Below are 72,089 nucleotides of genomic sequence, written 5' to 3' on the forward strand. Positions count from 1 at the left end.
GCAACAGAAGAGTTTTTGTTTCTGCTACTCTGCACTGCTCAGCTGAGCTGAAAAAATTTGGTTTCTGTTGCTTTTAGATGACACATTTAGATTTCTACTTCTTCTCTAAGACCCTTTTTTTATATCTTTGACAGATGAGTTTCTATTATGCATGAATTCTGCTTTGCTGACTGTCTTCAAGAGCTGTATTCTCTGAAGTGAGATTTTTAGCCCTGGATGGGCACAGACATTGTCTCTACTGTTCTGGCAAAAAGCACAAGCACAAGCAGGTGCTCCATTTGTTTGGCCTTTAAAACAAGAGCCAAAAGGGATCAGTGTCTCTAGGATTTTAAAATTCCCAGATCTTCTAGCTCTTTGGTAATCTGCAGCTCTAGTATACCCAAAGTTTCAATCCAGCTACCTTTCTGAAAAAGGAAAGAGACTGGACAAAGAATTCACGTGCTTCCAAGGCTGTTCTCTGCTTTGCAAACCTATCCTTATTACTACATTTATATAAAAGACTGAGCATTCGGGAGCCGTCTGTTCTTCAGTCTGCTCCCTGCATTTTGGTGCCACGGACCGACCAGAGCAGCCATCACCCAACTCCCTAATGAATTACTTGTACTTGTACTTACTGCTCAGATCCCTGCAATCAGTTACCACCTCACCTGAACTGCTCTGGCAGTTTGAAATGCAACTAGCTTCTAGGAGTGGAAACCAACACAGTTTCAGAATTCCTTCTCCAGGGAAGTGAAAAAAATAGCCTGACATTAGAGATTTTCTATACTTCAAGTTTTGATTACATATTGCCATGCATCTGTGTCTGAGTGACCTGGATACCACTGTGAGCAAATTCTCATGAGGAAGCTAAAGCAAGCTTTGGAAGTTTCTTTGTTTATATTACCAAAGTACTAGGAGTAAAAGTAAAATTAGATCTACTTATTCATTGATGCAGTTTCCAATTTCTGTAAACCCACAGAAGGTGTTGTAGGTTAATATTGCTCTCATGAAAGTCCATTCCTCCTGCTAGTTTTTATTTTTCTGACTCACAGAATGTACATTTATGTCCACCCAAATTAAATATCATAGCAAATCCTCCCTAGTATTGCCATCATTTTCTGATATTTTGGAACAATTTTTCAGGATAGTTTAGACTCTCCCAGCCACCACTATTCTTGGATATGTTCAGTTAGAGAATGAATACAGACAACTCTTAAAAAATTTAGAACTATTTTCTTCTCAGAACCCCCCTCTATCTTTGTTGGGATTTTTTTAATACCACTCATTAGTCCCCTAGCATTCTACTGCTTATTAATCCAGTGCTTTTAAACATGGAATGGATATTTTAGCAAAAACATTTTGTCATGATGCAAAACAAGATCTTGGGAAACAGAGAGAAAATACTTTATTTCAGTGACTATTTTTGTTGTTGTTGCTTATGCACCCTAATCCTTCTTTCCTAAAAGCTATGGCAGCCATGGAACAGACAAACTGACTCTCTCATGGTAAGTAAATATAAACATATTAAATCCTTTCATAAAAGATTTATTTTTCAATTGGGAATTTCTAGCATCCCTTGATGCGTCTGACAGAGTGGCTTGTTCACTCACAGTAGGATCTCTGGGCGTTTTACATGCTAGCCAACAAGAGAAGGTCATCTGACCTTCTGTACTTTTGTCCATGTTAGATCTCATTAGTCAGACAAAAAAATCTGACGTTAGAAGCCTAGAAACTGTGAGACCACTCGAGCTTTCAGTGCGCCTTTGGGTCCTGTGCTTTAGCACTGCAGCTCTCAGCACCAAGCCAGCTTTCTAATATGCCGGAGAGCATCAAGAGGATCCTTCTTTCCCACTGAAGTCACTAACTACTGCTGTTCAACAGTATTCTTGGGACAGAAACTGTGAAACTCTTTACCAGGCTTTGCAATTTACAATGTCTGATACATGGACTTCAGCTGTTGTTTCATGATGCTACCACCTCCCATCCCTCTCTGCCTTATCAGGAACTTCAATTTGCTTTACTAGGAGGGAAAAATTGTATTGCAGAGACAAAAAAATATTATTATGCCGCCATATAAATATGTGATGAGCCTGCACCTTGAACACTGCGTGCAGCTCTGGTCCCCCCAGCTCAGCAAAATTATAAAAAATTTAAAAAAAAAGAAATAGTAAGTAATACTGATGAACAGCACAGAACTGCTTCCAAGCAAGAAACCAATTAAACAGACTAGAATTCCTCAGCTTAGACAACAGATGCACAAGATGTGTTTGCTGTATGTGCACTCACAATACTGTATTCCCTTTCTAAACCAGGTTTTATAGTATAGCACAGTATATCTTTTAAAAATTGTATCTAACAAATTCTACAAGATATTTCCTTGAGGGACTTGAGTGCCATACAAAGTTCTGAAAACATTTCTAATTAAAAGTAAAAACTTGGCGCTTTGTATTTAAAATTTGCACAGTAATAAGAACATAGTGTTTAATGGGTGCTTATTCACATAAACTACTATTTTGTCATAGAATCAAGTCATTTAATTTATATTAATTTCAGGTTACTACAGGTGTTATAGAATCTCTTAGTTTTCTGACATCTTTCTATTCTCATCAGTTCATCTTTCTAATGAAGTCACTTAGGATTTCTTGCTATGAGGTTTAAATTAAGAAAATAAACTTTTGGCTCAGTATAAAAACAGTGTTATAGTGAGAGCTAAGAACTCACTGAGTATTACTGAAAATTTTAATTATCTACTGCGTTGTCTTTTAACTAGAAAAAATATGACCTTTAGATGAATACAATCCTTAGATTGTTTTATTTTAAATTTCCATGAATGTATATTCCTTTGCACACAAAGTAGTTCTGAAAATTAAAAGGTATTTACTGAGAAAGATATGAGTAGCCTGAAGGTAAAAACATACAATGAATTACTACGAGTAGTATGTGAACAGATCTAATTTAATGGATTTATCATCTCCTAACTTACCATTTTTTCCTAGCTTACTAATTAAGAAATTCCAGCAAAGTTCAAATGTCTGAAATAATTTTCATGGGCATCGACTAAGCTTAAGTGAGATTGTTTTAATTGCTTTGAGATAGGGCTAAGTTATAACATTACATGCCTCCCTATTTTGGACGAATAAAGTGGTAGCTTCCTACAATAACTAAATAAAGCAATCTACATAAATCATTACTATTTTCAGAAGGAAGGGATTTTCAGCCCAAATACCTTGAAATCAGTGCAGAAAGCTGGCCGTTTACTAAATACTGTATTACCTGTTTACAAATACAGCTGCTGGCTCTGATAGAACAGGTGGTAATAAACAAACTCATCTGCCATCATACGCTGCAGGTAAAATTCACTTATTTTTGAGTCTGGGAGTAATTACAATCAATAGAAATACTTTTAAAGATTTTTTTCCCCCTTAACACAATATTTAATTTATAAAATGTAACCTTTCATAAGGCCAAAAGAGAGGTCAGGTGAACAAGAAGACTATTTGATGCTGGAAGATCCTGAGTGGACCCCATAAATTATCTAACCACAATCTTTCTAGTGCCTCGCTAAGCAGACCAGGGCCTGGCAGGAGCAGCTTGGTAGCAGCTTCATTTCATTCTTGAAGATTTCATTCTTGTCATAGACACCTGAAATAAGATTAATCCTTTCTGACTCAGAATCATCACAAGTTGTCTGTCCTTTATGCCTACGAACTCGCTACTATGATCCTGCTTTTTTTTTTTTTCTTCCCCTAAAAAAGAGGTAGCAATGTATAACAGAAGACAATTGTTAATACTCTTTTTATTCACTGTTTGCTATTTGAACTATACGGGCACTTGCAGTTTTAACAATGAATTAATGTATTTGACATTATAAGCACAAAATAAAGATTTTACTATTAAGAGATACTTCTTCACCTTCACAGTTACATACAGACACATGCATGGGCATTTTTTCAAACAAAAGTATATATTCCTTTTTTCTGCCTCAGTACCTTTGAGCTATGCAGTGTCTGAAGACTTACTGCAGCAAGCTGCTAATGTTGTATGAAGCTAAAAATTCCTATTCAGTGTATAGAGTCACTATTCTGTGCATTCACTGTGACAATATTTGTTCTAAAATATTAGTAAAAAATGTGTCAGAAGTTTCTCTGTGCCACTGTTAAAGGAATCAGAAACAGTAGGGGAAGAGGTCATAAAATCAAGGAAAGCACACTGACAACCCGACTACCATCTATTTCCTGTATTCCTTATTTTCACTGACCAGGCAACGCAAGTGCCTCAAAACAACATCATGATGTGGAAATGTAGCAACATTCAGAAATATTTGAAAAATCGTATTTTACTGTTGCCCCATTGGCTGCTGCAGATATCTATTAAATAAGGTCCTATAGAAGAGAAGATCTGATTTTGTAACATGACGCAGACAGGCACTCCTGCACCCACTTCAGTAGCCTTCTGTGTCTGGCTGTGAAAGTTACAATACTAAAAATCAAAGAATTTTAAGATATCTTATGCCTTGGTTATGTGTTGATATAAAACCAAACCAAAACAAAACCAAACCCCCAAAACAACAAAAATCCCAAAACACATAGAGCTCAACTTGATGAAAAGCATTATTCCTTACTGCTGGAAGCATCATTAGCATACCTGAATGATATTTATTCGAGCCCACAGGTTTCATCCACTTGAACATGAGTTTAGTGCGATCAGACGTATTTACAGTGAACAAGCTTACACTGGCACCGATTCTTAAATAACTTGAAATTTCTTCAGTAACTAATGACCTCAATCATACCAAATGTTTTTGTTATGCTACACAAGTCCTTCACATAATTATCGTAAAAATGTAGTTAGGAAAATGCATTCAGCTACTTCAGAAAAATTCCTTGGTGTTCCAGTGCCTCTCTGACATATAAGTAACTTTATGTGAAAAATTTACAAACTTAAATATTTAATTTAACCCTATTAAACATTTTCCAGCATCCTAGCTATTTTTTTCTTCATCTCACAAGTGCTTTTTTTCTTGAAATCTGACTCTGGACACTAATCAATTGTACATACAGAGCTGACTTGCACAGAATTCCTTACTCTCCTGTTTCTTTTATCATCTATCAGATTCAACCTTTCTATCCAATCCTTCAGACATGGCTGAGAACGTCCCACATGAATATTAAAGAAACCGCAAAATCTGACTGCAGTAGCTCAACAAGTACTATTATGCCAGATTATTAGTAAAGGAACTGCATGTGGCACAGCATATAGAACTTCAGCCACACTACAGAACAGACCCGGCATGTTAATGATGTCACCTAGACACCAATTTTATGAAAAATTGATAGTTTGAGAATCCAAAGAACAGTATGTTATTTATCCTGTCCCCTAATTTAAGAAAATACCGTAATTCAATTCTAGGCAAATTTAGGCTCTTCCAAAATAATTTATGCTACTAGCAAATAGTTATCAATCAACACTAAGAGCCCTACGGGCTTGCTCGGTATTATTATGCCATGTTCCTTTTTGTCACTCGCAAGCCAGAACTCAGAAGCCAGGGCTTTCCAAGTGATACTTAGAGGGTCTGTCATCTCTCATCCTAGCTACATGTCCCACTCTTGGACAATGATAGAATTTCATTGCAGTTAGCACATTTACATCTTTGCACAATCGTCTATCAGATATTCCTTTCTCATATCATGCTGTCCCACCACCTTTCCATCACCCCAGTACTTTATTTTCAAAAGTATTTTTCAAAATTTCTTCCTTCTTAGCAACAGTCCATAACTAAAAAATATAATGTTTTTAGATATCTAGAAAATAGACGTCATCTTTAACTGTTCAAATCTAGTATCACCTGTGGAAGTCAAGTATCTTTTTAATTTCCTCCTAGTAATTCTGAGAGAAATATTTTACTTATTGAGACTCAATAAGCTGCTGACTGTTAGACAGACTTAGTCAAGATCTTCCCATTGTTTTAGCATCTGTTTTGTCTCAGCTGATATCAAGACCCATTTTTCTTCTGTTTTCCTCTCCAATAATCCTTTGTACAATATCTCAGTCTCTTCCATGAAAGCCAGTTCACCAAAGCTTGCTGAAAAAAATGCTGATATCAACCAAAGAAAGACAACATAAAAATGTAAAATCTTTCTGTATGATCTCTGGGGTTTTAGGGAAATTTCCACTTAGCTGAAATTCAATTGATACAAAAAGCAAGCTGAATGAATCTCTAAATATGTGAAGACAAGAAAATAACATACAAATAGAAGGTAAGAAATTATTACTGTGTTCTCAAAAAAGTAACAGCATTCATCAGACTCATTTCAGTCCTCTGCAGAAGCATTGGTATGGATAGTAGGTAAAAATGAAGTTGATAAAAAAAATGAATAGAATCTGTAGGAAATAACCACAGCCTTTCAGAGCTATGCATTTTGAACACAGGTAAATGAAAATGACATGCCTGACCTTAAATGTAACACTTTTCTTTATAGATTGGGTTATTTGTGTTAGACTTGTCAATCAAATATGGCATGAATATATTTCAGCAGCTGTGAAATTTGATTAAAACTTAATGCAGTCTTTCTTTTTCTTACAGTCTGAATACATTTAGATGGTCCACTACCTGTGAAATTGTGATTTTGCTTGTTAATTGTTCATTATTTTTATTGTTAGGGAAACCTATTCTTGCTTTGCTTTTAACTGAAGGGCAGTTAAAATCAGCCCTTCGATAGGAAAACTTTCATATCATGAGGCAATTTTTAAGGTTCCTTTTACAGTAAGGATGCTGACTGCATGCACTGATAAAACTTTATGCTTAATATTCTGAAAAAAAAACCCTAAACTACTTGCATTATACGTTAAGGGAAACTAACGCTTTGGAACTTTAAAAATTCAATTTTGCTTAATCATGCAGCTTAAAAACCTAGATGTCTATCAAAAAATGGGAGATAGACTGAATTATTTTGTCAATACGAATGATAAAGGTCTACTAAACACAGTCATCTATCAGGACAGTTACTAATTATTGCTTTTATGTAGAAAATGATGCACCACTCTGAAAATACTTACTTAGTAACCAGTCTTTAAATATTAGGCAAATTGTCTACGTATCAGAAAGACATGATTTTTATTCATTTGCCATAGCTTAGAAAAATTAAGTTATAACTTAGGTAATTCTATCTCTGCAGCAGTAAGAAAGCTCTAGGGTTTTGAGCCCTGCTTTTCAGCTTTCCTCCAAACCCTAAAAGGAGCGGTTTCAAAGGTGCAAATAGAAGTGAAGGCATTTCATGATTCTGATCTCAGCTAGATAGGTCTATCTAATTGTGTCCCTATTTCAGAGGCCATATTCTTATGATTAAATGACATAAATTGCTATCATATTATCTGCAATTCCAAACTAGGAAGACTGGATTTACAATTCTTCTGCTACTTATATCTCTTTAAGGTAATTCTAATAATTATGATATTGTTTTTATCAGAGCCTTCAGGGTATAAAGATATCCAGGCCTTCTTTCATGGGAGATTTTGAATAGCAGCATGTCATTATTTTACTGTATTTATAGAGGGAAATGTTACGGTTGGCTGAAAAAAATACAATATATGGTGTGCATATTAGGTCGTATGTGTGCATCACTTCCACATGCGCAACCAAATTTGTTTGAAGCTGCCTTCCCTCTTTCTCTTGCTTTTCTCTCCCTCCTGAAGTCAGCAGTCTGAAAGGCTGCATTTTTTCATTCCTCACAATTAAACAAAATTGTTGAAATCTTAATTTTAATTCAATATTCTCACCTAAATTAGAGATAACTTAGTACTTTTGTCAGTACAACATACAGCCTACCTCTCAAATTACAGATACATTTTGTGTCTGCAATGCTCCACCATTTCAGCAGCACAGATGCGGGCTGACTTAAAGATTCCTACCACAACCCCGGGGAAAGCGGGATTGAGGAAGGGCAAAACGCCGCCGGGCCGTGAGGGGAAGAGTGTGAGGGACAGCCCGGGACACGGAGGGCCGGGCAGGGGCAGGGAGGAGCCGCTCCAGAGAGGGCAGAGGAGTTTGGAATGGGGGGGTAATGGTGTTTTAGTTTTTGTCTTTGTTTCTAACCTGCTAAATCTATTTTATTTAGCAATAAATTACATTAATTTTCCTCAAGTCAAAACTGTTTTGCCCATGACGGTAACTGGTAAGCAATCTCCCTGTCTTTATCGCACCCCATGAGCCGCTTCATCTTATTTCCCCCCCAGTCCTGCGGGGAGAGCGAGGAGAAGGAGCGAGCGGCTGGGTGGGCGGCTGGCAGCCGGACACGGTCAAACCACCACGCACACTCACAACTGATTCCTGGTTTCACAGCTGTTTTCTTAAATTCTAGGAAATGACTAAAGGTTGCGCTAGAGAAATAATGTGGTCGTAAACTGCAGCTGAACCGGGAACCCTTAAATCTAAAATAACTTGAACCAACCACTGGTTAAGGTAGAGGATCGCTGTAACTGCTTGAAGACAGTGACGCAGTAAAGGTGTTATGTATGGCCTGTTCACTAGCAAAAAATATCAACTCATATTACCTTAGACTGGGTAATACCCAGAAAAAAATTAAGACAAATGAAAAAACAAAACATCAGTACCTTAAAACTGTAACAAAGAACAACAGACCCCAAATCTTTCAGGCATGCTGACCAAATTATGGTAAGCCAGGTTGGCAAAAAGCCTGGAAATATGTTAATTCTCTCAACCCACTAACATGTACTTCATCCAGTAACCCATGTTGAAGTCATTCCTTTAGTAAAAATGAAAGAGCTATATATAGTTTGAAAAGTCCAAGTGTTATTTTGATAAGAAGTCAAATATGCAGAATACATTTTCAGTTTACCTTCAGCATTAGGAACAGACACACTGGTTTAATATCAGTTGGTTTCGCACGTGGCACTCAGCTCTCTTAACTCCCTTACTAATGCCCAGCAATAACAGCAACTGTTGCCTGTCCCCAGCCTATTCCCCCTGAATTATCTCCCCATCAGTGGTCACTGAAGATTTTCTTTTTGATTGTCTGCCTTGAGTTTCATCCACCTTAGGTGCAGTAGAGAAATTAAGCTAAATCACGAGGCACGTTATTTTTTTTAAACCGCAGACACTCAAAAAGCTTCCACGTTCTCGAATGTTAAATGACCTTACGCAGAACTCCACGGCACTGCACCTGTGTCAAGGCCCGCTCAGATGTCACTTGTACGACACTGGATTGTGCCATGCAAACATAGCCTTAAGTTAAGAGGATGATATGAGTCTCAAAGCCTGAGCCCAAGGTGCCTGATTGTTCACAGTTCCCACTGAAGTAATAAATGCAGTCACTCACTTAAGCTCTGAAGCTTAAACTGAAAAAACAGGAACCTTAGAACAAACGAACAAACAAACCTCCACCTTTACAACCTCTAAAGTCAGGGATTTATGCACTAATATACAGGTATGCCCACTGGCAGATAACTGCAGTTTCAAGGCCGTAGGGAAATCACAAGCATAAGGAATAATGAATAGGTGAAAATGGAGAACTTTAATAGGCTTACTCTTCACACACACGCCTGTGGTATTTGTTAGCCATGGATCGGGTAGAGTTCTCTAAACGTTCACTGCTCTCATGTTCCAAGTTCCTTTTGTAAATCGGAGTCAGACATGCCTTTTATGAACACAGCAGTGTTACAAGGATAAAACCACCAAACATTAGTACCACTTCTAATAGAAATATCATCCATTCAGTCAACAATTTAGAAGAATAATAGTTAGGCTATTATACAGATCACAAACATCTTATTAGTTTAGCAGCTGATAGCACATTTTAGTGCATTCCGTGTGCTCTCCGCTTCCTTTTAATTGTTTAATGAAGGAACATCACAGATTCCCCTACTAAAGACTATATTTTCTATTTCCCTTAAATTATCAGAGACCAGATAATAACATAAAAGATGTTAATATTCCTATCCATTAGTCATGACTTGATAGAGGAGGATGAATATGTTATCACACTTAAAATAGAAAGATGGCTCAGGTTGTCAGTAGGAACTTGATTAGTTTGCAAAAGAAACTTGCTCAATTTGTATGCTTATGAGACACACTGTCAAAGTTCTGTAAGATTAAAGACAGATGCCCCATCGGAGTACACTGGCGAAGATAATGTACACATAAATGTACCATCAATTCAGATAGATTCACATTTTTCAAAGAGCGCAATCTAATTCAGAAAGGTCTGAATGCTTTTCAGCGAAGTGTAGTAACAGTTTGAGTGCTGAGCATTACCACCAGAGAGATTTCTCATGTGAGTTTTAGATTGACTGACATCCTGAACTGAAATATTCTTTTTACTCTTTGAGCTGAAGCAAGGTAAACTTTTCTTATTCTGAATGTGATAAAAGGTACACAAAAGTTATTTTGGATGAAGAAATCTTTGTTCCAAAGGGTGGGAAACAAATAAAACTGCAATGAAGTACACTATTTCACATCCACATGCTCACTCTCATTTATTACAGCACTCTAAGATAGCTATAATAATAACTCAAGCAAGGTTTATTACGGACTAACCTCCACTCTTCACTGTGACCTCTACAGAACCTGCTAAAGTCATGTTATGCATCAGAAAAAATACTTCCAATTGATTCATTCTGATTAAACACAGGGACAAATGCAGAGGTAATGTGTATGGTGGTGGAAAGTTACACATCAGTGAATGTAATGTCAGATGTCAGGCAGACTTAATCTAAGGCAATAGTGTAGTATAATTTATGTGCCAAGATGCTGGAAGAAAGTACTTTATTTGAAGTAGAAATATGCAATATTTATATACACTTTAAGTTGTTCTTCTTCCTAAACCAGGATGCCCTGGCATGTAAATAAACACCAGCCCAGGCTTCTTATGTTTCGGTTAATTCAGAAGTGATCTGTAGAAATCAATAAGCCCTGCATCAGCAAGTGAGAATAAGTCTAAGCAAGTCTAAGCTTGTCACATAGAAAGTGTTGAAGGAAAAGTGCAAGTTACAAACAATTTTTCTTGAATCACCTTTGAAACTCATCTTCAATATCCTGAACTGAATAAAGGCAGACAAGGTTCATAAAACCTTGTATTAAGTACTCAACAGGGAAAGTAAACACCTAGAAATTTCTTTGCATATCTTAGTGAAACTTCTTTTACTCTCATCAACTAGTTGGACTGCATGTACTTGCAGCCAATTTGTACACGTTCCCAATTTAGTGAAACCTTTGTAAAATACACTAGCAACACAAATAATATACAGTAGAGGATCAAGAACAAAATAAATAAATCACTCAATTACCGTCTTACTCCTGGAATGCATGTCCATTTCTAGAAACAATTGCTCTGGGTTAATTACTAATAGTTTAAGTTTTGTGAATTCTCAATAGTCTGCTTACCACAAACTCTTCCAATGTTTTACGGTAATAAAACCCAACTACTTTAAACAATTTTGGGGAAGTGTCGAACTATTCAAGACTGGAACAACTGTTTTGGCTGGTTTTATATGAATGAGGACAGAGATATTGGGTGGACTACTTATGATTGCCCATAAAAAGATAATTCCTCCATTAATTTCTCTTAGTTGTACATAGAAAAGGAATCATCTCATTATGTGTGAGATATGTTAATCCTGCACAGCAATACAATAGATTTTGCGTTGCTGTGCATGTGAAACACAAGCTGTGATCACACAAAAATTGCTCTGCCACCATAGTTCGGAAGTTACACATTATACTGCTTAGGTGTTGCTCATTAATAAAACTACCACTAACATTCAGACAACACTAGGATAGTCAAGAATTTCTATCATGGAGGATAATGAGCTTAAAAGTAAGCATTGCTACTCATTTTGGCACCCAGAAGCAGATGGAACTGTCTTGCCATCTCATGAGATATTAGAATATCCACACCCCCAAGCCTGTTAATAACATCTGTTAATCTAATTACAAAGAACGTGCATTTGTAATAAATGAATTTCTAAGTCAACTGGCTTCCAGCACATCTCTTACGACTATTGATTTGAAAAGCTGACGATTTTTTTTTTTCAGATACAAAAAAAAACCCAAACAACACCCCCACCTGTCAGACATTTATAAGTCTTAATGAATCAAACGGCTATCCTTTTGTTAGGATAAATATTTTCAGCTTGTGTATATATGACACCAAATATAAGGATATCTACAAAAGTCTTCTTAAAACTAGTATTCAGACTTAAAGGTATTTGGACTCAGTTTATGAGCTTCCTTAGTGATTTCTCTATTTTCTAAAGTGGCTCTCAGCTAAGTTTTGCGGTTGTTGCTAATGATTTGCATGTGTGTGAGAAGATAAATGGGTATGGTTAATTATGCAGTATCTGGTGAGAATAATGTTGTATCTGTATCATCCACATGTATCATTGAGAAAGACAATTTTATACACGATACTAGGCAATTGATTAAGATGAATCATCAGATCACTGAAGCTCATTTTACCACAGTCATTTCAACGGGCTCTGTCTGACAATTTCAGCACTTTGGGTTTACGTGAACCTCTTTCCTCAACCTTATTTGAGGGGGAAATTAAAGAGCAGAAGGGCTACATCTTTACTGTCAAATAGATGATGTTGGGAGGGAAATTATCATCGTATACTATCTGTAGTGTATAAGGGTTATCTTTCATTTTACAACATTTCTTTTGGGGGAAAGCAATTAAATGTCTCCCCACTGAAGCAGGTAAGACTATCACGGCCTGGCTAAATACAGTCATATAGTTAAATTAATCCAGGTTTATAGCAGATTCATTGATACGGTGAAAAAGACCTGCCAAACTTGCACTATCTGAGCTATTGCAGTGACTTTCTTTCTAAACAAATGGTTTAGTTGTACTGTCTCCAACACTGCCAACAAGCCTTACAATTCTCTCTATTTAAAACAAAGACTCAAAGGCATTCGGTGGTATTCACTTTGGAAGCTACAAATCCAGGACATGTGAATTTTTGCCATTGCCCTAATACTACTGTGTTGTTGACTATTCATTTTGACCTCTATGTTTGCCAACAGTGATGAAGAAACAGCCATTTTTAATTTATTGTTTAACAGACAGCTACATTTTGAGAGTTTGGTGACTGCACTTATTACATCTGATGCACGTTTAAAAATGGACCCAACTGGGGGTCCTGAACATCTTCCACAATTACAGCAGGGAAACTTAATAGCATCTTGATTGCCCACAAGACAATACGTTTGTATTAGATTTTTATTTCTAGATTGAAATTAATTTGCACACATTGGACATTGAGTTTTCATTAAGAAAAAGCAAGATTGAAGAAGCATGTTTTGCATCTGGAGTGGAAGCTTTGTAATGACACTCAAGTCTTGTGGGAATTTGTCCCACAGTCTAGCGCTATTCCCAGGCAAGACCCGTTTGCTGAATAAATGAGTTTAACTCTTGCTGGAGAACATTCCATGTGCTTCGTCCTAGAAATCACTAACACCTAAGTGATACTGGAGTATGTTGAATGCCTGAAAAAGAGTCTGAGAGGTTGAACGTTGATTATATATCATGGGCACAGTAAGAATTTAGCACAGAGAGAGAGGTTAAGGGACTTGCTGATGTAACTTGCATGACCTAGGTATAATGGTGAAATCAACCCAGAGTGACATCCTAAATGGCTATAACGTTTCTGTTTGAAGGAGGTTTCCATATTAAAAAAAAAAAAAAAAAAAAAAAGATGTTTAGAAGACCAATATATTAAAAATTAGGCTACAGTAAAAACATTTTTTGAAGTGTTAATGCTTTTTATGTAGCAAATTGCGTGCAATATTATAAAATCTTATGGTACATGAAGCACGATTTACAATATCCCTTAAAGAGCAATACAAGCAGATGGATGATGTTTTAGTGGCAATCTCTTCCATGTGCGTTTCCAATTAAATAAAGAAATTAAACCTTCCCTGTCCTGTGATGTTATGATGATAGAGATAACTGAGCTATGTTGTGACATAACCATTTAATAAAGCTTCCTATGAACTGTAGTTTTAAAATTTAGAAGAACACCTCCTTCTACTACTCAGGGATGCGTCATTCACATTTCAGATAACTAAAACATAAGATAGTGAATCATTACTTGGAACATTTTTCTCTGAGGTATTTTGTATAGATGCAAGAGAGAACACAAAGAAAAAAACAATATCCAGAGAAAGCATAATGAAACCCCTTTTTCTGTGAGATATATGACCAGTGTAGAATTAGCCTATCATCAAGCCGTCGTATCTGTCAGAAACCCTCAAGGGTTTTTCAGCACCTGAAGGTCTTCAGGCCATCAGACTGCCAAGGTCCCAACGTGGTCCAGCTACTTAAACTCCCCCAGAAGTCGCCTCCACTTCTCCCAGTTCCCTGCTGCTCTCCTGATGGCAGTGCTCTCTCTGCTGGTGCTCTGCTACTCCTTGACAATAGCATAACAAAATCCCAAACACCAGGTAACAGCAGATGCAACAAGCTGCCAGTCACTCTTGAGCCAATTCATCCACACACACATTTACGCCCGACATCACTATCCTTTACGATCACAATTGCAGTGAGTGGGTGACTCAGCAGCATGAGCCCAGAAGGCAAGGTCTAGTGCAGAAGCGGGACTTCTGAAAACGAGTCAGGGAAACCCAATGACTTTAGAAGGCGTTCGTTAGTCCAGACTTTTTCCTTAGAGATAAATGTTTATTTGGAAGGGAATGTGACAGCCTTTTTCTAAGATTTACACAGTAAGTATAGTCCAGGCTTTCAAGTTCAAAATTTCTTCATATAAAACTGTTCTATTCACTTTTTAAAATTACACAGGTAGTTTATGTTTGTGGTCATAATAATTTCATTGCCACATTTCCACTACAAGCTCTTTCAGGAAATATATATTTATCTATTACTATACATTTATAGAGATATTATAAATGTAGTACTAAAATGTCTGTATTTATATAGAATATTCTTATCTCACCTTTTCTGAAAAAAAAAAAACAAACCCAAAACCAAAAACAGAAAAAACCCCACCTCCCCCCCAAAAAACCCAACCACATTCAAGCCAGACAAAAACAACCCCAAACATTAAAATGGAAGCAGAATAATTTAGTATCTGTAAGGTCTACTGCATAATGAGAACATTAGTTCACAGTTGCGGATAATTTACTTTGGTAGATAAACTGTCCTTTTGTCATTTAAAATTGATAATGAAATGCTCTTTTTGCTTACTGGCCATGCAGGATGCTGTAACTATTCTGGCACATTGGATACTGACTTTTTAGTGAAAAATAAAGCAAAGACAGGTCTCGGTGCTTCAACAGTATGAATGAAAAAGTTGTGATTTTGGTTCTGCTACTGCCTTGCTCAGTAAGTTCCCCAACTAGCTCCTTTTTATCTTAGTTTCTACAGTCAGATTTGGGGGTTATTTTCCCATTTTATTTGATGAAAATGTCATAAGGTTTAATGAAATAAGAATTTTAAAATGTTTTAAGATTGCTGGATGAAAAACACGACACAATGATAAACACAACATGCATAGAAAAGCTGAATATTAGCATGTGAGACTCCCATTCTTAGCATCTGCTATGTTGAAGAAAGAGCAGCAGTGCTATCGCAACACTCTCTCGCTGCAAGGATTATACTTTCTTTCCACAACAGTTAAGAGTTTAATGGATTTTTTTTGAGTTCCTCTTTCTTTTCATGTACCAATGCAACAATAATAATACTCTAAAATACCGATAGTCTAAAGTAGGGTAAGCACCTCAAAAATTTTAGGACTGGCTTATAGTCATCTGCTCTGAGATAACATGATGCAAATTTATGTAAATCCAGTAACTGTAGAGAGATAGATAGCCCTCTAATCCTGCACTGGAAAAAAACAAAGCAAAACAAAACAAAAAAACCCCAACTTTATTGTCATCAATGAGATCAGAAGCAAATTCATATGTTGCTCATGATTTGAACATTTGACGACCAGACTGGTGATAGTTCAGAGAAACCAATGACTGCCTTTCATTTCTCTCTGACAACATTTCCTATTGAATTACATGATTTCCTGCATTGCTTCATGTTACAAGAAACAGTGGTCACTTAGCCTGATAACACTTCCTCATCCCTGCAGATTACCCTGGTTTACACAGGATTTATGCCGCCTAAAAAGGAAGACATGAGAACACCAAAATACTTCTTAAATGATATTTTTTTTATTTTCTGTAAATATAGTTCTCTATGTGTATCACACAACATTAAATACATTTACAGACTCCAAAGTTGCATTCAGTATGATTTTTTTTTATCAGAAAAATAAAGGAGAACAGCAGAACACTAATTCTCAAATATTTTGAAACATCAGACATCACCAAAGATGGAAACATTTTCTCACTGATTTTTCAAAGTATCAAACTATACTTTTATTTTTTCTTGTATGGCTGATAAAATGTTAAGTGCTGCATCTTACATATCTCTCTGCATTTAGTTACGGAACAGCTGTCAAAGGCTCTACGCAGGTCTGAAAAGGTGATGAAATTCCACTTTTTGAAATGACCATTTGTTGCAAAAGACACTTCAACATTTTCTATTTTTTCGTCTATATGAAAGTCATTGTTGAGATACCAGATATAAATAGACTTTGCTTTGTACACCAGGTACTTTTCTCTCATCCTTTCTTCTTCCCTGTGATTCTGCCCATTGAATAAGCACTTTGCTGAAGCAATTCAAGAAGTGCAGTGAAATCAAACATTCTCCTGTCTCTCTACTTCTTGTAAAAATAATGAGGGCTGCAATTTTTTAATATGTTTCCATCTACTCTGGTAAGCCAGCAATTTTTTTCAAATATTTGCCTGTGTTCCAGCTGCCTTGATTTTGGAGGTCTCAAGTAGGAGTGTGGGTGGTGGGGTTGCTTTATTATTCTTTTTTTCCCTCTAAAAGTCAGTTAATGCTAAAATTACATTTTTTATTAAAAAAAAAAAAATCTCAGTAGATATTCAGGTAGTGAAAAATGTCATCCTAACAGGCCAGGCCCTATTTGAATGTTTTTTCAGTCCAGTAAAAAGGCTCATAATCTCCTGCGATCACATTTGACCCCAATGTTTTTTCATTCCTTCACAAAAAGAAAAAAATACAATCATCGTTCTGCAGACAAGATAGTGTCAAAACATGGAGAAAAGAGGTAACTCATGTCAAAATGGTACAGGTAAACAAAAGGTAATGTCTCCCACTCATCCTGAAAACAGTAGAAATCACCTAAGTTAAAGGTACGCGCTGCTACACTAACCTTCCATCAAAGAGGGCTGAAGACAGCAAATCACCACTCACACACACAGTTACGTTCTCTAAAATTTTAAAAGCTTAAGCTAAATATCTGCATTGAGAGAACATCCAACATGAATACATAAAAATTCAGCGCAAATGAAGTAATTATTTTTTAGAAATAAATTTTCTCTTATTTTCACATCTACTAGAAGATTAGACTGTTCTTGCCTTTAGTGGTTGATATTTCCCAACATCCACAAGCAGAAATCAGCAATTGATATCCATTCTCTTGTTAATTTCTACCTAACAATAGTACGATATGGAGAAGTAAAACTTCCAGAATACATCTTTTATTTCGGCAGTAAAGCTATGTTTTATGCACATGAAAACCATGTAAAGAGATCTTTGATGCTGTGCTCTCAATTAGACTGCATCCTGTTCCTAAGAGGTAGCCTAGATATCTGACTACCGGACCTCTTTCAAGCTGGGGTATTGGGAACAGAGATGTAGCATCTAAATGTGTTGATATGACAACGTCTCCTCCTCTAAATCCCTTTTTCCAGCACATGTATGCCACCTCTGTGCGTTTCCAAATTTCTTTCTGTAGCCCACTGAAGTCTTCTTATTCATTACAATCTTACACAATTTCTGCCTCCATTTAACTTAAAATATATTTGCTAGCTGCATCCTTTTCATATTCCTCATTTTACATCGCACACACACGATTTTGTTCCCACTAAGTTGAACAGAAAGTTTATTGTTGTTTCAGTAAGATCAGCCAGATACTAGGCAAATCTTTTGGAAGAGAGATTCTGCTAGTTCTTGTAGACTGTGCAGAAAGGTTTGTCACCTATTTTATGAATGCACGTAGGTAAGAACACTTTAGACTTTTCTGTGCCTTCTGCAGAATTGTACCTGTTGCATTCTTTACTTTCTGGGATCCATTTTCAGACTATGAAAATTGTTGCATTTATGCCAGTAAATAAACCATGCTGATCTATATAAACTGGTGAACCAGCTTGTATCATCTCCTCAGTGGAGACTTCATCTCTGTTGCAAAGATAATATTCCTAATAGATTTTCCCATGAGAGTACAAAATGTTCTGTAAAAAATGTTATTATTAATAATGCTATTATGTTTAGTATAAGAATATAAAACAATCTAATATTCAGCATTTCTTAGCTTATATATGGAGCTAGGTGATAAGATTAGCAAAGAACTTTTTCCCAAAAGTTTATAAAATGCATCCTAGATGTCAGATTTTAGCCAAGACGTAGAAAAGGGAGGATGGATTCATTGCTTTGATTTCTTTTTTTCCTTGATTTTTTTTGGATGCTCGCCAAAACACTGAAAGAGCAACTCTTGAGTCCCTCAACCATGTTAAAAGTTGTTCAGCATAAGTTTCTGGGACTAGGATCAATGTTTGAAACAGCCAACACTGCTAGCAGCATTGTGAATAAGTTGAAAACATGACATTTTGGGTTTTGAAGATTTTTATTTTTTTTACACCAGAGACATGGATATTGTGGTATACTTATGTACTACTCCTTTCTTAGGTCATTTTGGGATCTCAAAGCAAGATCCACTATGTCTGCATTTTCCAGAGATGAAAAAATGAAATCAAAATCGAAGCACGATGGGGGCAGGTGCAGCCATATTATAAGAAACTCAAAGTTACATTTCAGTTGTCGAGATCAGAAGCTAAGGTACTCATGTTCAGACGCTCAGCTCCACACTGAGGAATAAGCAAAAATAACAAAAAACCCCCAAAACAAAACAACAAAAAATATACCCCAAAGCAGTCAGATATCTCTCTAGCTAACTCTCAGTAAAAGAATGTGTATTTTAAACAGCAAATTTGATGCTAGTCTTCATTATACTTACGCCTTTTAAACTGAAAAGCCAAAAAAGCGGATAATTCACTCCAGGGTAACCACACTTCACACATGAACCTATTATTTTTCAGGAATAATTGTGCTTGCTCCCTTCTGCCCCCATCACCCCATTCAACTATGTCTCCTATGACCACTCACTTTGAAAATGCTGCATTCTGGTATATTATCTGAGGAACAAAAATACTTTATCTGGGCTTACTGCTTTTATTCAACACCCAGAACAATCTATGTCTATTCCTTTAAGCTCCTTTGGATGTGAAAAAATATGGTTATATAAATCTTTATAATCCTGAGGGGAGGATAGCATAAAAAGAGTTTACTGGCATTAGGATTAAGTCTAGTGTATTACAGGGCAATCTTTAATCTCTTAAAATCTACCTCACAATTCCAAGCTGTTTTGTGCTAGTAGATGAAGCTTTGGAAATAGGACACAGCTGGCAACAGTGATAGAAAGCAACACTTAGAAAAGAAAAGAAAAAGAAAGAAAAGAAACAATTGGTGAACCTGTGGATGAGCTGATTTAACAGAGTGATTTGCACACTGGGTTTTTTATTAATTTAGAAATTACAAAGGTTGGAAGAAGTCCTTGTAACAGAAATTAGGAGGAAACAAAATCACCGATGTTTGAAACCAAAGAAGCTATAAAAGTGGACCAAAACCAGTCCAAAACTATTGTATAGGATGCAAGAGTTTTGCTTTGTTTGATATCCATTGATACTAATGAATATAACCAACGTGTCTTAGGTAACCAAGAAAAAACAAAAAACGCCTCATGCTGAAACAGACTTTGTGTTCTCTTTCGATAAAACTGCATGTAATGAAAACACTGCTGAAGCCATGTATTACTTGAGAAAAAAAAGTAGGAAAAGGTCATTATTAGGCTTATTTCTAAAGAATGCCACAGTTCTACTATTTGGACTTGTGATTTCCCACCCAAATAGTTTTCCATTGAGCTACACATGGCCTCTGCTGAGTTTAAAGATTCTATAGGCCAGAAGCAATGAAGTTCAGCAACTAATGCACAGGCCTGACTGGGAGGGACACGGGAGCCCCATTCCCAGCTCTGCAACCTGGGCTCAGTCATTTCATCGGCGCACGTCTGTTTCCTTTGGCGCTGCTGTGTGTTCAGGAAAGCATATATACTTACAACAAAATGTAAACATTTGTTTAAGGGCTATTGTGACCAATGGTATTTAAATATTTGATTAAATGATAACCTAATTGGGACCTCAGATAGTAAATATAGATTACACACTCCCGATGTATCTGGAAAAGAGAGTTCCCTTGCTCCTCTTCTGTGGCCGAAATCCCTAAGCACAGGACCATCACATATTTAAACAAAAAATAATGAAGTAAATTCCTCCCCTTCTGCTCTGAAGTGATACTTAAATTTTGAACCCGAAACCACTGTTTTGTAAAGTTATAACTCTGAGTGCAATAAATTGTTAAACATCAGCACAAACTTCTGTATCTACCTGGGACACCGTCAGTGTGATTTATTCTTTTTTGTTTCCCTTTTAAAAAAAAATAAAATATGGTGATGCATACTTTCTATTTTGGGGATTGTTCCGCCTGCCTTTGTCAAGCTTTACATATACTAGAGCTTGTTAAGAGCTAAATATGAGCCATAATACACAGAATTATGTTGATCTGATAAAGTTATGCAAATAATTCCCCACGAAACTGATACTCATCAGTATTTCAATTGTTAGGTAAGTTAAGTTTTAAGCATTTCCAGCACTGAAGAGAAGAAGTATTAGGAGAAAGCAATCATGATACTGCAGAATCTAGAAGATAGTAAAATAATAGGTTTCTTTCTTATTTAGTAGTTTGCATTTCCAAAGCACTACACAATCATGAACAAATTAATCTAAGGCTTACACTGAATTTTACTGATAAGGACATTAAAAGCCTTTAGCAAATGTTTAGTTGAAATAACTGCCGCACATTAATTCCAAGAAACTTGTTTTAGTGTCACAGAGATTTAGCAAACACCTAATGGGAATGAACTCAATATGCCCCAGTGCACAGAATCCTGTGTGTGCTCTTCTTGAGCCTCAGCTAGCAAGAAAGTGCTTCAAAATGGTATCGTAGGAGCAAACGAGGGGCACATCAAGAATAGAGAGAGCCTAACGATATGCTGTCCTACAGAGCATGAGCAGAAACCATAGTCTTTAAAGCGGTCTTTTAGCTGAAAACACAGTTTTCTGTGGAAGAAAAAAATTTGCTTTGTCCTTCCAGTAGTTCTGAATTTGACTCCCAAATATAGACATACAGCCAAATGTACTCACTTTAAGGCCTACAGGAAAAAGAAAAAAAAGCATACAGTGTTCAGTTACAGTCTGGCTGGCTGGATTTTCTGCAGGCCTTCCTAAATCCTTTCCAGTTTCCACAAAATCAGAACATAAGAACTTACTTTCATGCCCTCACAAAACAAAAACGGTACCTAACATAACATCAGAACTTACTAGGCAGATGTGAAGTGGATTAACTCGTCTCAGCAGATATATAAATGCAAATGTTTGCCTTAGTTCTACAGACATGACCATTGAAGTTACACTGCCTTGCATTACGTTAATAATTTCTATCTTAAATGAAGTCAGAGAAAGTATTTGTCACCAACTCTGACGGGACTCCAATTTCTGTGATATATTTAGCACATATAAAATTGACTGATTTCACTAAACAGAGTTCTTTAATCCATAATGTGTAATTTTATTTTCAACATTTTTATGAAAGGGGAAAAAGAAAAACCTCATAATACGTATGCATATTCGTAAAACAGTAACACAGGAGAATTAAACTGCATAAATTGTGAACAAATGTTGAATTGTGGGTGGGGTTAAAGCAACTTCACATTAGTAAAATATCCTATAGTGGCTTTCATTATTGATTCTCTGTCAACATCATGTTAGATCTTTTCTAAATTAGTTCTGTGGCTTGAACTTGAAAAGATCGTGATGCAGAGTCCACAGGTTCATTCTAATTGCTGTTTTTCCTAGTGGACTGCACCACGCCAACCTGTCACTCATCAAGACCATTTCTCTGTGAACAGACTTAATTAAACACCTCAAATCCAATATCTTTGATCCTTTCCACTATTAAAAAAACCCCACGCTCACTACATCAGCTATGATGAGTTTTCTAAAGAAAAAAACTCCTTAACATACTCATTGGCATTATTCTCTACTGTTGAAGAAATGGAGAATTCAAAAACAAGAAGATTAATTAGGAAGGGAAAATAAAGTAGTTCTAGAGACAACAAAGAATTTGTTAACTCCTAAATATTCAGTAGAAGATTAAAGAATGATTCACAGCACCTACACAACTCTCATGGTGTTTTTTTCCTCTCCTTCAAAGAAGATCTTCAACATGCAGTGCAGGCTTGACTTGAATATAAATTTTAAGTTATCTTCTTTCAGATTTAAACAGGTAATTGCATTATTTTTTTGTTAAGGAGGTAAGCATTTTCAGCATCCGTTTTCATGATTTAAACATCCAGCACATTGGTAGAAATGGTTAAAGCAAAACCACCTCAAATATAACTGTGCGGTTTCACGAGAATTATTCACGAGGTGCTTTTGCTTCTAGTCTTAAAAATAGTCTTGCATTTTAAGCTTTATTTATTAAATTGTTTTCAACTGACATTCACTCATGTCTAGTCTTATAATTGCATTTGCAAAGTCTTTTGCATTTTCAAAAAGATCAAATCTCAGATTATTCTGCAATTGATGGGTATTCACTGCACCATCAACAAGTAAACAAAGTCTTCAATGTAAATTGCTGAGTTATAATTTCAAAGTGTTTCTTGATAATTAATTTATTAATAATGAATATCTCCTACATTGGGAAATAAGTTATTTGTATTTTAGAAAATGATGTTTCTATAAGTGCTTTTATGCAAGAAAATTACTGGTTATAGCTGGCTTTATTATTGCAAGGTCTTTAATGCCTAGTGGGCTAATTATCTCTTCTTGCTCTCAGCTACATATTTTCCAGAGTTTTATGGCTGCACAAAGGAGACCTGGTTTCTGCAGCCGTGTCTGAAGAGGAGTTCCTACATGACAGATACTTAACTGGCTAAGTAGTATTTTAGTGCTCTAAGTAAGGCTGCACTAACATGCACTAAATAAATATTCAGCCCAACCTCTAAATTTGGACTGTACTATGAAAACACCTGTGGATTCATACGCTTCCCAAGAACAGTGATAGACAAGTGTGATTAGCAGGTTTTATGCTTTATCCATTTGGGGTTTGGGAATACAAAGTTTATATCATAAGGACATTTAAAGAAGAAACGCACTGAGGCTTCAGAATTACTTTGAGCTTCTAAAGCAGTGTTCAAATATTACCACAACGGGTTCTGTCATTAGAATTTAGATCCATCCTGCTGTAAAAAACCTAAAGGCTTATTTTCATGTTTGGTGCAGCAAATAATGTAAGCCACCTTAATATACAATAGTAATCAATCTAGGAAACACAAACATATCCAAAACAGTCCATGCATCTAATCTGTGTAATGCTGTGCTCAATACTTCTCTTCTACTGAGTTTGTAGCACCTTCAAGAAATATAAAGTAACGTGATAGTGTCAAAAAAGGCAAACTAATTAATCTCTGGTGTCAAGACAGCCACACTTGTCCCTGTGTCATTTCTAGGGCCAGACGAGAGACATTTCCTTTAACGCTCAGTAAGATATTGTATCTCTATAGCTGGCATAACATCTGCCTCATACAAATGCATACATTAGCTCTTTATAATACTGGTAAGTCTTTCTGCATACGGAAGTTTTATTAACTCTACATGCCATAGGGATCACAAAAAAACCCGCCAAAATCAACAAACAAAAAACCTATGTAAACTGGTTCTTCTCAATACAATCTTTTATTAGAATGAAAGATACTCCCTGGAAAAAGGGAGCACAAGTGCCTGAATTAGTTAAAATTGAAAGTACTATTGTAGGTGATGGGTTTGCTGCACACATGCAATACAGTTTATCTGGTATTGAGACAGACTGGACATTCACATGTTTCAGATATGCTTTCTTGGCAGAAGGACAGATTTGTGAATTTGAAGACTAGAAACATCTATGCTGAAAGTATCAGTCTGTTCTCTCTTGTGGTGACTATCACTATTACCATTCATTTCTCCCATTGTTTAAATTCTGCTTTACATCACACCAATGTACATCTAAGCAGGATCACCGATATAAATGGAGTTACTGAGTACTCAGCATGATATGCTTGGCAACACTATTTTATTTTTTTAACTGTTCTGGTTTATTAGGCTTCCAAACATCAGTTCTCATTTTGGGGGAAGTATGATAAAAAGAAAGCAGAATCTTAAAAATTTTATCTGCTTAATAACACTCTTAACTTACAAACCAAGTATGCACGATGACAGTGCTGGCCTCCTGCATCATAACAATATTAAAAAATGCCCTGAGTCAGACCAGCTGTCCATCTGACCCACTATTCTGTCTCTGACATGTTCAATGGGTGAAGCTGGTTACGGGCAGCACAGAGGCCAGGCCACTTTCTGTGGTCTACTCCCCTTATAGTTTCCCGGAGTCCACAACTGTAGTACTAGGGACGTTAGTGGGTATAACCTGTCCCAGTCCTTTCAGCACACTTTTACAGATCTGTTTTTTCTGACCTTTCTGGACCTGCTGATACTGACTGCATTCACAATTTTCAGTGGCAGCAAATTCTAGAAGTTCCCTGTGCCCTATACCTTGTCCTGAGGGATCTGGTGAACAGCTCTTCCACCATATTCAGCTTATATACTGCCTTTGCAATTGTGTAAACTTTAGCTCATTACCTCCTCACCATAGCAGCAACTAAGTTTTTCAAGCATGTGACCCAAAACACTCCTGCCTTCAAACACACGCTTAGCTACTCTGAGTTGGAACATAGGGGTCAGAGCATTGAAAAAGAGCATTTATTAATACGAAGGCCAACCACTAGACTTAAGCCTCATGATTAATTATATTCTGGGAAAAAAACCCAAACATATAAAAACCAGCTAGACACCGTATTGGTCTGTTATTTGTACTCATTATACCTCTTGTTATACCAGTGTTAGAGCTTTACGGACATTCGGAGACATCTTGTCTGGCAAACAGAGGACATTTCCACATCACAGTCCAAATGGTGCTATTACAACTTGATTAGATATGCCCAACTCTGAAGTAGATAATTCGTAACAAGAGGGACGTGGGTCCCTGTGAAAAAGGCTCAGGTAATTAGCATGCACTGAACTCCAGTGATGCCTGGCACTACGAATGGCAGCTAGTTTAGAGATAGCCAAACAAAAACTATGCTTTCAAGAGGAGATTTACTAATGTGATATTTTTTGTCCTCACACATTGCTGCCACAGTCGGTGCTCAGCAATTACCACCTTTACCTTATAATTTCATACCTTTTAAGCTCATCCTGACTCAAAAGATTTCTCACTCCTGTTTCAGACTTAGCATTAATAACGAAGCAGCAGTGTAATTTTTGAACATATCAAAACAGCAAAGACAGGAGGGAAAAATCAATCTATAGATAAACTAAGATCAATTCAGTAAGTGGGTGGTCTCAAGCCTGCCAATCCACTAATAAGTTCCAGTTCAGGATCTTTTGTTCTGTAATTGCACTTGGAAACTTTTTCTGATTACCCAACTAAATAGAGATCAATACGTACAACAAGCACAACTTAAATGCTATAGTTTATGGTTTCAACAGGAGCAATAATTTCCATATTTAAGCTCTTCTGTCCACCAGAATAAGGACTGAGAGTTCAAGTTTCCTAAATCACTATTTTTTTCTATGCTACCCCTTGGGAACACTTCAGAGTTGGCTTTTTCTGTAATGGTAAGGATGATTAGAAATAGATAAAAGTCATTCATTAAAACTTCATGATAAACTTCACAAATATATTTATATATAAAATATTTAGTTTTCTCTTGAATTTGAGTCTGTTTCTCCTATTAACAATCCATTATGGAAACTACGTACAAATGTAATTGAAGTAGAAATCTCTTTAGAGTACATTATACTTTATTGTTTACTAAGCTTTTAAGTATCTTCAGACAATGAAATTTTTATGTGGAGAAAGTAATAATTTCATATAGTCTTTTTAGAAGCATTTTTGTTTCCTCGCACATTAAAAAAAAAAAAGTTTATTTTAGGGTTTACTTTTCCTAAATTCCAAGCATATGGCAGAGATTTTTAGAGTAGAAAATAGTACAGAGCTGATTTAATTACTATTGCAGTCTCCATACGGAACACAAGGTACATTTGAAAGCTTGGGGGGCTGTAATATAAAACTTATCATGATCAAAACTGAAAAGTGGCATTAGATGTGATTCAATAAACCAGTGTTAAAAGGTGGTAGAAAGAGCCATGAACAATACTGTAAATTCCATGTAGTCTCAAAACATTCCCATTTCAGATTGTAAAAATGCTCATCTGTGTTATCTCTTATTAGAAGAGCTATGCAAACACAGCACAGCCTGACACTGCTGTATTTCTTCCAGTTGAGTATTATACTATCCAGGGAGACCTTATAGTGGCCTTCCAGTATCTGAAGGGCACCTGCAGGAAAGCTGGAGAAGGGCTTTTTAGAAGGCCAAGGGGTAATGGCTTCAAACTGGAAGAGGGGATATTTAGAATAGGTATCTGGAAGAAATTTTTCACTCTGAGGGTGGTGAGACACTGGCTCAGGTTGCCCAAAGAAGCTGTGGCTGCCCCATCCCTGGAGGTGTTCAAGGCCAGGTTGGACGGGGCTTGGAGCAACCTGGGCTGGTGGGAGGTGTCCCTGCCCATGGCAGGGACATTTGAAAGCTTGGGGGGCTGTAATATAAAACTTATCATGATCAAAACTGAAAAGTGGCATTAGATGTGATTCAATAAACCAGTGTTAAAAGGTGGTAGAAAGAGCCATGAACAATACTGTAAATTCCATGTAGTCTCAAAACATTCCCATTTCAGATTGTAAAAATGCTCATCTGTGTTATCTCTTATTAGAAGAGCTATGCAAACACAGCACAGCCTGACACTGCTGTATTTCTTCCAGTTGAGTATTATACTATCCAGGGAGACCTTATAGTGGCCTTCCAGTATCTGAAGGGCACCTGCAGGAAAGCTGGAGAAGGGCTTTTTAGAAGGCCAAGGGGTAATGGCTTCAAACTGGAAGAGGGGAGATTTAGAATAGGTATCTGGAAGAAATTTTTCACTCTGAGGGTGGTGAGACACTGGCTCAGGTTGCCCAAAGAAGCTGTGGCTGCCCCATCCCTGGAGGTGTTCAAGGCCAGGTTGGACGGGGCTTGGAGCAACCTGGGCTGGTGGGAGGTGTCCCTGCCCATGGCAGGGGGGTTGGAACTGGATGATCTTCAAGGTCCCTTCCAACCCAAACCATTCTATGATTCTGTGATTACTGAATTACCAACACAGATTATTCCCTGTAAGCATGCAGTGGCAAACTGCACACGTGTTTTTGAAATATCAGGCTTTTAGTCCTTTATCCTTAAAACGAATATGAGAAGGGTCTTTATGTTTGTTAGGTGTCCTACCAGTAAGTCTCTGTGCTATTGCAAGGCGTAACCACACATACAGAGTTTCAGAAGACAGGACTTTCTTGTGACAGATATTTCCAACACTATAAAAGCAAGTGCAGCAACTTCTACCATTTCACACATTATCAGAAAAATTAGTGACAAATTGTGTTGCTCTACAAACTGCAACCTTGTCTTAAAAACATTTTTAAATGACGTTAAATACATTTTTCTTTGTACACCTAAGTGGCAAATTTATGTGGTTAAACTGCTATTTATAAAATGTCACACCATTCTTAATCCCCCTATCGTCAAAGTATTAGGATTTAATCTGTACTGCAAATGGTACAGGTCAAGTTTTTCTTCAGGATATGGCTACAAACACTTTGAGATTATGTGCTGAGACCCAGAATGCACGTTTTGCTCTGTTTTCAGTGTGAATTGACATCATTCTACTGGATACCAAGGTGGTATTATCAGTACTTAAGTGTTACAAGAGACAAACATGGTTAAATTCAGAAAAGACTCTCACCTGCCATTTCTCATTATCTCAAACGAGTCCTACATACAGTGTATCATTACAAGGTACTTATGAAAAAAAACACAAACACAGACTGCGTATCTCTTGAATCAAAACATCATAAATAACTTCTTTCAAGACAAACTAGCAAACTTGCACTTAAATAAATTGTTGCTCTGACCTCTTTATCAAACAGTGACTGTACTTCAAAACAGAATCAATGTGACTTCTTTTTCTTTTCTTTTTTTTTTTTTTTTAAACAGTCTTACCCCCAAATCCACTAGAATTTTCTGACAAAAATCACTGAAAATAAACTGAGTGAGAACAGGGGAGAGGTGGCTAACACAGCCAGCTCTGATGTCCATGAAGTATTCAAGTAGCTCCAGCCACCAAAGGGTCTTAAATTAAGGTGACACAAGAGAAGAGGGAAGGTCCTCACAGGGATAACTAACTAAAAGAATGGAGAAAAAGAGCTGCAATAAACGGTCAATTTTCTCAGTGAACAGAAAGCACCATTGGAATCCCACAGGAATCTTTACTGGGGCCTCAGCTGCTCAACACGTTCAGGAATGATCAGGAAAAGAGAGTGGAGAGGAGATTAAGTTTGCTGCTGATGCTGTTTTTCAGGGAAAGAAAAAAACAAAAGTTGACTGCAAAAAAAAGAGTTGCAGAAAGATTCTGTGGCACTGAGTAATTGAGGATAAAACAGCAGATGACAAATGTAAAGTAATGAACTCGGCAAAAAAAACAGTTCTCACTTTATGCACCCAGTGATTGATTCTGAATCAGCTACTACCAAAACTGAAAGAGATCTTATGTTAAAATAACAGCCTTATGAACTGGTCAGTTCAGTAGCTTAGGAATTATTATTAAACTGAGGAAAACCTCAGAAAATATAATACTGCTGGGTAAAGCCAGTGTTGTACCCACATCATGATTGTTATGTGGAAGTCTGGTCCGTTCATGTGAGAAAAAGCATGTAGCAGAATTTGAAAAAAGGTTGACAAAAATTGTCAAAGGTAACCAAATAACTTGCACAGAAGGAAGATATTTAGACTCCCATTATAAAAAAGCATCAACCAAGAGACAGCTAAAAATCACGACAGGCATGGAGGAGGTGAAAGAAAAATCAGTTAGTTGCCTCTTCCACGACGGTAACAAGAAGGCCTCAAATACAAATCAGCAGCTGGAGGTTCAAAATTAAAAACCAGGCAGGCACTTCTTCACTTGACACAAAGCTATCTGTGGAACTCCCGGACACAAGACATTGCGAATACTAAAAACACACATGGATTCACAAACTTTGGGAAGTATTCGTAAAAGAAAAATCTGACAGGCTGTTAAAAACAAGAAGCCTATCCCCAATTCAACTAATCCCCTTTTCTCAGAAGCCAGGAGAGCGTTCATCACACTTACCACAAAGTGTCTCTTTCTCATAGGCATTTATTTTTAGCCCATGCCTGTGCTGGGATACCGCCGTAGCTGGGGCATTAGTCTAACCCGTTATGAATATTTTTATGGGCTCTACAGACAGGGTGCCAGTAGCCAGAACAGTCACTGTGTTCAAAAGCACTGCAGTGCCAGAATCCCAAGGGTACCAATTTCAAAATCCTGCCTCAGTAGGACTAATTTTGAGTACGCAATATTAACCAGGCGGTCTGTCTATCTTCAGCAATTCCCCTCAGCTTTTGTTTTAAAAAGACATTGCTAGAAACAAACATGTTGATTTTAGAGGAAAGATTTCCATTCTGGTGGCAAAAAGAGTTTATAATGAGAAGCAAATAATAATATGCATACTAATAATTCCACAGTCATCAGTAGGTTCAAAAGTCCTTTGTGTAAAGGAAAGGAAGATGAATAATCTGTTCTGCAGGTGAGAGGAATAAATGGCAGAGCAAGCTGTACACAAAATCAACCTCAGGTGCTGGTTCAGTGTTCTGTACATTGAGCAATGCAGTCTCCAAGGACATATAGGAAAACTTCAGTGACAGTGAGAACACTGATTTTATTCCATACATTATAATAAAAGGTTTTTTTTCTCCATTCAAACTGATTTATCCTTCAGTCTTACAGCTAGTCTCAACTGCACGAAATGTGTCATAAAAGTCTGAAAAGTGTTAAAAAATTAAAGGAAAAAAAAGAAAGCTGCATCTCAGTTCAGCTATTCAAGAGTTTTTAATAGTAATTTCTGGTAAATTTGAAGTTCCTATTTACAAAAATGTGTTAGTTTTTTTTCCCTTCCATCATGAACTGCACTTCTATCTGTCCTCCAACTCTAGGAACAGAAAACAAAGGCTATAGTCTTACAAAATAAGGCTGTATTTGACATTGAAGAGCTACACATTCTGTATACAGATTTTAAAATCCTAGCAAATGTATTTTGGTTTGAGGAGTTCTGCTTTGAACTACTATGCATGACCTATAACTAAAACCTGTAAAATGGTTAACTTTTTTTTTTTTTTAATTCAAGAAAAAACCACATAATTGCACTTAATGGTTTCAAGTTTTTTATCCTAATGTTGAGAATTTGATGATCTATCAAACTGTATCTTATACAGCCTATTCTCTTTACTGAAAAAGTTTAGCAACTGAAGTTGAAAATTTTGAGCAATGGGTGAATGTACCTCAGTAAATATTGAGAGTTATTTCTCCTCACCTCCCATTGCAAGATTAAGAAAAAACCAACCAACTATCCATACTCTCTGAAAAATTAGATGTAGCATTTAAATGCTATGGTTTGCTAAAAAGGGCTGATAATATTCCTCCTCTTGGCCTAATGGTATTTTTCAAAGTGGCCAAAACAGTTGAGCATAGTTCAGAATAGGAAAAAAATCTCCGTATCAGTTTATGAATTATAACTCCTTCTGTTTAGCATATCATTGAACATTCAGATTCTCGATTTTAGGCTCCAGACAATAGCTATTCTATTGTTTGTAGCAACATTTCTAACTTCAGCTCCACTGATTTTACAACAGCATAATCAACAGCTAGTATACTAATAGTCCTGAACAAAAACATCACAAATTTTGCATCAAAGCCATGTTAGGGACAACATAAAAGTAATGGAATATATAATGAGAAGTGAGCTGAATTTCAAATATCTAACACCCAAATGCCTTTGGCTACCCAATGCACACCCCAATACAAGAAGCTAGTAGGAACAGCAGGATAAAAGGCAATGACGTTCTAATGTTTGTAAGACCAGTATCTCCAAAGCAATCGCAAAAAGCGAACTTTGGGAGGTAAGTACAAACAAGAATAAACTAAGACGCCATAGCATCTTAAACAGCCTAAAAGGAAACCGTCAGGTAATCCTAACACGTAGGCTCATCAACATGCCGACTGCGCAGAGATCAGTCAAACCTCTCTAAGCCTTGGCCGCTGATCATCTCCGAGTTGTGATGATTCATTTTAAAGATCAAAGTGAAGAGCCGCTTGAAGGAGCTCCAACTAAGTCCATTAACATTGCTCCTCCTGAGAATCTCGTATTGTACAAAGCTCAAAATGCAGTCAAAATCATCATGCATTCAGATGATCGACAGGTTAGAAATATATTTATGGCACTGAGATAACCATTTAGGGGTCAGAAAGATAGGTAAGGAAGGAAATGTATACTGTGCTCATATTAACACATTTAATATTGGAGAAGGATTCCTAACACTTTGAAAACAGACAGTTATGCCAGAATTTTGCAGAGTAAGAAGAATTTAATGCATTGCTAACAGGAGTTTAAATTTTACATGCAAATCCTCATGACAATTGATTCAGAAGTGTACTCTACCTTTCAGTTGTTGTGTTGCCCTCATTGGCATTAATTTGTGTTTTCCCTTGATATCTGAGACTAAAAACTGACTGCAGGTAAAAGATCAGAAGGGACAGAACTAGAGTTCCTTTACCAGCATTAACCCTGCCCTCATTTATTTATGGCTGAAGCTTTGTGGTTTAACAAACACAGGCATTAGCAGGCTAATGAACAGATACTCAAAATTTTCTTGCGTGCTCTGATATTTACCATACAAAATTCAAATTGTGATCTGAAGATGTAATAATTACTAATTTTGTCATCGGTTTTTCTAGAGCACTCATCACTGTGGTATTTAAGTTATTCACAAAACAATTAATTAATCTTGATGATGATCTTTAAGGACAAGTAGGGCCAAAATTCTCAAAGTAGTGAGTATCATACTATGATACAGCCATAATGATACGTGAAATACCAGTTTCTCATATTTTAGTTCACCTCTGGATTCTAGACCAGGGTGGGGGCAGCATTATTTTTTAAGGCAATGGAAACTTTAGATTTGGTTCATTATCAACTGCCTCTTGACAACACATATTTAACTGACAGAAGTACTGTCTTTTTAAAATTTTCCTAGTCAGATTAGCAATAAAGACACACTCATTTTGACTGTGAACTATCTTACTTTTCAAAGTAAGGAACATGGCACTTATTAAAAAAGAATATGATATTAATGAGAGCACTTTAACTTACGAAAGTAAAAATCTGTGGTATTTAAGTAGTATAGCCATCTGATTTGAGAGACCATCCAACATCTGAATTAATGTTGGTGATAAATTATTTCACAGTAAAACTATTCATACTCAGTAGGAAATTAAATTGTCATAATATGATAAAGTGTTAAAAAACATATCTCTTAGCTACACCTACATATGTTTTATGAAATCACTGAGTAGTTGTTTTTCATAGTGTTATCTATACCATATTCCACTCTACACATGGAATAATGTTGCTTATTTAGTACAAGTTGCTGACTCCGTTAACTTTATATTAAAGTCCTACCCCCCTCACTAAGTGAATGGTGAAGGAGCGCTAGAACAGTTGCTCAGTGATAACATTATTATCTCCAATAAGCAACTCTCTCTCCCAAGATTCAATTTTATAAATGTATAAATTCATCTATTTAAGGTCTAAGTGATTGTGTAGTACAAACTAAGTATTGCTTGTAAACTAAGCATGAGTTCTCCATTTTCTGGCTTAATCAGTGGGTTTGGGAGCGTATTATATAGAAATACACATTGGTCAGGAAGGTCAAATGCACTCGTAGTTACAGCTTGACAAAACAGGAAATGGCAACATCAAATATAAATACAACTTAAAGTGAATAATATGTGGGGGGTTTATCTCAGCTTGATATTATGTTGTATACATGATGTAGAAGGTTCAGATCCCAATCCAGTTATATCGGATAAGCATATCTAAAGTGAACTGCCTATGGCATTGTGTACTACTGTTGTACAGAAATGAACCTCAGTGGAGATATCGAAGATATTTAGATATATCACTCCAGATTTTCATAAACAATGGTTGCAGATCATTGTTTACCACTCACCACCTGAAGTATTTTCTTGTTGTTCGGAAGATGGACATATTTCAAATACTTGCAGAATGAAAATAGTTGATAAATATATCTTCTAGTGATTACTACTGTACCTGCTGAATAACTTATTTTTTCTGCCAAATTCATGAAGAACTTGGCCTAAGTTGGAGATCCAGTAAACTAACAAGAAGTGCACTTAACTAAGTAACTACAGTCCTTCAAGTCTTCGCAGGAAGCATGTGCATAAATGGAGAGAAAAATCACTGGGTGTTTCACAAACAGGTCCCACCATCACTAACAGACAGATACTCCTCCTTTTCCAGGAAGGCAGAAAAACCAAGCAGGTCTTAGGGACTTTCCACCAGTATTAAGATACTGAAATAGATATTCAAGAATGTTAAATGAGATGCATTGATTTGGCCAAAATTAATTGCCTGTCTCCCAAATTATCAGAACTTTAACCTGTAGAAACAATGCATTGTTTTCCCTTAGAAACCTGTAACTAAATTAGAGAAAATGTGAGCAATGTCAGAACATTTTCTGCTCAACTTCAGGGAGACATGATTCTAAAGAACTGTAATTGATTTAAAAGATAAAGTCCAGCATTCACAAATTGCCAGAAAAAATAATGCCATATTCTGCCCTGTGCAAGTCTGTATATCCTAATGAAAAAAATCTTGTCTGGGTACCTGAAATTAAGAAACATGCTGTGTACAAAACTGTCATCAAATGTATGATAATATAACTTTTTCTTAAGTATAATTTTGCTAAAAAACAAACCTGTTGAAAGGCAAAACTCACAAAGTACCGAAGACAATGATGTGGCAGTTTTTTCTTGTGTTTCGTAATTCAGGTGTTTGGTTAATGACATTTTCCTACTGAAGAAATGAGTAGAATTAACTTGGGATTTGGAAGAAGTGTGGAATAAAATTTTCTTTTACAGGCCTGTTTTCCAGTCCTTGTTATAATATGATCCTAATCTTGTTATTTTCTTCCTAATAACTAAAGCACTCACTGAAAATGTGAAAGAGCATGAAGGACTTTTAGCTTAAGGCACCTGTTAGTCAATCAGTTTTGCTTTACTAGGTAAAGAACAGTATCAATTTAAAAAAAAAAAAAAAGTTTATTTTTATGTTATAAACATCTCTTGAGATAGCAAAGTCATCACTACAATTACATTTGACCTTTACTGCTTGAACTCCAGGGAAAATAATCACCATTCATAGAGTTAATTAAAAATACACAATGTGGCAGAAAATTGAAAACTGAAAATAAAAAGAGAAAAAATTATTTAGTAAGTAAAGCTCCAGGTGCAGCTGTTTCTCAAATAGAATTTTTCAAAAAATCCCTGATGTTATGATTAAAATAATGGTCATTATCCTGCAATTTTTGAAATTTTCCAGTCTCTTGAATACTATAGTATAATCCTACTGTTAAAATTACATCTGTTGATAAACTAGATGTTCCATAGATTGGCCTGAAGTGTAAGTTGATATTTTGCAAATCTGATAGTGTTTTCCTGATATTAAAATATGTGTATGTATACACACACATAAAATGACACAGTTTGTGTATGTCCACCATCTTGAAATGTAACCATTATGTCTAATGTAGACCACAATGCAACAGTAAAATTTGACTTCTCTTAAGAGATTTAAAATGTATTAGTCGAATTATCTATTTGCCCATTTGGGGAGGCTTCTGATTCTTCTATAACATTGTTACTTTAGCATTCATTGCTTATAATAGACAGAAGAGCTACAGCCAAAGGGCTTAGACAGAATTGGGATCTCAATAATGCTATTCACTAAATAAACCAGAGACAGTGCCTGTCAAGGAAATTTATAACTGCATATTGTGTGCATTGTATCAAAACGCAGCATACTCGTAGGACTCTAACGAGGAAGTAAACAACACTGAGGGTCAGATCAGAGGGCGGCAACATTCTGCTCTCTACAGGGAAAATAAGAGTCGAATTAAATCCTCTATTGGTAGTACTGCCACAGGTAGGGATGTATTTTACTCTTTAGACATATAAGCTGTTCTGGAAACCTATTTCCCAGCTTATTGTCACAGAGGTCTTCTATTGATCACAGCGAAACAACACTGTGATTGATCCTTCTTGTCTGTACTATTTCCAATACGCTCATAAACTAAAAGTCTAGGTACCATTTATGTGGAAGTTAATGAGACATTATGCTTGAGCCTAGGTTACTCAATATATGTACAGTTTTATAGAACAGAGTCCAACCTCTTTATGTCCACTGGTTTTACTGCAAAGGATCAGCAAACAACATAAATAGTATTGCACATAAAAATATTGCTTGATAAACCTATCACAATATAAACACATCTCCATTGAATCATACCGATTTTATACGTTTTTCCATCCTGGCCTTAGAAGTATAGTAGCTGTCATATTTATCACCTCAGCTTTCAATGCCTTCTTCTGTTATTTCAAGCCTTCCCTCCTTTTCTGTCAGGCTGTGTTCCAGGTCCTATATTTATGCTTGCCCTTGAGCTTCACGGCAACAACTGGGAGGCCTCTTAAGGCTCTAGCTCTCCTGTTGACACATGTTCTATGCAAACATACAATCTGTTCTCTAAATAAAATCAGTCTTTGTCTGACAGAGCTTACCACATTAGCATGTAACTCAACAAGAAGTGGGAAACTTAGCAAGGAAAGGAGGACAGAAACAACAGTAAAACTGGTGCTTGGCAAGGCAGTAGAATAAACTTGGAATGCTATGTAGTCAGCACAAAAGCAACTGCTTTACTCTTGTACATCTTGTGAAATCTGTACTTAGTTGTCTGAAACTGATGTACATACACACTTCTCAATTTTTCTGCTACCACAAACCATTTTATTGAGAGAGTCATGAACTTCCTGAGAGGTCTCCCACATCAAATGTTGCTAGAAGATAAGACAGATCATCTCCATCAGCAGTGTAAGGATGATCTCTTTCTCAGAACCTCACTTTTTGTGATAGCTTTAGCAACAAGGTTAAGAAAATGAATTTCACAGTGAAAAGTCATCTTCTTGTTAAGTGAAAGGAACAAATACATGAAAAAGAATAAAAATTAGCTAATATTTGCCAACATTAATGATGAAGAGGACACAGAAAATTAAACGAAATCGTTATGCAGGTAGCATTATCTAGAATTGGTTCTGAAGGAATGACAATGTATTTTTCTCAATGTTGCTGAAGCCGCGCTCGTCGGATGCATGTAGTGTGCTCAAGCATCTATCTGCATTAATGCATACTTGAAACATGAAAAAGCAACATCTAATACAAACCACAAGTACAGCACAGATATGATTTGACCGGGAAAGGGGGGCAAGGCAAGGGGCAAGGCAGCCATAACTTCATATGAGTTATGTAAAATTATATATGGCTTCAGGCCCTACGAATTAGCCCACGAATGAGAGGCCCTTTAATTTCTTTCACTCTATTCCTCAGAAATCCACCCTTGTAAACGCTTGAAGCAAAGAGTGTGTAGAAAATGAAGGTAAAGGAGGGAAAAATGAACTTTGCAGAGAAAAAGAATAACATTGAAGTCAATATGGATCATAATTATCTGCAATTTTACCATAAATTAATGGTTTTTATTGAATGAAGCACTCCCTGTAATTTGACATCTGTTACTCCAACCATATACCCACTCTTGAAGAAGTTACAGAAATGACAGGAATTATGGTCACACTCAAATGTCCCATGAAGCAAACTCCTTCACTTTTAAAAGTTAAATCTAGAGGCAAAACCTCCACTTCTCCATATCACTACTTTCATTTGTTTGTTCATTTATTTCACTCCCCCTCCCCCCCGTAAAATTGTATCTGTTCTAAAATAAAATAAAATAAAAATCAAACACTGCCACAACCTGTTTTTCACAAACTGAATATGCTGAGGACCCCAAATATTCCTGTTACCAAAGAATAAACTCTGGGAATTAGAAAACCATCTAAGATTTTCTCTGCAGCATTAAGTCAACTTGCAGAGATAACCCAGCTATATTCTGCGGCACTGATGAACTTTCCAGGGAAAGTAACGTATAAGTTTTTAGTATGTTCATTTTTCTTGTACAGTAGAAACAGCAGTCTGTTCACCAAGCACAAACTGTGATTCTCATGACAGATGGCTGTGTCAGTCCAAAAGAGATTGCAGGGGTGGACAGACAGAAAGGACAGAACTACATCTAATGTGAAGAATTCTCTCCCAAGGAGCAATGGGCAATGCCCAGATGTGCACATGCTATTACTAAAATGGTTGGAAGAAATGTCAACTCTAGAACTGACTAACATTGGGTCAGAAAAGAATTCTTTTGTGGTACGGTCACTGTCTGGAAAACAATATTTGGAATTTAGAATAAAATCAAATTACGTATACTTTATCAGCAATGAATCTTGAGCAGACTTCCAAACAGTGTAAGCAGAGAAATGTTTCTATGAATGTTCAGTTAAGTCCTGAATCTGAATTTCAGTTTGACTGTCATCACACTGCTCATCTTAAATTTTAATACACTTCTAGTTAAGAAGTCAATTAAGAGTAATTCTATAGCATTGGTGAATGTTAAAAAAAATATATATATGTATATGTGTGCGTATCTGGAAAGTTAATAATTTTGCTTGTGTTATAAACTTGGTTCTGAATGAACAGTCATTCTTTTGATGCAGAGCAACTTACTTGTTGACTTACAAGACCAATCCAGTTTACTCACAAAAAATTTTGAGCATGCAGTTTTTGTTCTTAATGACCTGTATGCATACACATATTCTGCATAATAAGTATTGTTCAGCAGTAACTTTTAAAAATGTAGGTTCTATACAAATCAGCCTACAAGGAATAAAATATTGATTAACTACTTATCTCTAATAATTCACTGGGTTTTTTTTATTAGTCATTACCTACATGTTTCCCAGACTTTAATCTGTAACCATACCTGTGACAAAGGGATTCACAGCAAAACGTTGCTGCAGTTGCTCCTTTTTAACTTACCTAATTATTAGTTCCAAAATTCTTCCCTTTCTGAAGACTCAAGGAAGCCTCTCTTCATCTCCTGCGAGCTCAGCCGAAGAGTGTGACAGAGCTGTGCTGCTGGAAGGAAGATGACAGATGAAGACAATTTTATTCAGATCTGAAAAACTAAGTTGGACCTTGCAACAGATGTGTTCAAAGCAGACATTTTAAAAGTAGATGCAAGTCACTGTTCTAACACAATCACTTCAACATTAAACAGCATTATTTAATGAGAGCATTAACAATATTTGTGACCCTTCAGATTCTGCAGTAACTTCCACTTCTGGATTGCTTTTCATGTTAAAAATACATGCTTTTAATAACAGCGAAATGTAACAAATATTTAGTCAGAATAGAGAAGCAATGTATAAAAGTGAGGCACACTATAAATAAAGACTCTACAGCAGAAATCTTTTTTTCACTGAGAAAATATCAAGGAAAAAAAAAATCATCTGTTCTATATTCTACCAGGCTAAATCTACTATAACTCCATGTGACTTACACCAGTGCAGATGCAACATCAAAGTCTCCTTCTCTACTACTTCATAACACGAACTGCGTCCATTAATTAAGAGAATTGGACTTTGGCTTCGGAAACATCAGTTTATACAAATTTTGCAGGCCAAGACATTGTCTGGAAAGGGATTCTCTTGTATTAATATATTTATACAACACAGATTAACTATGCTGCCAGATATTGAAAAATGAATAAAGGTAGTTATTAACACATACTGCTTGCCTAGGAACTGTGGATCTGGAAAAAAGCAACCAGATAAACATACCAAAGGCATTACTTTATTTCCGCATGCCCTTTTGGTTCTTTTAGTTCATTTAGGTTCATTATAGGTTCATTTAACATCAGAAGGCATACATAGTGGTAGGTAAGGAAAATGTATTCAATAAACAGAATATGGGATTGTTCTATTTTGGCCATCTTAACTTAGATCAGGTTATTTGGCATGCTCAAAAATTATGAAGCTTTCACTAAGATGTCAAGTTGTAGCATGTGCTCTGCTGGTGACTGGAATACATCAGGTGTACGGACTGGCTTTTTTTCTCCTTAATTTAATTCAGTCCCACAAAGACAAAAATATTATCTCCTTATTTTGCCAAATGATACTTGTCTTCTTGCCATTGAACGATAATTAAATTTCATTCACAGAAATAACGTTTGTGTGGCTGTTCAATATAGATTGCTTCTTCCTGGATACACTTTCATGAAATCATATCAAAGAGCTATGGGTCTTGTATCAAGACTGCGCCCTATTGATGCTGTAGGACAGACCTTTAGACAAAACCAGAGATGCTAAAAGAAAACAAAGACTAAAAGACACTTGCACCACGATTGCCTTTAGCAACCTAAACCTGACTCCTGTTTGAGTAGGTCTTGCAGTCTTGCTTCCACTACAGGTGTTAAGAGGTCCAGAAAATACAGAATTAAAATTGCTTTTTCCCCAGACAAGGAAATCTGTCGTCACCTCTTACAAAAAACTGGGACAGAGGTGGGAAAAAAAATCATAGAATAGTTTGGGTTGGAAGGGACCTCTAAAGGCCATCTAGTCCACCCCCCCTGCAGTGAACAGGGACATCTTCAACTAGATCAGGTTGCCCAGAGCCCTGTCCAACCTGAGCTTGAACATTTCCAGGGATGGGGCATCTGCCACCTCTCTGGGTAACCTGTTCCAGTGGCTTATGATCTTCATAAATTTCTTCCTTAGATCTAGTGTGAATCTCTCTCTTAGTTTAAAACCATCACCCCTTGTCCTGTCACAACAGGACCTGCTAAAAAAGTTTGTCCCCATCTTTCTTATAAGCCCCCTTTAAGTACTGAAAGGCCGCAATAAGGTCTCCCCGGAACCTTCTCTTCTCCAGGCTGAACAACCCCAATTCTCTCAACCTGTCCTCATAGGAGAGGTGCTCCAGCCCGCTGATTGTTTTTGTGGCCCTCCTCTGGACCCACTCCAGCAGATCCGTGTCTTTCCTGTGCTGAAGGTCCCAGAGCTGGACGCAGTACTCCAGGTGGGGTCTCACCAGAGCGGAGTAGAGGGGCAGAACCACCTCCCTCGACCTGCTGGCCATGCTGGTTTTGATGCAGCCCAAGATTCAGTTGGCTTTCTGGGCTGTGAGCGCACACTGTCGGCTCATGTCCAGCTTTTCATCCACCACTACCGCCAAGTCCTTCTTGGCAGTGCTGCTTTCAATCCCTTAATCCTCCAGCCTGTATTGGTACTGGGGGTTGCCCTGACCCAGGTGGAAGACCCTGCATTTGGCCTTGTTGATCCACATGAGGTTGACACTGGTCCACTTCTTGAGCTTGTCCAGGTCCCTCTGGATGCCATCCTGTCCCTCAGGTGTGTCAACTGCACCACTCAGCTTGGTGTCATCCACAAACTTGCCAGGGGTGCACTTGGTCCCACTATGTCATTGATGAAGATGTTAAAGAGTACTGGTCCCAATATGGACCCCTGAGGGACACCACTTCTCACTGATCTCCATCTGGCCATTGATCATTTGACCACTACACTCTGGATGCAACCATCCAAACAATTCCTCATCCAACAAACAGTCCACCCATCAAATCCATATCTCTCCAATTTAGAAAGGAGGATGTTGTGGGGGGCAGTGTCAAAGGCCTTACAGAAGTCCAGATAAACAACATCCGTAGCTCTTCCCTTGTCCACTGAGGTAGTCACTCCAACATAGAAGTCCATTAGGTTGGTCAGCTAAGACTTGCCCTTGGAGAAGCCATGCTGGCTGTCTTGAATCACCTCTCTGTTGTCCATGAGGCTTAGCATAGCTTCCAGGAGGATCTGTTCCATGATCTTCCCAGGCTCAGAAGCCATGCTGACAGGTTGGTAGTTCCTAGGGTCTTTCTTTCCACCCTTTTTAAGAAAAACTTGATGACTTTATAAATGAAAGGCTTCTGTTAAGAACTTTCATAATACCTTGCTTAAACTATTTCCAAAAGCACTTCTTAATTTTAGCTTGAAATGGATTTTCATTTTAAAAATAATGGAAAAGGTCAAATTAACAAATTTGAAAATTAATTTTTAGGTCAAATTCCATAAGTCTGAAGTGATACATTACAGATTATTTGTAATTTTTTTCTGTTTCAAACCTCCAAACACCTCCATGTAATCACCACCCTGCAATCAATTTTTCCGCTCAGGTCTATTTCCAATGCAATTTCCTAGAGGTCAGCTTAGACATCTATAGAATATATATCATTTTAACCTGAGCAACAAACTATAAGACATGAAACTGCTAGTGGAGCTAGTAATTTTTCTCTACAATTGACCTTTCAGTCCTCCATCTATTTCACATTTCTGTTTAATCACATAGCCAGGGTTATTCTCACTCAGGTACTCTCTATTTATTTTACAGTTTTTATCATATTTTCACCATAGTTCTTTCCAAATAAAGTCTGACTAAATTCACTTTTATAATAATATTCTTGAATTTTCCATCAGATTTAAACATTACAAGATCCCACCATGTTCAGAAGTGGTATATTCTTTGCAATATTATAGTCAGTTTTAAGCTAAGTTATATTTTTGAAAAACAACACAGAGATGGAAGGAGTTAAACTGATCACTGCTGAGTTGGGCATTATTTCTCCATAGAAAACAAAAAAGGAATGATAGTTTTAATATGAAAGTTTAAGAAGTGATTCAAAATAAAATTTGAAGTGGTTTTGCATGTGGTAAGAGAAAACCGGTTTGCACCTATTACGAAACATTATCACAGGTCACATAGGAGGAAACACAATCCAAACATAGCTTAGCTCCACCACAAAGAAGTTGACTGACACTGTCTTATTATCCTCCATCAGAAATGCTATATTTAAAGAGCTGTGCTCAAAAATATAAGATTGGAACTTAAAATAGAGGACCTGTAACAACATATTTTACAAATTTGCCAAGTATGGATGCCAACTATGGACTACCACTGACTAAAGTGGCAGCTTACACTAAACGTGACATTGTATAATCACAGGTGGTTATATAATTTTTCTAAGATATAATTACGCGCCTTAATTTCATCACTTGCCCGCAGTCAGGAAATAAAATACCTTTTACAAAAGGAGAAGATCAAATTCAGCTTTGCTGACTGTGCAAAGATGAAAGTAATTTTTAGAGAAGTAATCAAGAAAGAGGGCAGCTGTTTGCCGCCAGGTTTTTCTTAGCCTTCTCCCGGCATGACTCTCTCCTGTGTAATTTGTTCCCTGGTATCAGAATGTACCAATGTTTGTCCCCCACTTGTCAGGAACATGTCCGTTGTGACAATATCTTCACTTTAAAATAGATATATTTATTAATAACTTATTTTTATTATACTGTCTTCAATGTAATAGGCTCATAGATACAAATTGGAAATGATCTGATATCAGGCAGCACCCTGGGAGAACTGGCAGCAGTTCAGGGATCCACAGTGGAAAAGTAACATTCAAACGTGACTCTTAGGGCTTCTGCCCTGGACTGTAATTAGGAAACCCTGTTTCCTATTCCAGCTCAAGTCAGTGTGTATTTATATGTAAAAGCGATCTTCTGCATGCATTTAAAGGCCAATCAGAATATTTTTTTAAGTTTAATCCTTTATTTAAAAAAAAAATAAATAAAATCTGTATGTTATCAGAAAATAGTTCCATTTGGTACTACCGGTTCTCTTTCCAGAAAAAGCCACATTTTCATTCAAACAAAACAATAAAACAATCAACCAGAAATCCCAATGGTTGAAAACTTGCAAATGATTAAAAGCAGTTATTTTCTACAGAAAATACTTATTTTCACTTTAAGTGTTGTTTTAATCCAAAGTTCAAGTATCTTTCAAAACACTCAGAAGGATAATTTGGCCAGCACTAGCGAGGATGCTTTTTTATAGACACAAACGTAGGTTCACAGCAGCGAGAGAAGAAATGAGCCCTATGTCCACAAGAACTCAAAGGAGGACTTCTCAGTAACCTCTGATTCAGGAACTGTCGAGTGTATTCCACACACTTTGTTAGTCAGTAGTATAGAAAGCTATCCAAGCTGAAGGCTACAGTGTAAACAATTCCCTTTGTAACTTTCTAGCTTTAAATCGGTAATCCTTCATTTATAAGTTTGGTAGTTTACTAGGTAAGATGTCTCATTTTTACATTAGCTGTCGTAATTTTCCAATATATACTGCAAAGCAGTTTGATTAATATTTTTAAGGGGGGAAGTCTGAATTTGAAGAGTTATTGTTCGGGAAATCTAGAGGTTTCTTGGAGTAGCACAGTATTTCTACCATATGTTTTGCTTCCTTTGCTGCAAGCAGGGACCAGGTTGCTGTGGCAACTGAGTTACGGGCTGAGTACAGAGCCGTGTTTGCTGCCACTGTGCAGCAGGATTGCTGCTGTCCTTGAAGGTAGAGTGCCATATAGAACGTTTCAGTTGTTTAAAAGAGGGTTCATTTTGACTCTGCAATCGAGTTGTCATCTTGCTTGTATTTACATCTTCTTAAAGGTCTGAAAAAGTCTCAGGAGGCAGCTGGCATGATAACAACCTGGCAGTGGGGTCAGACATTTGGTCCTGCCTGTAAGTGGGACTGTAAAATTAAGGTAAATGGGGTCCTATCCTAAGAGAAAGGTTTGCTCTATAGTATACTTCTCATACAACTGGCTTCATACTTTTATTTTTATTTTATTGTACTTCTGCAGGTCTTAGTTTAAAGGACAAAGTGGGGTCGTGTCTTGGACACTCAAAAGTCTTACAAATACTATAGCATAAAGGGAATCCTGTAGAAATTTCAGTAGTCTTACAAGTCTGCTACTTGATGGGTCACCTGACAAATCAAAAATTAAACAGAGGTACACACCCACAAAAATCACATTTAGCATTGCCCAAGGATATTTCCACTTTATTCTTTAGAAAGGACTAGCAATTAAGCCTGTTCCTACAGACAAAACAGACCAAGAGAATCAAAGTGAAAAAGATACACAGACTAGTGTCCGCTCTTCGGAAAATTTCCACTCATAGGCCACAAACATGAAAAAGTGCATCAGTTATCTCCGATGGGAGACCTCCTGAGCTGCCTCCTGCACGACCCAGGCTGGGCACTACCAGCCTTCAGACACTGATCACAAGCCAAAGAGATTTTGGCTCTTGGTGCATCTTCAATACCCTGTTACCATCAGCAGCTTTTCAGTGACGGTGCATAAGGAAGACACCAACAGGAAGAGCCTCACATAAGGTTTTGAAGAAAACATGGCTTTCCACTGGACTGACGACCTGCACCTCCCTGTGAAGTCAGCATTTAGGAGCTGCAAGTCAGTCAGTTGGTATCCACGCAGTTTGGCAATTGCCATCCACTAGTGAATTCCCCAAAGAGAGCAAGTTTCAGGCTAACCTGACTGTTTGATCGTTTATGGGCTGGATAAAGCACACAAAAATACAAGAACTAAACTTAGGAAGAAAGATGGAACAGACACTGCAATTTAGGATGATTATTTAGATGTCTTGTGCTGTGTCAGGAAAGGAAGTTCACTTTTCTTTCTGTTTCCAGGTTTCTCTTTCACAGCTGTCATACTACCTTCATTTTATACATACTGCCCAACAACATATCACATATTAATATGAAGCTTCAGGGCAAAATCCTAACCTCTCTGAAGTTAATAAGTGTTTTATCACTCAGCTTCCTAGGGCCATAATTTAATTGCTGGAAAAGGTAAGACCAGGCTAGAGAATATGCAGGTGCCGTCACTGTTACTAATGTATTCTCCAAGGTAAACAAAATCCTGACAATAACTTATTATTAACACTATTAACCTAACATTCCTTTAGCTCAGAAAAAGGGCTTGTCTTCATTAAAATTGCATCCAAATATCACTTATCAAATTGGCAGATCTCATTAGTTAGATTTTGCCTTTAAAATCTAATCAGTATCTTAGTCCCAAATCATTTTTATGCTCCTTCCTCATTACAAAAACTGCTATTTTCAACTTAATCAGTTTTACTACTTAGTTATATTTCATTAGACACAAAAAAGCTGCGAGAGTGGGGTAGTCTATTAAAGAAAACATTAAACCTAGAGCTTGGTTTCTGAGACGTAAAGTGCTCTACAGGACTCCTAAGAGAAGAGACTGGAGGAAACATCATCCTAACAGAAATTTAGGAACTATACCCTGCAATATATTATTAGGCTTAAAATGCACTATGTTTAAAAGAACACTCAAATTCATTTAAGTGGAATTATTGCCAGTCTATAATTAGAGTCACACCTTTTTTTCCTGTGTGCAAACCTCCTAAATCAACAAGAGTAGCATTCAAACCTCAGGTCCGCATTCACACCAAAGGCTGATCATTTATCAACTCTACTGGGTTGGAGGGATGGGGTGGGAAGGAGCAAATCACAAACCCAAAAAACTTTCAAGGTTTTTTGGAGGTGACAGCCACGACAGACAGCAGTGAGCAAAATCCCACTGTTCTCATGTTTGTTTGAAGGCTACGAGGTTGCTGAGCGAAGTTGAAATTCCCCTGAAACCCCAATGAAACAAATTTTGTAGGACCTTATAGAAGAGATATGTGCATTACAAAGCATATTTCTATTACTGTGTTTTGGTCTTCCTCTGATTGTGTGATACATACCAAAAGCTGACCACAGTATTTTTGCTTCATGGCAAAAAGAAATCGATTTATCTTTTTTTCAGGTTTAAGTCACGATTCAGTTAAATTCACCTTGTACAAGAGAAATGAAAGCAAACCACAGAGATGATCAATGCAAAAACTGAAACCTCACAATGATACCGTGGAGAAGACATTCAAATTCAAGTCAGCCTGAGCTAAGTGTGATACTAGGTCCATGAAACTCAAGGCCAAGATTTTAGAAAATAATAATGAGAGACGCCAAATGCTCGAGTTGTAACTTCTTTAAAAGACTGATTTTCAAAAAGCACCAAGGGTTAGGTGAAAAAAAACAGGGTTCTACAAGCTGCTTTCAGTACATCACCCACAGATCGAAGCACACTACATCAGTTCTTTTATTTAAACCACGGCTTATGTGTCCAGCTGTCTGAGCCGGACTGTCAGTAGCAGTGGTAGGAATACTGCATTTGAAGTAACATCAAAACTCAGGTCCTGGCTTCTAATAGGTTAAGGAGAAAGTCATACACCATTAAACCTAAACGAGGACCAAGGCTGAGCCCTAATGCACCATCCATCCACAATGCAACTCCCCAGCTTCTCTTGGTCTCCGTTTCTCAAAGCTCCTTCTGAGCACTGGCACAGCAGAAGCTACACCTCAGAATCTGTGCTTGGAGGTTGTCCTAAGTGAGGATCAAAATGATGGGTGTCTTTAGTCCATCCGACAGCTTACATGATCACTGAGTGCCAGCTTGGGTTACCTTGTTTGATTTTTCTCTGAAATAGACTCAAAGCATTTAAAATAGTCCCCATGCCACAGCTGAAGGTGGTGACCAAAGACTGTGAGTACAGGAAACTACCCAAGGCTGCTCTCAGATAGCTACTGTCTCCAAAGCATCACACTGCACGACAAGAAATTTAGGAACCAAATTACCAGAAGTCAGGGCATGTGGTACCAAAGTCTTCTCTCCGTTCAGCTACCACAGCTACTTAACATCAGGCTCCATTTCATCTGTGTACCGTGTCAGTGCGCATTTCAGCGAGCCTGCACAGCTATTTCCAACACAACAGCAGTGGTTCAGGCCGTTTGCCCAGCCCAGGCACCATCCAAACTATGAAACAGGAACAGATCTGCAAGTTCATATCAACAAGACTGCTCAAGTCTTATCTTTGGCAACTGCCCTCTCCAACCAAATCTTTGACTTTCTAGGACGTAATACATTTTCTGCAATAACAGTGTACAGAAACCAGGGAAACACTAGCGTTAAAATCTGACTTCCAAAGGGTAAAACAAACAAGGCCACAGTACTACTTGAATACAGGTGAAAATGAGCACGATATAATATTTAGATATATAAGAGATACTGCTGATGTGTCTGCTGCTCAGAGAAAATTTACAGCACAAGTGTTGTATGAATCAGTGTGATGGCTGCTGTCAGCCACAAATATCATCTGCATATTACGCACCTACCACATGCAAAATACTCCCACAATGATCTTATTAAGGAGGCTGTGCCATACATCAAAATAACGTTGTACCTACAGCAGCCCGTAGGTACTAAAATATGCCCTTCCTGCTTATTTCGTACACAGTGAAAAATGACATACTTGTGGGTAAACTTGCTCATTAATTCTGACAGATAATTCAAAATACATGCTTGATACCACAACTTAAGTATCTGAAAGCTGTAGAAACAGAAATGTTCTAAATGTTAGTGAGAGAGAAAGAGAGAAAGGGAGAGGAACAGAGATGACAATTATTTGAGATATACAGAATTTTAGATGGGTAATAATTAACTTGGTGGTGAGTAGCTGAGATGAGTGATAGAAAAATCTCACAAGATTTCTTGAGTAGTATCTAAAAATATCTGGGTCTGAAACAGAAGAGAAACCTTTCCAACAACTACTTCTGAGTTTCCTTCTTCCCACCTTTCTGGGACAACCAACTTCTCCTATTTACTTTAATACCTAAAAAGCAAAAGAACTCTGCACATAAACACGCAAGAATTGAGGACTAACTTGTACTTGTTCACAGCCTTGAGGAGATCAGCGTTACTAGGATGGGATAAAGCTGAAGAGACAGATTCCAAAAAGTTGTGTCTCAAAAAGACACAATTCATCCCAGAGCTGCTTTAGATGGCTGAGATCATTCCTACCTCAGTACCTTCAAGCAACATGGATATTCCTCTCCATTTGTAGCTAAGGTCCTTTGCATAGCACAGGGCACAGCTCAATGTCCTGGACAGGGTATAGGATATCCTTTCAATATCAGCACATTAACGGAGTCCTTTGAATATCTACCAGCTGCAGGAGTAGCTTTGGCAGGACTGCCTTTTCATTCCTTACTCAGAATTAAAGAAAACCAAGTCAGAGGCTGAAAGGAGAAGGAAGAAGCCCCCATCCCAGCATGTATGGGCAATATGGGTCCCAGAAGAGATGACAGCAGCAACAGAAAAAAAAATAGGAGATGAGTTTTAGCTTACATGTCAGGCACCAGCTGTGTCACCAAGTGCTGTGATCAGACAGAATCAAAGCATTTCTTCGAACAGCTCTGTGTCAAGAGCTGAACCTCCTCCTCAGGAACCAATTGGATTCCTCTCTTCCACTTTTCCTTTGCTGTATAAAAGCTATGCATAATCTACCCTGTTCCATATTTTTTAAGCAGGACTAATTACATTGTTCATTCAAAGGTCAGGGCAACACATATGGCATGCAATTCAGAACAGTAAACATGAAAACATTTGTCATTAATTATTATAACCCCCAAGTAAAAAGTAAACATAAATAGTTACCTACAAAGAATATTTCATTTTCTATAAAAGGAGGTGGCAGTGGATGCTCACTAGCAATGAGTTGAAGCCAGTACAATAATTTGAAAATTTATATACACAGTTGGTGCTCCAGCCAGCAAATAATGTACGCAATTACTGCTACTGTTAATGTGCCTGCACGCCTAATTTCTGGAGCAGCATACTGAGTGCTTTCCCCTTAAGGTGGCTTGAGCAACTGGTCTGTATTTTAACGGGGAGAACCATATGTAACGAAAGCAGATCTTTCAGGAGACAAGCCACACTTTCAACTTGTTCTTGCTGCCAGAGTAGTAATTGCAGTGAAATGGAAAAAAACAAGTACACACCTACTATAAACAGATGGCTAATAAAAATTTGGGGAGCTCTTTCAATACAGAAATTGAGTACTCTTAAAAGACACCTACATAACAAATGCTTGGACATGTTGTCTCTTTTTATAGACTACTTAAAGATGTGCCCTTTAGCTCAGCAACTAAACTGTTTGTTCCTTTATCGCAGAAGTTTCAGAATACACATATAGCAAATATTTAACCTTTATAATAGGGTATGTCAAATGTATGCATGCAATACAGGCAGTAGGTATTAACTGCTAATGTGACATACCCAAATACAGTAATGCATTGTATGTTATATATCACAGCTTTCTGGTCTACCATTTTTAGATAAAGAGTAGTCTTGATGAAATTCGGAGGTTACAATATGCAGTAAAAACACATCTTGGTCCACTGAGGTTTACTCATGCCTGCAAACATCTGCTCTTGTTTTGTACTTCCATTTGAAGACAAGAACAAATATTTCCATTTACTCAAAAATGTTGACAGGTGAATCAGTGTTTCAACACTGAAGTAGGTCAGCCCATGTTGCATTATTCAGTGTAGCAACATGACACTTGTAAATGATAAAATATTGTCTCATATGAATTTGAAGTGATACAAGCATATATCTGCTTCCTGCAGAAGAAAAGCTGCTTTAATTTGAAATTGTCCCTCCTCCATCTGTAGGAAAAATGTGAAGTATTACAAATAAATTCTTTTTGCCTGCCTATCCTTTTCACCCCAGTCAATAGCTGGGCAAACACATGAAATAAGGACAAGCACATGTCTGTTCCCAAGCAGCACAAGTGACAGCGGATTTAAAGGGACATCGCCAGCTTCAAAAATAGTCAAGTAAAAGGCAAAAGAAGAACAAAAGCTATTCCAGGTACTACGAGCTTCCTGGAGTCTCCCCTACCAATTTAGAAAGGCATAACCGCGTCATTTTCTGTTTCTTAGAATGTTTTCTCTCCCCTGTTTCTGTTTGAAAACTCATGCCCCTAAGGAAAACTCAGTCTCAATGTTCTACATTATCTGTACTCAGAAATACTTGTCAGTGGGAAAAGTAAACAAAGCAAAGTTGGCACCTCTCACCTGCCTCATTTGCAAGAATTCTATGTAGCACTCCTAGTAATGGGAAGCTGGATATTTTCAGGAAGTGTTTATCAAATAAATACTTGCCCGTGAAAAGAAGAAAGAGAAATCAAAATTGCCTTTCTACCAAGAAATCAATAACATGATTTACACCAAAAAAAACCCTTTATATTCTCATTCTAGAATATGTTATTCTGTCACAGATCGGTGACACCATATATCTAGCATAGAGTTTCCTCCATGCAAAGAAAGTAAATTCTTAAGATTGCAGACATAGACCTTGAGCACATACTTAGTTGAAATAGTAAGGTGTACTTTTTTGGAACAAGAAAAGACAAAATCTTTTTCAAGAAAAACTGAGCAAATTCAGTATTTCATTAAAATACAATGTTGTTATCTTTTTTAAAAATAACTCTCTAGTGTGCTATGCATAATTTAAGTACTTATTTATGAATTAGATCATTGAACAAGGTATTTTTACACAGTCTAAAGTATCGATTTATGGAGTTACCAGCCTGAAATGCCATTTTTTGGCATTGTGGAAAACAAGCTTCACAACTTTAAGTATGTTCATTCATCTTTACGTGCAAGCAATCTGGTTATTCAGCAAAGACTACACATATGCTTAAAGCTAAATATACCTGAAAATATTCTTGCAGATGGAACAGCCCATAATCATAGTTGCAGCAGATATGATGGAAGCAAAAACCCTACAATCTCTTAAATCAATATTAGCAGAGGAAACGGATGTGGATTTATCCAAGAATGAGGAAAAAAAGGCAAATTCTCTTATTATAGTCTATTACCTCCCCATTGTTCCCATGTTGTGGTTTTATTTGCCTCTCACCCTTAACAGATGTGATACAATAGATTCAGTCCTTCTCTGACACACTTCATAAAACCTCTGAAACAACAAATGGATCAGAAGTAACTGCAGAGAAGAAAGAGGGCTGAGCCTCTAAACATAAAACAATGGTCATAGAAGCCCACACTTAGATAAACTGATTTCTCTATTTAAAAAAAAAAAAAAAGTGTAAGTGATTGCAGTAAGGTCTTTTTCTATTTTTAGAATGTTTCAGAATAATAAAAAAAACACCCCAACCAACCAAAAAAAACCCAACCCCCTCAGAAACTCTTCAAGTGTGTTTACAATAAAACTCCAACAACTCTGATCTAGCTATGTGTTCACATAAGAGCTCCACTTTGACACTTTCTGTAGAAAAGAGAAAAAGAAAAAAGGCAATGACTATTCTTGGCAGCATTAAAATTTTGGCCAAATGTGTGGGCTTGGGAGGGAGGCTTGGTTCTGGCTACTCACACTGGTTTTCCAACTCCCAGAAATTAAGGGGAAGACGGAGTCTAGATAAAGCAATAGTGAATAAAATCACTGATATTCTTTCTCTCAGTCTTTCCCCAAATCACAGATCCTGTCTCTTCCAAATGCTCGTTTACAGCACATGCCAAATAACCCAAAGCACAGTATTACAGCATGTGTGCTCCCACATGCTGTTGATAACGCACTGGGAAACACAATGGCCAGCTATTTTGATGGCATGAATTTCTATGGGTCTGTCTTCTTGAACATGAACTCTTGCATAAAGCTCAACAGTAAAGCTGGAGAATAAAGATTTCCTAAAATTTCAGATGTAAGAACAAGCCTCCCGTCTTTAAATACATTTTCTTCCAACCAACACTCCTATCAAATACTTATCTACATGAAATCACCAAAACGTTTTAACTCTGATCACATTTAAGGTTAGCCACACCGAGATCATTTCTTTAGACTTTCTTATCAACCACATCTTAATTTAACATTTGAACAGGCTTCATGGCTCTATCTGTTCCAGTCACTGTATTTATTAAAGAGTTGCTCTTAATTTTTTTTAGCAGTCTCTTGTTTCTCTCTTTCCTTTAGGTCACTTATCACAGTAATTTAGAGATTCAGAATGTTGTATATGACCATCATGTTGTTACGCAGCACCAGAGTGCGAGCATTTAAAATGCCCCTGACAGCTCTCACTTCCATCCAGGTGATTCTAATTGTGTTGCAGAGACAGATTTCTTCAGTATTTACAAATGTATATATATCATCATCAAAAAGCATGGATGAACAGGTTCAGAAGCAGATTCTCCACGCAGGAGATGGCAGTGCCTGCACTGGAAAATAACGAGAGCATTTGTTTGAGTTTTCCTGCTTAGGTTTTGCCAGTCTTCCCCCCAACCCCTTTTCTTTCACTAATGGCAGTGGAACGTATGGCATAGAACAATCACCTCCTTGCTGAAAGAAAACTTATGATAAAGTGACACATCGGTTACTAATTTTAATTCATTTGTTTTTATTGTGTCTCGAGAACAGCAAAAAAGGATTGTTTTTCCTATTAAAGTGTGATTCTCCATAGAAAACTGACTAAACAGTGACACCATGGGGTGCCTTGCCTATTCATGCTAATTAATTTTCACCTAAAATTACATAGCATGTTAAGCATTTCAACTGCTAGCCCTGTGTAATCAATCAGGAAAAACAGTGCCTTTTTCACCTGCCACATCACTAAACACTAAAGATTATTTAATAATTAGAATATAATTGTGATGCCAGTCAAACAACACGGCCCATTTGCTCTTCCACAGGTGTACTGGACTGTCACGGGCAAGACCACAAACAACACCCGTGGTGGATCTGGATCCTGGGGATCATCAGGAACCAAAGAGATTAGAGCTGTTGCCCTGGGTTAGATAGACGAGTGGTGCTGAGTACGCAGCTACCCTATTGCAGCATCATGTGCTCAAAGTGCAGCTTGTTTTAAGCAGAAGTGCTTTACCTTCTGTCAGCAATTATTCAAATGTTTTCATGACTGTGGCCCTTACTGCAGCCTCTCCGTGTCATCCGGTTGACACAAAGCAGAACACTAAATTGCCTTCCAGGGTGATTTTCAGTGGGTGACGGGTAGCCAGACTAGCAGCTCCTGTGCTATCCAGATTTAGAAGAAACAGCTACAAGATTAGGAAACCAGGTCTGGCCAGTTGTCAGTCACCATGACAGACCAGTACCTCTCAGGTTAGTGTTGCTCAATAGGAATGACAGCTCTGGTCTCCTCGATTTGCAAACTGTTTTTCACATAAGCTTTGTAATTGCTCTATTTTTCACTATTGTTATTGTTAGGAGATAGCAACCCCTAAGTAGGAACTTTTCTTTCAAGAGTTCAGCTTGCTTCTCAGAGTCATAACCTCCGATCATGCTGCTACTCTCCAGGTGCAAGGTTAAAGAGTCCAAGCACGGCTGAAATGAAGACTGAGAAACCTACTGGAGAAAATCCCGCGCCCCAGGCTGAAAGCTGGCCCTGCTTTAGGCACACATGCAGCAAACCAGTACCCCTGAGACCACGCAGAAACATACATCGTATACACCAGGCAACGACCCCTTTATAATGACTTAATATTTTTCATTGAGGTATCAGTGGGTCCATGTACTGAGCAACTCCATGCTCACATTCTTACATGTTCCACAGACATTTTATAAGAACTGTTCTGTTACTTTCTCGACCAATACTTCGCAAACTAGCAAAATAATGCTGAATACAAATTAAGCTGAGGAAGCTCAAATGAATCTAACTTCAGAGATAGCAAAGTTGTAAAGTGATCATTAAAATGTTGGTGACAGACAAGCAAACAGAGATATATTTATTTTCCTGGATATTTTATTTTTTTTTAAGCACAAATTATTTGAATTCATTTTCACTTTTAGGGGAAAAAATAATTAAGTTAGAAATGCAGTTTTAAGAAGAGACATGAAAGATACTTCTGGAGATGGAGGCAAATGTACAGATTAAGTTCTGTATTTTTAAAACAGTTTTGATAGCCACATTTATGTCCAAGCCATTAATTTAAAGTTCTGTTATAATTACAGCTTTGCCTGTAAGCTTGATGATGTCTGTGATAGAATTTATGAGTCCAGAACACAGTTAATATTTATGATTTCAATTTTAATCATATGGATGAATCCCAAATGAAGAATTAGGGCCACACTGTACTCGGCATTGTGCAGACTAACGTGACCTAAACTCTCTTACTAATAAGCATCTAAGCATGCTCAAAACAATAAAATCAGTAAGAGACAAAGTCAAATATAAAACAAAAGCAGACTGCACAGAAAACTTTTTTTTTAGTGTAGCCAACTGTTTCTCTCATTGTTCCTGATCAGTGTTTTTTCCATTTCAATGGAATTTTCAGTTCTCACTTGTTTAGGTGATAAAAATGAGGTGTTTTTTTCACAGGCTCAACATCCTTCAGAGACACTTCAAGTGTTATGTCTTATCCAATTCTCACTTTAACAAGCTGGACAACTTTCTTCAAACAACTTCAAGTTCAGTCAATACCTAAAGCGCGCTCCGCACGTCTGACCTTGCCCTGCTAAAGTAAGTGCGAAGGTTGGTACTCACTTCAGTGGACCTCAGATTTCATATGCTGTTCTAGAGGTCAGGAAAGCTAAAGCTGAACCTTGGATCACCAAATTCAAATAAATTTGGGAAATGATAAGGTTCAGTCGAGCACTTCAAATCTGGACTCTGCTTCTAATGATAAGAAAAATTATCCCTGCTCTGACTGCACACCAAGGAGTATGAATCCAAGCTTTGTTTGCAACTGAGCCATTCGCAGCAGCTAAGCTGTGAGAATAGTAAAATACATTCACAAATGCCATCAATGAACACACCCAACATGGAAAGAACCCACAACATTGATGCTACACAGTACCTTCTAGATTTTCATGAATTTAAAATATCCTCCCTTGTGGCTAGTTGCTTTGACAATCTCAACTTCTGAGAGCCAAATATGAGATACCTCAGATCAGCTCCTTGAAACCAGACATATTCAGGAGGTCACACGCTGAGTATCCTAAAAGGGGAGGCACTCAAAATAACTTTTTGAAATGTGCATCATTGTGCTTTCGATGAGGAACAGAAAGAGAAGTTACTATTGCAGAAAGTTGTGTTAACAACAATAAATGAGGTTCATTCAAGTGGGCTGAAAAAAACATTACCTGCCCTAGGGAAATGAATTTAGCACCCTGGTCTTGTTCTGTCCACAGGAACCCACTTGTTTTGGGTGCACATCTCTAGAACGGTGCCCTGGGTTATTATTTGTTTTCTAAACAACCCTTAACTGTGTTTTTCTGAAACCTGTGTCTCTTTAGATTTCTCAGGGTGACACAGTACTGTGAGAGACATCGTGTCTGATTACATCAGTCAGACTGCATTAAGCTGTGTCAGTAATGACGGCCAATGTGACTGATGGAACTGGGTGTGACCATTTTTCTCTTATGTGAAAAATGACATAGATTTGGGGACAAGGAGAAGAGGAAAAAGAAAAATCACAAAAAATTCATACCAATAGAAAATGAACTTAAAAAACCTGTTCCTGTACTCCCTTTCAAAACCAAAATTGACTGAAAATCTTTTATTGGGTTAGGTACTAAAATAACAATAGCGAGGTATAAGATATCTCTGCAGTCAGCTGTGCAGAGGTCTGTGTTGTACTGAGCACTTATTTTTCAGGAAAAAGTACGAAAACTACAGGATGAAGCCTAAAGAGTTTTGCATGAAAGGATGTACTGCTTATTCGAAAACCTACATAGCCATTCTTTCTATGTCTAGGAGAATGTTCTCTTCTTTAATAATTCTGTATGTGTGAACACTGCAGGTAAAACAGTCTAACAGTTGAACACTTCTGGAAAACCGTACAGTTCAGTGCACCCTAAAGGCTTCTGGTTACTGTTTCGTGAATAAGTATTTTAACATTATTAACATGCCAGTCTCTAACAAATTCCTAAGAACTCTTCCTGTGGCCATCTGATTCTTTTGGCACTGGCTCAGGACTGCCAAAGGCATTTGCTTCCCTTGGTGACTGACAGGGGATTAGGAGCCGAGTGTGCCCAGGCTGCAGAGAGGGGCCAGGAAAGCCTGCAGTAACAGACCTCTAAATGCCTCAGTCTTCAGTACTAGCGTAGGCTCACAGACGAGATTTGAGCTATCTTCAGTAATGCCAATATTACAGAAGCCAGCACATTACTTGCCATGGATGCATCCTCCCTAACTCTCAAAAAAGTAGGCAGTCATGAGAATCCAAAACAAATCAAAACCTGGAAAGCTACTGGAACAGTAAGAGTTTCATATGGTACACAGCAGAATAAATCAGCCTCTTTCAAAGCAGATCACTTTCTTAAATCCCCCACAAAACTAAGGCAGAAAAATTATGAGTAGTAACAAGCACGTAAGGGCCATTTATCATTTAAACTTCCTACTACATCTCCCCCCTGCCCCCTCACCCACCACCCCCAGCCAGTTGGAGAATTCTCACAGCCAAATCCTGAGAAAAGTTAGCTGTTTAAGAGCTGCCACACTTCTATTTGCAATATAAAGCACTCAGCTTGAATTAGCAGACTCACATCTTGAGCAACAAGATGAATCAGTGGCTCTTCAACTTCCATCTTTTTGCCTCTGCTGAAATTACATGAGGCATGTTAAAGTCCTTTGTACCACCGACACTAGAAACTGGTGTTACCAAATATTTTGTATAGGCTGACACCCACCTGATTGTAACAATTAACTAGTGTCACACTCTTGTAGCAAAAGAAATCACACGTAATCAAATGGCTATACTAAATGCACCTTCACAGTAGTGAAGGTTCAGAGGAAGAGAGTAGCTGGTTTGTAGGTGGCAGCTGACATAAGAACCCCAAGTATTACATATTATTATGCATTGAGTATACAAACATCTAGCTTTGCCTTCTATCCCCCCCCTCCCTTTTTTTCCCTTTTTTTTTTTTCTTAAAGTAGTAAGACCCAGCAATGCACCTCTGGGTTTGATCCTACCGAGTGCATGGTAAACAGGGTGCAGCACCACCAGGTAAATTAACTCCTATTAATTAAATCCATTACAAGCAGCAGGAAAAAAAAAGGAAATATAGTCTTTTTTTCTTTTTTTTTTTTTCAGTTGCCTCAACAGTTCAGAACATCATGACCTACCAAAACAACACAGCGGCCCTGCTGCAGGGTGGAGGAAATATGCCTTGCAGGGGCTGGAGGAAGACAATGTCACACATGCAGCAAACACACACACACACGGAGAAATGCATGATATGTTCAAAGCCAACATATTGATCCTCGGTAACCAATGCTACAGCACGCTGTCTGCCAAGTGCTCAATCCTGTATTAGTTCTAGCTAATGGCCCAGCTGCAGGGGCAGAGATGCCTGCCAGTAAACCCATAAGCTCATACGACAGCGCGATTTACCGAGATGGGAGATGATTGCTTGAGTTCAACAGATCTTTGCTGTATTTACAGCAAAACAACCAACAAGACTTTTGCCCCGTATACAACTGACTCTGTGCAGGTCTTCAAGCCAGTTTTGAGGTTCAGAGCAGGAACTTGACCATATATAAGCAACAGATAAAAACTTTTGAGTTTGCGTGCTGTGGAAAAAAATAGATTTAAATACGTTTTTATATATGCACAAAAATGAATCATTATTTTAAAAAAGATTCATTTATATTAAAGCATTCACTTTTTAAAAAGGTTTTCACAGTTACACATACGGAAACATCTATTCCAGCCTACACACAAAAAGGTGTTTAAGTACCTTGATCACTCTGAGCTTTCACCTCAAAAAGATGCGTATGACAAGCAGAAGAAAAATAATTGCCCAGGTAATGTTTAGAGTCATACAGGTACATTTGAAGGTCCATCCCTGTCCTTAAACTCCATTTCTAAATGCATCCAAGTGTTCTGATAAAAATCAGCCCTCAATGTGAAATAGGAAGTGAATGTATTTTTGCTCCATTTCAGCCTTATCTCCAAAGGTCATCTCTCCCCCCAACACATTTTGCTTACAACAGAAGAGACTCTATTTTCCATGATGTTGCCTGAGTAAATTGCGTGAGTCAAATTAATTTGTGTGTCCGTTTTCCACAAAATGTTTTCCAAAGCCTAGAGCTCTGTACAAGAGAGTATGTATAAGTTAATTGTCTTCAGAAGGAAATTATGCGAATATTGAAACTGGGAACTCCATATGCAAACTTTAGCATTAAAGAGCAGAACAGAATGCAGAGCATAAGCCTACAGGTGGAAATATAATTTACTACAAATGGCTTTGTATCTCATGCAGAAAAGTTGCATTTGTCACTTCTTCAACTTATACTCTACTGAATAGAAATGGAGTTACAGGATATTGCTCATTGGACTTGTGGCAGGGAAGAAATCAGTGATATTTCTAACCTCAATTGATCAGGCTTTAATTCTAATTTCTAAGTCAAGTTCTGCTTTCCAATTTTACAACCAACCTTGGAGAAACAGGGTTTTTAAGCCTGACTATCTAGTTCCAGCGACACTCAAACACCCATTTCTAGGACATGGCAATCTTTGCTGCTTTTTCCTGTCCAGAACACTCACAAGGCTGTACAAAATAATGCTCTGTACCAACACATTACACAGTGATAAGGTCATGAAGTCCAGAATTTGTTGGCTATATCTTATCAAGTATCATTCAGGAATCAGCCTATATTAGCCACCTTCTCAAAAATACTCCAGAATTTTAAAAGAAACAGCAAAGCTACAAGGGAATGAAGAAAAATCATCTCCTTTGGACAAATGCAATAGACTCATATTCTCTTCCAGGGCCTTGAGCAAAGTCATAATTTACTTTAGTATCCTTTGCTCAACCACCAATGCATGTGTGAAACAAGCTCTTGAAAACACCTTTCTCTTGGGAAACTAATCTGTCATCAAAACATGGTGTAGCTTCAAGGTAAGGCAGGGTGAAACCGAATAAACAAATGGAGTTCTTTAGTCTAATTTACCCTATGGCACCCTCCTCCTTCACTCAAAGGCATCTCTCTCAGTTTCACGCAGAGGCTGCTATATCAAAGAGCACATACACATGCTACCAAACTAAGCCTACAGCAATTCTTGGAGCAGCAGAAGGAAGATGCAAGACTGTGATTCAGTCTCCTGTCTGGTGATGTGTTAGCTGAGCCAGCCGTTTTTTGTTCCAGGTACTCTCTGTTTCCAAACACTGAATTAGATTTCAAACACTTCCAACAGCAGTCAAGTAAGATATGCTGATGAGGCATTTCTATGAGCATCCCTAATTTGCTACGGACCTAGAGTGTTCTTGACCACATGCAGAGAACAAAAGAAGCTATCAACCCTGTCCAGAGCACATGATCATCTAAAGAGAGCTTTAAACATGTTAAACAGGAGACCAGAACTTACTCCCTAGAAAGGCACATACTAGAAAACAAATTCCCTGCCACTAATGTGACTACCAGAAACGAAATTGTGAAAAGCTCACCAACCCAATGACACCTTGATGTCCAACTACAAGTAATGAACACCGACAGAGCTGAGATGTCTGCCTGGAAGCTACCTTCTAACCCAGATGACAGCAACAGAAAAAATACATTCAAGAGCTTGGCATCTGAGTCTTGCAGCTGTCAGAGCACAGAGGGCCACAGGTGTTACTTCCAACCATGAAACCCACTAGGGAGGGAGAAGGCAAATGAGAGCACAAACGCTACCAGCAAAACAGGGAGTACAGGGCAGACGTGAAAATCCTTCAACTGCCAACATAGTGGCATAGATACCTTCTGACTTGTATTTACATTGTGACATAGAAATAGCAATCAAATTGGTAATTTTAACCTGTTGAGCATGTGCCTTTAATGCGAAGAGTCTTAAAAATAAGAGCTGGGGGCAAGGTGTAAATTTACATATATATATATATATATATATTCAGAGCATTAAATGACTGAGTTTGCTCCTTTCCTCAGTGATTGCTCAGTGATGTGGAGACGTACCCATTTCTATCCATTTTTCTTCTTGCCCTGTTTAGGCCCTCTCCTTTCATCCCTGTGGTCAGCTGTCATTTCTCATTATGCGAGCCATCCATGCGGGATGCTACTTCCCCAAGTGTCACCCTTACAACTGTACTCATGTCCTCTATAGTGCTATGTAAATATCCACAGGAAAACTAGTAATATTAGAGGTGACTCTGAAAAGGCCAAGGAACTCACATCAACTTTGTGTAGTTACAGAATTAGGGTAATGAATCATTTGCAGCATTCACAGCAGAAGAAAGGTCACTCCCCGTGAACCCAAGTAAAGTCATTCCCTCCCTTTTCCTTTCCTCCCTCCAAAATACACCTGTGCACAAGGTGGAAAGTTTCAGCAGCAGAATACTGGGAAAGTCATTACAATGGCGCAGTTCTGCAGCACACAGAAATCAATCAGACAGACTTGCTATTGCAGCCAAAGGCAGATGCGGGTCTCAGCTACCCTCCTATAAGCCGCTTACTCACTCCACGAGTGGAATCCACCATTATCTCACCTCTATGCATATTTTAATTCCCCCCTTTTAAAAATAGAAATTAGCATAAGAGAGCAGTAAAAGACAGTATTCCTCATGAAGAATACCTTAATAGCAATAGAATGCATTACTTCCATCTCATGGAATTTCAATTTTAAAAAAATTCCTTGCTTTTCCTACAATATACTAAATACGGATTTCTTTAAAAAAAATTATCAAATCCAAATGTTTTGACGGCCAGCTCCCCCTCTTCCATTTGTTCCCTTTATTTACAAATACATCTATAATAATCAAGTATATACATAATACTAACAGACTTGATTCCTTAATCCACACAAATTCTGAAAAACTAGCTAAATCCTTTCCTGTTATTTCCTTCCCAGCTTTAAACAAAAAAGCAAAAACAAAAACAACACAAAAGAAACACATTTGGCCCAAACAAAACAGTTGGACCTAAATTCTTCCATGCAGTCTTTTGAAAAATGCAAAAAATCAGTTGCTGTGTAACCACAACGGTTAGATCACAGATAGTCTTTTAGATATATGAAATGGGCATGGTTTAACTGCCTTAGTTTTTAACTATGGCATATTCAAACTATTAGGGTGGACAACAGATCTGTGTGAGCCCTTACAAGTGTAAAAACTAAAATATGGATTAATCTCATGCAGAATTTTCTAGGGCTACATAAAAGAGACAAATTCCCCTAACAGCCTTTACATTACAACTGGTCTCCAAGTCCATTTATCCCAAAGCTTTTCCATTTAGTAGTCACAGTTTGAAACTTAAAATCTGTGAGAATGAGTATCTAGATGATTTATTCAAACTGAAAATCTGATGCTGATGTTTAGCACACAGTTATTATCTAGCTACTAATGAGAGGATTTACCAGGGTGATGCCAACTTAATGTGGTGGTATGCACAGGGTCCACACTGCCATAGCTGCCAATAACACAGAAGTTCAAATACCAGCCCAAGAACCCATGACTGTGAAGTTCACTAGGCATCAAAAAGGTCGGTAGCAACTAATGATTAAAAATATTTTCATGGCACTGCTGGTATGTATGTTTCTATACTTCTGAAGTACTAGTACTTCAGAAGATACAGATGTCTGTAGCATGTAAGAGATTTACAAACACTGTTTCCATTACCAATGGAATTTACACATTCAACTCATTTGGGCATTTTGTTACCTAACCTGTCACCAGTTTGCAGCTAACAGTGCCGAAATACCTTAATAATGAGTCGACTTTGTCAATTTGCATCACACAGCCCAGCTTCACTGTACGGACAAACTATTTTCATGGTACTATGTTACAGTTAGCATTACATGGGCTTCTGAAAGTATGATGACCTGAGAGAGACCTGCAACATTAAAGAAAACCATTTCCAGCTTTCAAAACAGAAGGAAAAAAATCCCTGGAAAAAAGGTATTGTTGTCGGCTTCGTTAATGCCCGTCTTGGGATAACAGACTGGCTTTCATTAAAGTCACAAAAAAGTCTATTACTTCTCCTGTCTTCATTCTCCGCCCCCAACCCCAAGTTCCCATTACAGACTACAGCACAAATTTTCCCAGATCTGATGCCTGACAATGAAATGGAGAGACTATTAAAGAATTGTATCCAGTCATCATCCCAACTCTCATTACAAGTTAGATATAACCTGCAACTTGCAAAGCCTCCTATTTTCAATGACTATGAACAATGGACTAAACGGAGTTCATTATCAACTTCTATTACCAGCTTTTTCCAAAGCTATAATATATTCTGCTTTGTCCAACAACTTCCAGTGAGATAAACAGAGAGGTCTGACCTATGCAGGCATCAGTTTTGCAAAAGTCAGAGGGGCAATTTAGAAAAATGGGGAATGCTAGGAAATGTCAAGGTAGGGCTGTCCGAGGGAGGACATGACTCAAACCTACAGATTTCCAAACACTTGCTACAATTATTCATGACCATCTAAAAATGTAAGTGGTAAAATATGGCGGTCCCTTTACAACCTATTAAGTTCCACCTTACTGCAATGAATATTTTTTCCCGAAGAGACCATGTATATTTGAAAGTAAGGTCAGGTGCTTTTCTTCCCATCCCAATGCCGCATCGCCGCATTGAAATGAGGAAGCTGCTCAGCTTCACTGCGGTGGAGCCTCAAGGTGGCAGTCACCGTGAAATGAGGCTGCCCCAGTCTTTCTTGAGAGAGCATCTACCAAAACACTCCAAAGGAAATATGGTGTTTATATCCTGTTACCCCATCTCTGCCGTGTTTTTATGACAATGGTGAGGACGCTGCTGCCTGTCACTGTTAGAGTTCCCCTGAGGCATTTGAGACATCTGCATGGGATCAGATATAAACGTTATCCTAGGAGTTAGTAGCTATACCCAGGAATGCAGCGTTAGGAAAACAAATATCAAATCACCATTACCTAAATAAACGCCCTGAGAAAGTAGGATTTCTTGCAGAAAATTCATAATTTATGTGACTGACTGTTAATTATATTTTAGAGATTGTTATGTTCATGAATAATAACTAACCTAATGTGGGCTTCTCATAATAAATGTTTTAAAATGTGGTGATTTTCTAGGAAATGTACCTTCTGTTTCATAAGGCTACGAGCTTAGATATAGCTCTATTAATTCATTAATATGTAACTAAGGCTTCAGTGAAACATTACCATGTTAATTAAGTATTAGGTACTTCAAGGTGCCAAGTCCCTTCAATGGAACAGTTCCTCAAATTCCGAAAGAGCAAAATAGCTTTGTGGTATCACCCTAACATTCATATGGGAAGCCTTTCACAAAGTATCCGTGAATTATGTCTCAGGAAAGAAGGGATGCTGCCAGCAAGAAGTCAGAACACATTAATTTGTAAGGATAAGGACCAAAAGGAATAAAATTTGAACCCAATAATAAAAATAGGAATTCACCTTAAAATAAATCTTGTTTGGAAACCTTGGTCAGCTCAGATTAACGCTTTTCCTCTTCAGTGTCTGGATTAAACAAACACAAAACTCAATCAAACAGATCTCAGTCAAGCTAAGATTTGATGTGCCACTAAAATAGCACTGAAGCAGCCACCCGTCCTACCTGAAACATATTGAAGGGCCTCATGTAAGCCAAATTCTCTAGTCTAACAAGAAAAAAATAGTACAACATTAATGTTGCAATTTATAGGATACCTGACTGCTGCTATATGGCAACATAGGATACTGCACATTTCAAAAACACTGTTAGAAATATTATGCAATCAGTCTAGACACCAATGTTTAATTCTTTTCCCTCCATTTGTTTTCATGATGGCATATATACATCATAAAACATGGGGTGAAATTCACAACTGGGGTTAATGCAGCTGTTTAGTTTTACACTTGCCTGACAGAAAGGAACGGGTTTCAGATGAAGAATTATGAGAGGTGTAAATTGAATTGCACTGTAAAAACCCTTAGATGCCATATTTTAAGTACTCTATTATTTTAAAAAGCGGGAGCATTGTTGTAAGTTGTACAGGTGAGTAGTTCATGCAATTTAAAGATTACAATAACTGAAAAAGAGTCTCACCCCTTAAGGAAAAGTGGAACACTGAACTATTAGCTTCCATAAAACGTGCTTGGGGGGGGGTGTTGAAAAAGAAGTAATAAAAACACTACACTTAAAAAAAAAAAAGATTATGAATGTACAACAGAGATAATAGTTTGCATTTGGGTAACCTTGGGTAAGATCTAATCTAGTTAAGTGACACAGATGGGTTTTTTGTTCACTCATGTGTAGGTAATTATTCTTCCATGTAGCCATTTATTTTAAGGGATGCTGCACAAGCCAGCCACTCTGGAAGTTTATCTCTCCCTAAAAACTTTCCATTTTATTTCCTGACAGAAAATAACCTTAACTAACAAAGTTTAATTTCCTTGATGACGTGCACTCAATTAAGAACTATGTTACTAGATAGGATGAATATAATACCAAAAAAAGTTATTAAGCCACTATAAAGTGAAACTTACAGCAACTGACTCATTTTTCCTTATCATGGAATTTGATTAAATACCAATTATGGTCAAATACTGCATTTACTCAAGTTGTATGTGAGCTTTGTTACTTGAATAAGATCAGGACAACACCTCGAATGCTACTTGGATCTTAAAAATAAAATTCTGTGTTCATCTAAAAGCCCATTTACTACTGTGCTCCAGATTTTTAGGAATCTGAAAATGTGCCCAGTGTTTTGAAGCTGTAGAGGAGCCTCTTCTCGCTTCAAGCTTGGGTAGCTGTTTTAGCTTTTGTGTATGCCTGCTGTATTTGCTGAAGATAAACAACCCTCTAGTCTGACTTTGTCTTTATGAGCCATGACTAAACACTATGCTCAGTTTCAATTTACCAAATGAAGGCCCTAAAAATGCATTTTTCAAATGAGTTTTTTTCCTTGTTAGCATTTCCCTTTGTATTCTGGTGTGAGTGAAATTCATCAACTAAAAGACTTCTAAACTGTATAAGCCCAGGTAATGAGGCACATGGTGGGGGGGAGAAGATGAAACGTAGGCAAAAGCACACATTAGGTACCATATAATGTCCGGGAGAGCGTTCAGGTGCTCTCAGTGTTGAAGGACCTACTGGGATGTAGCGAGGCTTCACCATGACACCATATGGTCAGACTGCAAAAGCTATTCCATTCAGACCACTGCAATTCTTAAAATGAAGACCAAAGGCTGCCATAAGGTTTTCTAGATTACAGATTAACCGCCAGTTTCCAGCCTGCAAATCGAGCACATTTCGCTAAGCGAAATCAGGGCTGGTCTAACTTGCTAACTCTCCGTACCCGTAGGTTTCGTTATGAAACTTGCATTTAACTAAAGCCACATCCACAATTGCTCTTGTTTGTTTGTTTGTTTGGCATCCGCTATAAACAACACAATATTTAGTTTGCAACAGCCCAAATCTGTGATGTTTCATTTTTTTCTCACACAAGACAGGGGAAAAAATATTTCCATTTGATATGAAATGTTCCACGTGATCAAATATAAAATATAAGGACAGCTTTGAATGTAATCATCTGGATGGAGGAAACTGTCATACACAACATCATAGAAGTATATTATTTCTGATCATTTCTCCTCTCTAAATGTCCGCTAAACATTTAACAACATGACAAGCATCTTATTACCTATATACAGAAAATGCTTCCAAGCAACCTCTTGGCCTCTCTGATGAGAAGCCTTGAAAGAGCTCGTAAACCCCAGACTACCTGGATTCACCTCAGGCATGGGAGATTATCAGGAAACCTATAGCCATTCACTACCCCCACAGACCCTGCAGGCATCACAGCTGGGATTTGGGTTAAGGAATGATTTTGAAGTTATTAAAGTCAATAAAAGGTTCTATTTTGTATCTGCTTTTTCCAAACTATAGAACCTTCTCCACGTTAAACAATATCTCAAATTCACCATGTTTTAATGAATCCATAATGCACTGTGAATATACTGACACTCACAGTCCAAGCTCTTTTAAGTAATTACTAACTACCTGCACGTCAAAATCGCTTTACATGCAACACAAAAGGCAGTGGAAAGGCCGTTACTTTTGAGGTGAGACACAGTAACAAAGCTGGTAGGAAAATTAGTAAAAAAAAAAATAATCTTTCCAGTCATGGGAAAGTTTTAATAAGGTTTTTTTTTGCCAAATCCAAAAGCTTTACACTTGTACTTTTCCCTTATGATCTCTCCTCCCACACTCCTTCCCCTCTCAAGTGCTCTGCTGCCTTTATGTTCCCATTCTCTCTCTTTGCTCCCAAGTGTCTGTCCTTTATTACCTCTTGGTCCTTACTCAATTTCTCATTTCTCACCAGCTATCATCTCTACAGAAGTCTTTCCTTCACCAGATGAGCTTTCCAATACATAGTTCTATAAGCTGGGTTTCTCCAGCACCTCCCTGGGGGAAACCTGCCTACACCTTAAACTAAGCACAGACAAACTGAAATTTTTATGTAACCTGCAATGGGGGTTGTTATGATACCATGCCTCCTTTTTACTTCTTGTAACGTAGTTCCACAAAAGCAAACCCAGAGAAGAGACATTAAGATTTTTCTATAAACTAGAATTCAAAAATGCAAGAAATATCTTTGTCCGAATCAACCAGGATAGCGGTTTTGCTCAGCTCACAGATTCCCACGCCGCCACATAGACTCCTACAAGTTTCCATTTAGCATTCCCCGCAGGCACAAAGGACAGAGTGTGCTGGACTCTTTGCAGGACCAGAAACAAACTCCATTATAACTGACCAGAGTTTTGCAAGACAGAAAACACCTGCACGAAGATCTGAAATCCCCAGGACCTAGACAATTAACACATACGATTAATATTAACATGGACACTTGTACATCTTAAGTAGTATTTGTTTCTTTTTATACTGAATTTCAAGGAGAGACTTAATATTTGAACATTCACCCATAGAGGATCCTTTAAGTATAATACTTCCTATGTGGAATTTGTTTACCATGAGGAACTCATTTATTTCAGGGTAGAATAGTTGATAGCTTCCAAAAACAAATAGAATTTCTGACTTAATAAAGAGATTATGTATCTATCGGATTTATGAGGCCATAGAAAATATTAAACCCATGAGAACTTAACTCCAGTGGTTCCTAAGTGTTATTTCCAACCGCTAAGTTAATGTCTTATGGTATCATTATGCAACTTTTTCAATCCCATTGGAGAATTTCATCTGTTCTCACTTCTTGAATAAATAGCCTGAAACGATGTACTCCCAAACGGTTCTGGCTGAAAATCTTATGACACCCTGTTGAGAATCATAGTTAGATTATTATTTCTTGCAAATACAAATATTTGCTTCTCAAAACATCCAAGGATGCCACATTACTGAACAGTTATTTCTTATCCATCTTTCAGCTACTTTATTAAACCTTTAAGAAGTTATTTTCAAAAGATAGACAACTGAAAATGAAGTATTACCAGCCATCTTACCATTAAGCTTAAACTTTACGAAGAGCACACAGGGATGATTAGTTAGTCTTTACTTAGCATGTGACTGACAGTTTTTCAGTATTTGTATCATGTCATAGTGCGCGAACGCAATGAGGATTTCCACAATATAGGAGGTGCCTTCTTAGGGCAGTGCCACTGGTCATGCTACTAACTCTTTACCTTACTGCACTGGGAAATGCTCCATTTTGGAAAGATGCACACAGTTAAAAAGAAAATAAATAAATAAATTAAAACAAACTAAAACTCGGACTCGGCTTATAGAGAGACCTTCAGTCAGCAAGAGAGTTTCTTTCTTTTAACTCCTGACAGCTTTTCTGCCCCCCAGAATAGATGCTAGCAGATCAGTGCTTAAAAATGGATCGTTCTTTCTGCTGGACCCTTTGAAATTTGAGGGCTTGTGTGACTGTAACACCCAGCTTGAATCTACCCTCAACAACAGTGAATCCATGCCTGGGAATCTTGGTATCTCAACTACAGAACCTAAGTGCCACAGGCTGAGAAACTCTTGTTGCCAGTGAACGGAAAGTAAACTCAGCAGCTGTTGTAACAGCGTATCAACAGCATTAAACAACTGAAGGTTTTGGTGCAAAAATCTTAGCCTGAATGTCCAGCAATGGGAAGTATTCAAGCTTATGTACTGAGGCATTTTTCAAACAAAGGTCAAGTTCCTAATCAGAAGTCTCAATATTGGATCACAGAATAATCTTGGTCAGAGATGACTTCAGAAGGACCTCTAGTTCAACTCCCTGCTCAGAGCAGCATCATTGAGATCATTGCTCACAGCCTTGTCCAGTGAAATTATGCGTATTGACAAGGATGGAGATGCTAAAAAAACCTCAAGGTACACCGCTCTGTTTGACCACCCTCATGATTTTCCTATCTAACTAGAAGTTCCCATGTTCTATCTTGTGTCCATTCCCTCTCGTCCTTTCACCGTGCACCTCTGAGGAGAATACGGCTGTCTTCTCCACGCCTTTCTATTAGGTTGCTGTAGATACCAGTAACATCTCCCCTTCACCTTCTCTGCATGATACCGTGTTCATCAGGACTTCCGCATCTTCTATAAATGTATTCTCTACTGAGTCACAAGTCTGCATGCTGCATGTGGTTTTCTCATCCTAGACAAAGGTTCTGAAGCAAGTGCTCTAAAACAGATCACAGCACCAAAACCATCATCACTGCCCCATTGGCCTCCTTACATTTCCTCTTACCGAGAGGGCATTTACACTAGCTTCAGTCACAGAGAACAATGAAACAACTAGAGTGAATAAAAGGACACAGAGGAAAGAGCAAGAGATAAATAACAAATCAGAATCATTTGCACAGGTGTTAGCTCAGCACTATTTCATAGAATCATAGAATGGTTTAGGTTGGAAGGGACCTTGAAGATCATGGAGTTCCAACCCCCCTGCCATGGGCAGGGACACCTCCCACTGGAGGAGTTTTATTTAACTCTTTTGTATTTTAAATTGTGAGATTTTTTAACTTAGACATGGTTCCTTTGTAGCTTTGTATTGCATCCATCAAGACCATGATGTCATAGCCTTGGGTTATTTTTATGTTATAAATAAATTGAAGATAAACACTGAATATAATGGGTCCTCGTTTGAGAAAGTTTTATGCTGTTTTGACATTCAATCACTCCCGTTAAAGGCACGTGCTGTGTTTCTTCTCCTAGCAAACTTCCCACCCTGGGCAACACTGAAAGACAAGCACAGAGCACCACTTTTAGTCCAAATCTAGGAAAAAAAAAAAAAAAAAATTGGTGCATTAACCTGCAGAATAATAAAATGTCTATTGTATATATGGCAAATTAATTTTTACTGCTGTTAAGTCAATGGGATCTTGAAGCTGACTTCTGATGATATAAAATTTCCATCCAGTACCTTATCCATCGCCGCTTACTGCAACAGCTGTCTGCAGTTCCCTATCATCTCCCTGGAACTGTATGCTCAGTTCTGGTCGGGACAAAGATTACAAACTACCAAGAAAATTTTAATTGAAACTAACTTTTTTTCTTGCAATTGCTGAAGTAAATGTATGTTGAAGATCAAAAACATTGAAAGAATCATCTTCCTGATAAAAGCATTGTGTTTATATCTAGAATATTCATGTTATAATGCAAGAGCGAAAAGTTTACTCTCTGTAATAATATGCCCTTGTCAATCTGTTGTCCTTGAAGACTTTTGTGCATCTTTTCCAAGAAAAATTTCCACTGAGAAAACAGAATGCATTAGCATCTCACTAGCAAAACTTTCCCACTATTTCAGCTTTCTACATGTTCATTTGAAGGCAAATACTACTTTCTTATGGTAAACTTCCCATAGCATGCAGCATTTTGCAAAAGATGGACAGGGCACCACTCCCCATACAGTGGATCCTTCCTTTAACCTTCTTTTTTTAGTTTGCACGATTTCAGCATATTTGCTGAAGTGAAACTAAGTGGGAATAAATGGGAGGAACACCCCATTGTGACTGGTCCAGATGCTCCGTGAATCCTTGGCATAGGCTATCTCAAGAGAGGGTATTTTAAAGACCCAAAAGGGTATGGGTGGGCTTTTGGTATAGCAGCTGTAGAGACTGAGGATGTTACACAGCTGTCTACCTTACCCGGTCTTTCAGATGAACCTTCTGTTGTGGGACGGCTGAGGGTTAAAGATCAGCAGGTGCCAATTGCTACTGCCACAGTGCATCAATGACAGTATCGCACCAACCGAGACTCCCTGGTCCCCGTCCATAACCTGATTCGATGGCTGGAGAGCCAAGGAGTGATCAGCAAGACTCGCTCACCCTTTAACAGCCCTATATGGCCAGTGCGAAAGTCTGATGGGGACTGGAGACAGTAGACTATCGTGGCCTGAATGAAGTCACAACACCACTGAGTGCTGCTGTGCCAGACATGCTACAACTTCAGTATGAACTGACGTCAAAGGCAGCCAAATGGTATGCTACAACTGCCATTGATAACGCTTTTTTCTCTATTCCTTTAGCAGCAGAGTGCAGGCCACAGTTTGCTTTCACCTGGAGGGGTGTCCTGTACACCCGGAATCAACTGCCCCAGATGGACATTAGAAAAGAATCATTGTTATGTGAGCTAATACAGAAAAACTTAAGAAGAGATACAGAAATTCCTCATTAATTAAGATACTTTAAGAATGAGATAGAAATAACTTGATAATGCTTACTGGTCTGTAGTTTGCAAAGAATCACTCTAGAGGATTTTAGCAATTTTTATTTTTTACTTTAAAAAAATCCAAACAAACAGTCAACTAATATGGGCAAACCCTAATGAGGTCCATTCCTGAGATGGTAACTGTTGTCACAGTTTACTCTGAAGTAGAAAACATGACATTCTTCCCCCTTAAGTACCATGCCCAGTTGTGCTATGACTAACATAAAGGTGATTTACATCATTGTTTTCAATGAAAACAACTTTTGTTCACTTATACAGTCAATCTGAGTAATACTAATAACAAGCATTGGATTCTTCTTGCAACAAGTGGTAAGAAAAAGTACAAAATCAGATATATTCTGCTTTCATATTAGTTTGTTTTTTTTCCCCAAGAAAATATTATTCAAGAGGTGGGTTTGGCTTTTTTTGGTGGGTTTTTGGTTTTGGTTGGTTATGGAGTTTTTTTGGTTTGATGTGGTTTGTTGGTTGGTTAGTGTTTGTTTTTTGGGGGAAGAGAGGGTTGTTGGGGTTTTTTTTTGGTTGGTTGGTTTGGGGTTTTTTTGGGGGGGTGTTTTGTTGGGTTTTTTTTGTTTTGGTTTGGATTGTTTTTGTTTTTTGTTTGTTTTGGTGTTTTTTGTTTTGGTTTGGGGTTGGTGGGGTTTTGTTGTTGTTGTTGGGGTTTTTTGTTGTTTTTTGTTTGGTGGTTGTTTTTTTTTTTTTACATTCCATGGAACAAAGTGTCATTATTTATAACTTGCAAGCTTGACTCCTGCTAATATTGATCTAGTCATGATTTTTTTGTTACACCATGAAAAGTCTCCATTGCAGATGACTGTCAGGAATACAGTAATTTCCTTCTCTGAAGCTAACAAGGTTACATGCCATTGTTACTTCAAGATGATATAAATCATAATAGTCCTCATTTTTTTCAAATTATTTCATATTTAAAAGTTTCCTAATAATTCATCCCAGTCATGGAAAAATTACTGCTAGGAAGCAGATTTTCTAGGCCAGTTTTTTTTTACCTATGTCCATATGCCTGATTCCATTTTGAAGATACCTAATTATATTTCTAAATTAACTTTGCATTTTAGCTAATTGATTGCATTCTGCATGCAAGCAGTGCAGTTTATGAACTGTTTAAATTTTAAATCTGTTGCTCCTCTGTTTTAAAATAAGGCATTGAAATTTCTTTTCTGTTATAGTCCTGAGGGTATCTTGGCAT

The sequence above is a fragment of the Charadrius vociferus genome, unplaced genomic scaffold, assembly GCF_000708025.1.
Source record: "Charadrius vociferus isolate BGI_N301 unplaced genomic scaffold, ASM70802v2 scaffold7, whole genome shotgun sequence".
NCBI lineage: Eukaryota > Metazoa > Chordata > Aves > Charadriiformes > Charadriidae > Charadrius > Charadrius vociferus.